The sequence below is a fragment of the Antennarius striatus genome, chromosome 9, assembly GCF_040054535.1.
Source record: "Antennarius striatus isolate MH-2024 chromosome 9, ASM4005453v1, whole genome shotgun sequence".
NCBI classification, from domain to species: Eukaryota; Metazoa; Chordata; class Actinopteri; order Lophiiformes; family Antennariidae; genus Antennarius; species Antennarius striatus.
Window position 1 is genome coordinate 16,507,375 of NC_090784.1, and position 63,857 is coordinate 16,571,231.

The 63,857-nt window shown below is 42.1% G+C and overlaps 5 protein-coding genes across 9 annotated transcripts; all 5 read left to right on the plus strand.

Annotated features, from left to right (window-relative positions):
- The first annotated feature begins 6,371 nt into the window (after positions 1–6,371).
- On the plus strand, positions 6,372–17,176 carry si:dkeyp-69b9.6 (uncharacterized). 4 transcript variants are annotated; one of them, XM_068324758.1, is made up of 4 exons: positions 6,372–6,469; positions 7,287–7,399; positions 10,803–11,457; positions 13,555–17,176. In XM_068324758.1, the coding sequence occupies exons 3-4, from the start codon at positions 11,241–11,243 to the stop codon at positions 15,924–15,926; spliced, it is 2,589 nt and encodes an 862-aa protein (XP_068180859.1). In that variant the 5' UTR covers positions 6,372–6,469; positions 7,287–7,399; positions 10,803–11,240; the 3' UTR covers positions 15,927–17,176. The 4 variants fall into 4 exon arrangements, with proteins under 4 accessions (XP_068180859.1, XP_068180858.1, XP_068180857.1 ...); XM_068324757.1 differs by lacking the exon at positions 6,372–6,469 and adding an exon at positions 6,513–6,888 and having other exon boundaries at positions 7,287–7,414; XM_068324756.1 differs by lacking the exon at positions 6,372–6,469 and adding an exon at positions 6,513–6,888.
- A 1,714-nt stretch (positions 17,177–18,890) lies between these two features.
- On the plus strand, positions 18,891–27,466 carry dbpb (D site albumin promoter binding protein b). Its single transcript, XM_068324795.1, has 5 exons — positions 18,891–19,491; positions 19,650–19,956; positions 20,613–21,071; positions 23,981–24,237; positions 25,160–27,466. The coding sequence occupies exons 2-5, from the start codon at positions 19,767–19,769 to the stop codon at positions 25,373–25,375; spliced, it is 1,122 nt and encodes a 373-aa protein (XP_068180896.1). The 5' UTR covers positions 18,891–19,491; positions 19,650–19,766; the 3' UTR covers positions 25,376–27,466.
- A 685-nt stretch (positions 27,467–28,151) lies between these two features.
- On the plus strand, positions 28,152–36,709 carry ntd5 (ntl-dependent gene 5). The gene is made up of 8 exons (XM_068324796.1): positions 28,152–28,228; positions 29,480–29,614; positions 29,898–30,089; positions 33,824–33,947; positions 34,433–34,509; positions 35,421–35,603; positions 35,834–36,031; positions 36,122–36,709. The coding sequence occupies exons 1-8, from the start codon at positions 28,159–28,161 to the stop codon at positions 36,202–36,204; spliced, it is 1,062 nt and encodes a 353-aa protein (XP_068180897.1). The 5' UTR covers positions 28,152–28,158; the 3' UTR covers positions 36,205–36,709.
- A 276-nt stretch (positions 36,710–36,985) lies between these two features.
- LOC137602141 (zinc finger protein 236) lies at positions 36,986–43,781 on the plus strand. The gene is made up of 3 exons (XM_068324759.1): positions 36,986–37,026; positions 37,958–40,414; positions 41,319–43,781. The coding sequence occupies exons 2-3, from the start codon at positions 37,982–37,984 to the stop codon at positions 41,703–41,705; spliced, it is 2,820 nt and encodes a 939-aa protein (XP_068180860.1). The 5' UTR covers positions 36,986–37,026; positions 37,958–37,981; the 3' UTR covers positions 41,706–43,781.
- A 4,082-nt stretch (positions 43,782–47,863) lies between these two features.
- On the plus strand, positions 47,864–60,747 carry si:dkeyp-69b9.3 (myocardin). Of its 2 annotated transcripts, none has more exons than XM_068323987.1 (16): positions 47,864–48,134; positions 49,009–49,229; positions 51,815–51,868; positions 52,449–52,504; positions 52,842–52,908; positions 53,609–53,734; positions 53,837–54,033; positions 54,145–54,285; positions 54,948–55,113; positions 55,212–55,380; positions 55,515–55,656; positions 55,755–56,339; positions 56,460–56,558; positions 56,717–56,848; positions 56,939–56,993; positions 57,080–60,747. In XM_068323987.1, the coding sequence occupies exons 2-16, from the start codon at positions 49,175–49,177 to the stop codon at positions 57,499–57,501; spliced, it is 2,466 nt and encodes an 821-aa protein (XP_068180088.1). In that variant the 5' UTR covers positions 47,864–48,134; positions 49,009–49,174; the 3' UTR covers positions 57,502–60,747. The 2 variants fall into 2 exon arrangements, with proteins under 2 accessions (XP_068180088.1, XP_068180089.1); XM_068323988.1 differs by having other exon boundaries at positions 55,755–56,297.
- Positions 60,748–63,857: the final 3,110 nt, after the last annotated feature.

Sequence of the window (63,857 nt, forward strand, 5' to 3'; positions counted from 1 at the left end):
GCTTGGCTCCAGATGCCGAAGAGATGTGGATGGTTAGAAAGCCCTGCCCATCCTGAAGACGAAGACCTTGCTGTATCATAACGCAGTTCAGTCAGAATGAGTAAAAAATAAGTTAAAAAAAAAACAGAAAAGAGAAAAAAACTTCAATAACAATGCTTATCAGTACTAAGGGCTATCCTATCCTATATACTGTAGTATGTGATATCTGTGGTCCATATAAAATGCTATCTCTTTCTCTTGATTTTGTGTTGATATTGTCATGATGTATAAGTATTAATGTGTACAAAATTGAGTAATTTAAGCACAGTTCAAATAGAATCACAGAGACAAACCTTTGCACAAATCTGTCCCCTGATATTTGCACCAGATACAAACTGACTTTGTATCACATCCTTAAGGTTTACATTCTGTACAAGCATGGCTGAAGGTGTGACTGATCAATGAAAGTATTTGTACTGAGTTTTTTTTTTATCAAAAGAAATCAGGCAGGTGAACGGACGAACCTGTTCCTGCTTGGTTTATGTTCTGATGTTCAGTCTTGTGAAAGGATCCAGAGATGAAATACACAGAAAGACAGATTTAATTTGGACAATCTTCCTATACACAGTGCTACATGTAGTTGTTATTAATATGATGGAGTGTTATTATTAAGAATTATTATAACTGTTATGGGTATTATTAACAATTATCTTATGATGTGATGTTCTTTTACTTGATGGGATTTATGTGTTTATTGTTTTTAGATAACTAGCATCCTCATGACTAGTTGGTTTTTTCATACATCTGGTCATAAATTCAAGTTTTTGAGAACATTCTAAATCTTGATGCATGCCAGCTCCATTTCATTTAGAGGCATTTACAGTATAGCTGGATTTTGAAGTCATGTATCCTTACATGGCCAGCTCTCCAACTATATGTACTGTGCCTGGATATCGGCCTTATTCTTGATCTCAAGTGATTACTTAGGTTTCCACTCGGGTACAAAAACATCTATTGAAAAAATCTACAGCCTTCTAATGGTACGTGTAGATGAGGATGTTTTACCAGCCAGTGAAGGATATATATGTGTGTGGGATGGGCCCAAATGTTATTAACGCCACCAGACTGGAGGCAGTCTTCACTGCTGCAGTCTGACTGAAAATACTATGGGTTGTGCATACTAAACCCATGATGCCATAAAGTATGTATGTCTGGATGAATGTTTATTACACAGGTTGGAGAGAAATAGAGTTCCAACAGAAACCCGAATGCTTCAAGTGTAGTGTCTTTTCAGGGAAATAGAACAGATGAAATACAGTAGTATTAGATTTTTTTAATAGAGCCAAAAAAAAGGTCTGTAGCAAAGTCTGTAAAATCTCATAAGCCATATCCATTGAAATTCATTATCATTCTTTTATAAATGGTTAATCTAATTTGTGCAAGTATTGTATTTTGTATAGCTGGTACAATCAGAATATTTTGAGTGATCTCTTCGACATTGATTTGAGGATTCGACAAAATTATGTGTTAGTATTTAATGAATTGTACAGTGCCAAACTCATAACATTTTGTTGTCTCTCTATTTTCATAGCCTCCTACAAAATGACAGGGGTTATCTTTTTCACAACTGAGAACTAGTATACAAGCAAACATGCTAAACAAAGCTAAATATCAGAAAGAAATGAATGAATATGGTGTATGTTTTTACCATTATGAATTCATTTAGAGGTGATGATTACTGACCACCTGTAATGTGAAGCATTTGCTATCTGTTAATTGTATGGACATGGTCTGCATCCAGTAATTAAAGTCATGGATTTATTTTTAATGCCTATAAATTTAAAAACAACCATTTTGATTAATCAATGTTTGGTCAATGCATTGATCCCCTTGGATACAACAGTGACTTACAAAGAATTTGTATAATAAAGTTGGTGGGAAAAAACACTTTGACATTCGTCATTCAACATTTAACACAATTTTGTTGCTGTTTGTCTATTTATTGGGCAGAAACACGAGAATAAAACTTGTGCAATTATGTTTACTGCTCTGGTAGATTGATTTCCACCACCAAAATGCACTGTTCTGTCGTTCACTGTAAGGATTATACTAGCACTTTGCCATCCATTTACAATCTTATTTTGAATAGGGAAATAATCAAGTAATTGGAACCAAAGTAAAAACTATTTATTTGAGCCATAGGCTTGCCTTCTAGCCTTCTTAAAATTTGTAGAGAATATTTTTCCACTAGATATTTAAGTATTGGCCAACAATACTTCCTGCAATTGCTTAAACAAATGTTATAATGCTTGGCACAAAGCTACTTGTAGACTATAAGGACTAATTTGCTAAGTCATCTAGTTATATTAACATAAAAATTAGCTTAAATACATGCCAAGTCAATAGAAATGAGTAAACAAAGAATCCTCAACACTGACACGGTAACATCCTGCAATGAAAATACCACTTCTGTGAATATATTATTGTTACAGAGAAAATTTTCTCAAGAGTAAATGAAGTAAAAGAAGTAATTTAATAAAGAAGGGGTTCTGGTTGAAGTGAAGCTAGTGTTGCAAAAACCTTTTCTAATCTTAGGCCGACATCTTATGTATCGATGGCATGTTTATACAACAACACTCAATTTTGAAACCACTGTCTTGGTCAGTAATTGTGATCCTAAAAATATTCACAAGACACGTTAATATTTTTCAAAACAGGTCAGAGCTGAGGCAGCAGTTCCATATCAACCAAAAGTCTTTAGTCTTCAGTAGGTTGGACACACAGAGTGTCGATGTTAGAAAACTGCAATGTGAGGCATTGTGTAAAGCCACAGCAAGGCTATACAGTGCCAGGGGGAGTTAACAACTGTGTGCTAAATGAAATGAAAATGTAAAATTGTCTTCATATAATTTACAGCTTTAGCCCATCTGAGTACAGAGTTATATCATTCTGTACCTGTTGGACCCTTGGTGGGACATAAGAGCTATGAAGCTCATATTCAAAACCTCCAGTGAATCCATTTATTGAGATGTATGAAGGCTAAAATGAAATACCAGACTTAGGCATTGTACTGACACTAATATATTTTTTTTCCAAGAGGCACACAAAATGCACAAAAATAATTATGTTTGATTTGGGCACTGACTCCCGCTTATGCAAATGTTGTAATTTGCTCTTTTCACCACCAGGAGGTTCAGAGGCTCCTTAGAGCTGCATGCAGCAAAATCTGTATGACTGCTTTCTGAACTATTCTTATTAAAATTACATTAATCATAGATCACTGTGAAACTGAATAAAAGCATGAATAAAACTGCAAATTCTGAAGTATTGTTTTAAAACTAATAATGATGCAGATGTGAGTCCTAATCTTGGGACGTTTCTATGGTCAAAGGGTCATGTTATAAGGGTTAGACTACTAGGACTATTGTTATTAGGTGTAACAACATTACGGGTAGAGTTACTTTGCAGGATGTTTGCATTCTCTGAGTGTCATCTGGTCTTTAAATGCATCACTCTTATGTGGACTTACGTTAAAAGAGGAAAATAGTTCAATATTATCTGACTATTTCAAGCTGTTTTATGGTTGATAAACTAATGGATTATCATTCATGCGTTATAAATGTACAGCATTAAATGAAACACCCTTTTTCACAAATCGTGCTCATTTAAGACATTGATCATGGCTGGGAAAGATTGCATATTTTCTCAAAACAAAAATATAATATTCAAAGCGGGAAATGTATTTTTAAACCTTTTCATGCTTTCCGAATTCAAAGATACATGATATTTTCATGATTACCATTCTAACCCAAGCATTAATACCATCCTTAAAAATCAGGGGAACTGAACATGAATTATTCATATCCTTGATTAAAATGACTGAATCAAAAACTTGATGAATATACTGATAAAAAGATGATCTCCAGGGCTCGAAATTAACCTTTTTTCTTGGTAGCACTGGTGCTCCTACATTTAGAAGTTAGTAGCACCAGCAAAGACTTTAGGAGCACCTACCCAAAAGCAAGGCAGTAACAGAGCGATAGAGACCGCTCCGCTCATCTCCGTTCCGCGCGCCTCTCTCCCTCGCCCAGGAGAGCAGCCGCAGCAGCACTCTCATTGTTTCCTGGCAGGAAACATTCTCCGGCGCCTACATCCACACAAAACTGTATGAGAGACGCTCACCTGAGGATGCTGCGTTGGTCCGCCTCAGGGTCAGGGGCCAAACCGAGGCACTACCTGGTTGTGGCTTAAATATCACATTGTGGCACGCTGTCAGGCCAGCCGGGTACCTGGACTGAACCATTTTGGTTAATATTGGATTGTTTTGTATTTTAAAACATCACTAAAAGATGTTTTATGTTGCCCCAAACTCCACCATGCCTTTAGTGAACATTCATTTGCATTTTTCTCGGTCATTTTGTCCTCAGCTCGGACTTCAGGGGATAATTCTGGGCAAAAGATCTGTGCTTTGTTTCGTAGCGGCGCTTCATGTTATTAATTAATTAGTGCTACGTGTTCAGACTATATGACGTAAAATGGTTTTGAACTGCCTGACGGAGGAATAAACATAAATTTCGTCCACTCATTATTAACCAGTGGTTTTCCTCGTTAACCTCCCTTCGTTTGGAGCTATGCTGTCTCGCTAGAAGAAGTTCTGTGCTCCGCTGTAGCGGTAAACTCACAGCGGTAGCGGCAGCGAGCTGTCTCACTTCCTGGTACGCTGACAGCGCAGGGTAGACAAAGGATCTGATTGGCTGAACTGAGTGGAGCTACTACCGTATTAACTGGAGGAGCAGCGCCCTCCGTCTGTAGCTGTGAACTGCAAGTAAAAATGCGCCAAGAAAATCTACTCTGGTGAATTTATCATGGAGTGTTCACGGGTCCGGACAGAACCATCACGCGGTCCCGATCCGGACCGCGGTCCGCCATTTGGTGACTCCTGCTCTATGGAAAGAGAGAAAGAGTGAGAGAGAAGAGAAAAAAAAGGCGCATCAAATTTTTTTCCCTAGTCACACCGGTGCTCCCAAATATATTTAATAGTAGCACTAATAAAAATTTGGGCGCATATGCGACCAAAATTGTCGCAATTTCGAGCCCTGATCTCACCAGAAATTTCTTTAGTTACACTCGACACTTTTCAGAGCTTTAGTAGAACATAAATTATATAAACCTACACTGAATCTACATTTTTTAATCATCATACTGATCAGAGAACAGAATTAACTCATAAAGGGCTGATCATTTTATGAAGCTCCATTATGTAGAGTTGTTGGTCAAACTGAAGGGAGTATGTGTATGCGTATGTGATTTGTCATTGACAGAGGAAACAATTGTTCAGACTATGACACAGACTGAATGAATACATTCAGGCAACAACTACAACAATAACAGAAATACTGGAAATGATGGCATCTATAACAAGGCACTCAGAAACGTCAGTTCACTTCACCCATTAGGTCAATGTAAGAATATAGAAGCAATAGTCTCTTGATAATTTGACTCTCTTACAATACCTTGACCACAAAAATCCACAACTTGAGAGTATGTAAAATTTTAGACCAACATCAATTAGGATAGACTCAATCAGAACTTGATCTTAGTTGCAAGTCTGCATAACTTTTTGTTATTCAGCAAGAGTTAACTTTTCATGTGCCCTAGAACTTCAAACATCTTAGATCAGCAGATCTGAAATATAAGTTGTCTTCACATCATACTTTGATGTGGTAGATTTAATGGTTATGTCAGACTCATTTTTCCAAGCATGGTGGGTATTTTCTATGATAGTACAAGCAAAAAATATTGGCCTTGTTACACAATATTGAAGAAAAATAATTCTGTATTCAGATGATGATATGGATTACCGCCTACATCAAATACAATGATCCTTAAATCATGTCTACCTCTCTATAACAAGGGAAAAAGTAAGCAGATTATCTTTCTTACTTTTTTTTTTTTGGCCCATTCTGCTGATGAAGAAATAAAATGGAGAAAAAAAAAACAACCTACTGAAGACATGTACAAAAATATAAATTACAGGCACATTATATTTGTATTTATAATGAATATATCTGAAACTGTTAGGAAACGCTTTTGCACAATAAGCTGATGTAAAAAATATAATACAGATTCGTTCAATGTTCTACTTCTATGACATAATTCAAAGTGCAGTAGTTGAACGCATAATCTACACTAAACCCCACTGGAAGATTGAGATTAAATTGGGATTTTAATTTCTCTACTTGGAAATGAATATTCTTTCTCATGTAATGCTAAGTAGCCACAGGAGACGTTATAAGATGTAATAACCCTCTGGTTCAGCAGGCCTAAAGGGACCCAGCCGTTATGAAGCCAGGGTAAAAGCTCCCACTACACGGGGGTGAGACAGGGTGTCGTTTGCTATCACCGGACGGAGGACGGTGGAAGTGTAATGGACGCTTGTTCTCTGAACGCACAGCGTTCCTGGAAAATGACCCCCCTTGGTGAAATCGTGGTGAGCCCGATAGAAGCGCCGCGAGCCCCGCTCGTGCTACCCGGAAATATTACCAGGGCCGGAAAGGACCAGTGTTAAGGGAGCACACGTCATTCACTTTTACCTAAAAATATTATCACCGACAAAAATTTTTTTTTTCTCGACCGTCGAAATCATTTGAGAAGTTGTTTCTGAGCGATTTAAGCTGCCGGAACCAAATGGCAAAAAAGGCGGCAGAGGTATCCGTCAGCGTTAAAATTGTGAAGGGAACGGTGTAAGCTTTCACCCAGCTCAGCATCAGTGAAAATGGCTCTGGCTAACGACTGGAAAACAGCACGCAGAAATGGAAGCGGATGGTAGCTAGCTAAGCAGTTTGAAGAAGGAAGGCGTGACAGGCCTTCATCCATTTGCAACCGTGCTCTCCAAAGCTGGATGCGTAGGTAAACAACTGCTGAATGCAGGTTACGCAGATGTATTTGCTAATGTTAGCATAATATTATCGACGGTCGTCGGCATACGCTTTTTAATTGTGGTGCGGAATGATGGCTAATGTTAGCAACAATCCTTATGTGGTTTGAAGATAGTGTGGCACCGAATAGCTGAACGCGCAGAGCCAGTGTAAAATATGATGCTACCAAGAACCGTTAAGTTTTTCATCCAAGCGAGTTCAATGTTTCACTTTTTTTTTTTAAATTCTAAATTCTAGCCGGTGCAGCTACAGGATGCTGCCTCAAGTGTGCCCGTTATTACTTGCGCCTGTTAGGTTCGGGTAATGTTTACATTGTGCAAGGAGTGTGATACTGATTTTTAATTTGTGCCTTTCTGCTCGTCTTCACAGGATTGGAGGTTTACATTAAAATGAGAGGCAATCAAATGTGCGATAGATTACCTCACTCATATACCAGTGGAGCTCACTCCCCCTTCGGTTCATTGCATCGATCAGGGGAAAAGGTAAGAAATTACGAGGTGAGCAAAATGAGATCCAAAGTGAGTGACTCTGCCGTAACCATTGTACTTTCTGTCCTTTCAGAAGTAAACTTGACTGTATCTTGGTTTCATGCAATCAATGAATTATGCGGAATGCAACTGTTATATTGTTAGTGTTAACTTTTTGCCTTTGAGAACTGTATTTTATTGCATGTATTTTTTTTTTGAATCATCATGATTAATATTGTAGTTAGTCGTAGTTTTAGTTATAATTGTAATAACTTGACTTTCGTAGTGCAGACACTTGAAAGATAACATTATTCAATCTGTTTACTTTACTGCATATAACTGGTAGATATTGTTTTTGTTAATTTAATTTGCAAAGCTAAACTGACAAGCATTAACGTTCTAACGTGTTAAATATCAGAATTTGCTGCTTTCTTTTGTCATTATTGACATTAAATGAAGACTGCGTTTTTGCCTGTTAATTGGAATAAGAAGTTGAAGACATTTATTGGGCTAAAGCATTTAGCCAAATAAGAATTGGAAGTATGTAGACTAAATTATGAATCATTTAATTAGCAGATTAATCAATACTGAAAGTAGTCTTAGTGATAACCCATCTGGTATTGCAATAGTTGAAATTAGTACTATTGTCAATACCTTACAATACTAACAGGATTGTTACAGGAATTAACTGAACAACAAATAAAGGCAGCTTTACAATAATGGTGAAGTTTGGCGCTTTAAAATATAGTCACCTGCATTCTGAATTATAATTTAGATTAGCTAAACAACATTTTTCTTGACCTGCTATTTAAAACTTTTAGAATTGTGTTGTCATGGCTAGTTCAATAATGATGACCACTAAATAGTTTCTTTCTGAAGTGTAAAATCTATCTGGCTAGGGGACAGCGTCTCAGTGGTTCCCACCAATTGAAGGTTAGATAAATTTCACTTCAAAAAGACTTGAAGAAAAATTACATCCTAAACTGGAAAATATTTGATTTATCAGTCCTAGTTGATGACTTTAGGTAATTTGTTTAGTTAACTTGTGAAATGCATTCTTTAATTAATTTGATTATAATACTTTTCTGTCAATGCAAAATATAGATGTTAACACTATACTTATGACACTAACTTGCAGAATTATGGCTGCTTGTAAAATGAGGTTTTCTGTGTTGAAATGTAAAATAATCAGTTAACAGATTCACACCTGCACTTAGCCAAAAGTAAAATATGTATTGTATTGTATTGTATTGATGTGATTTCATGTTAATTGTGCCACATCACTCCGCATTCTGTCTGTACCTTTTACACAGTAAACTTATGATCATGCCGAATCAGGGACAAAAACTGTATTTGGACTATGCATCTCATCGGAGAGGACAAAATGCACTGCAAGAGACATTACATAACATAATTAAGCATAGAAGAGTTAAAAGGGTAGGTGAAGCCAATGTTGCAAACGAGTTGCAAACATCTTTAATCCCTATTTGTCTCCTTGTAATTGATGAAGAAATCTGGCGTGGGACCGGGATCATTACTGAAGTTTACGTTAAAGTACCTGGTAATGTTTGGCATTTCCAAGTCCTGTCTTAAGTTTCCCCAAACTGATGGCAGACTAATTTTAATGCCCTGTAAATTTCAATGACGTTTGAAATAAATCATTTTATATCTGAACAATTACCCCAAGCCTGCAGTACCAGTTGAGAGAGGTGCTAGAACAAACAGCAAAAGGAAACACTCTGGTTCTAGAGGCTGATATTATCTAGTACAGTAATCCCTCGCGTGGTCGCACTTCAAAATTCACGGCTTCATCTCATTGCGGTTTGTTTTAGTAGGTAGTCACGTGATACTGTACGCGCATTCTATTGGCTGACAGCATCTGGAAGTGCGCTGCGTTCCGAGACTCAGGGAATGCAGCGCACTTCCATGTATTAAAGAGACACAAGCGTTTTAAACAATCTATAAGGTAATACAGATATAAGGTGGTTTTATATCAGTATAAGGAGGGTTCATAAACGGAGATAAGGAGATTGAGGATGCCTTTAAGAGTGATCGCGTTCTAATGTAATCAGATTGCAAACCGCAATGTCACCGCATTCAGGCAGACCTTACATCCCTGTTTACTTACATCATACATTTCTTTAGTTAGCATTAGAATTGTGGCTATTCAAATTATGCTACTTTTATAATTTCACTACTGAATTAATTTAAGTGGTTCTTATTTTTATGACTATCTTCCAGGGATATTGATGTCTGTTATGATATTTAAAAACACACGCATTTGTTTTTGCTGATATGGACCTAATGGATAGGATGTTTTGTTATAGGTTAAGTAATCACGGCACAGCATGAGTCAAAATACATGGGGCGCGGAGGCGAGAGGACGTGTTTGTTGCATCATACCTACAGCAGAGCATGTCCAATATAATTAACTGACGTTATTAAACTGACCAAAGATGCTGGCAATGTGCTGTTCAGTTCCATTGTTGCGCAACTAACTTATGAGTGACTTCTTTACCTGTAGCTTTAAAGCCCCTTAGAAAGTAAGAAAAAATAGTTTATTTTTTCCAACTATCTGAAGTCAAGTGCTTTACTTTTGATAAAAAGTAAATAAATAATTTTAAAATAATTAAAAAAAAAACAATTAAAATACATCTGTGCTAGAGGCAATGCAATGCAGCAGAACAATAATGTGGGTATTTTTACTTCACACATTTAAAGAAAACAATCAAATAAGTGTGTGTCCCTCATGTAATTTAAATGAGCAGATTTAGTTATGAATAAGTCATTTACAAATATGGACAAAAATCCGGTATCACCTGTATTTTATACACATCACAATAATGGCCTAACTATTCTGTAAACTACAATCATGTGGACAAGGTGACGTGCTTTGTCATAGTGCTTTATTGAAGACATTTTGCCTCTCATCCAAGAGACCTTTTCAGTTCTGAACTGAAGAAGCCTCTTCAGTTCAAATGTCTTGAAGTTTTTCCTACAAGTTCTACGTGAGTCATTTGTATTTATTTCTTCTTGTCTCAGTTAAATTGGTTATGTTGGAGTGGAGGACTCAGCCAACCAATAATGCATTTCAATGCTATCTGGCCGTTGGATTCAACATAAAATATAAATATAAAATATCACAGTCACACATTGTTTTTACATGTAAAAATGTATAAGTAGAAACAAATTTTTGAGAATTGAGACAGTATCAAAATATATGTAGAAATACTCAAATTCACGTGCTACATGTGCAACAGAGATGGAAACTGTGTTGCAGGTGAAACATATGTCCCTGCAATGCCTGATTACATTATATCTGTGCTCCATGTATTTAGCTGGCTAGAAATACTTTGCTAAAAATTACTGCCCCTTTTCCCCCTATAACTTTCATGCTTTTTGAATTTTGTTTTTTCAGCTGTAGGAACGTCTTGGCTGAACACGGATGAGGAATCTTAGATGAACAAAAATATCAACGCAGTAACTCTCAGAGGAAACAAGAAGAAGTCTTTTAAACTGCTTCTCAATGAAAAAACTATTCTAAGCAATTTTTGAAATTAGGTGGAACTCATCTACCTGTTAAAAGGCACTTTTACCCTTTGATCATAAGCTCGTCTTCCTGGCTACCCCACTCTATTTGGAATTAGTGGGGGCAGTGGATGATCAACAGGGAGTAGCAGCACCAGTAAATTAGCTTGAAGACAAACTTTAATTGTAAAATGTCCAAATAGATCTGGAAAAATAGCCTCACACTTAGGGTGAAGTTTGTCTTTTGCCGCTCAGTGCTGTGATCACTGCTGTCGCTCTTAGCGCTGGAGGTTTGGCCCTTGCACCCCCATGTGCCAGTGAGTGGGAAATGTTCCAATTTGGAAAATACAATCTGGACATTATAGAGATGTTAAGTGGGCATCAGGCCCACCAGTTCAAAGGCCTTGGTTTAGATCGACAACTACAGCATCAACAGCAAGTGCAGCTTCACCAGCATCAACTTCAACAGCAGCAGCAGCAGCAGGCTGAGTCTTCTGGAGCTCTTCTGTCTGGACTTGGCTTGGGCCCCCTGCAGGGGTCTAGAGGTAACGCCTTTTCTGATTCTGCCTCCATTTTTGCCAAGATGAGTGCCCCTCCTCCCCCACCTTTACAACAACAGCCTTCCTCATCTCAGAGCTCTCGTTCAAAGTCAAGCAAGATGAGCAGCAGCAGCTCAAGCCATTCTTCAGGTTACCCACAGTTCCTGCGCTCTTTCCACCCGTCTGAGGCAGCACTAGCACAGGACCAGTTACACCCAACTGTAGGCCGCTTTGAGCACTTTACTGGGGGAAGTAGCAGTAGTGTGAGTGCTGGGGGATTAGGGGGATTAGTAACATCAGCACCTCCACCCCCTCCTCCTCTGCATCCCGGCCTCTCTGTCCCCCAGGCATCATCTGGTCCCTCTTCCTCTCCTTCCCCTTCAACCTCTGTGGCCACCTCTAATAACCCTCCTAGCAGCAGCAGTGCAGTCAGTTCTTTGGGACACCAGTTGGTTGGGGCCCAGTCTGATGCACGAAGTCTTCACCAACAATTTAGTTGCATGCTAGCTGCTAATCAGTATTTCCTTTCTGGGGTGCCTGCTAATTCTAGTTTAGAGCAATTTCTTGTTCAACAGGGAACCCATAATCATTTGGGAATTGGTTTAAGTCAGACAGGTGGGGAGCCTTCTACTAGTCTTGCTTCACCTCCTGCTTTGCATTCTTCTCACTCACATGGCCACTCCACTCCTCAGGCACAGCAGGGTACACAGCAGCCTTCCCAGCAGCAGCAACTTCCACCTCATACTCTCTCTCATCCACACTCTCATTCTCATCATCACCCACTCCACCCAGGCTCCCAGCCCTCATCACTGGGCGGCTTTGACTTCCAGGGCATCCCGGTTCTCTCATCAAATCAGATAGCTTCATTGATGCAGCAGGAGGCGGGTTTACCTCTACCCTTGCCACTTCATTTATCTTTATCAAAAGATGATGGTAAAGGGGAAAGCAGCGGAGGTGGAAGTAATAGTAGTGGTAGCACTACCAGCAGTAGGAGGAAGAAAGCAATGGCCGGCTATTTACCCCAGAGAAAATCTGATACTACAAGTAATAGCAGCAGCCATGGTCACAGCAGCCAAAGTGGTAATCCTAGCACGACTAGTAATGGTGGCGGTCTTGGTCATGGTCAGCCCCCATCTTTAATTGGGAGTGGAGTTGGTATGTCAAATATGGGTGGAGACCCATCATCACTTCTTGTCTCATCATCTTCATCCTCATCTGTAGTTTCCTCCTCCTCCTCCTCTGCTCCCTCTTCCACTGCTGCCTCAGTATTGGTTACTAATGAGTCTCACCTTTCTAAATCTGCTAACCAGAGCTCAATGCAACCTAACCCCACAGAGTCTGATTCAGAGCCCATTTATAGTTGTGGAGATTGTGGCAAAAGCTTTCCTCACCTTTCAAGTCTTCGTAGGCATATGCGCATGCATGAGCCAACCACAGCAGGTACTAGTAATACTAGCACTACTGGCCCTAACCCTATTCACATTAAAACACAATCTGACCCAAGCCTTCCCCATTCGACCCAAGAAACCCAGGTCCCAACCAATTCTTGTCCTAGCCCAGATAAAACATTTAATTGCCCAGAATGTGGGAAAAGCTTTAAGAAAAAAGGCCATCTCCTGCAACATGGTGTTATACACTCTTCAGCCCGCCCGTATGGTTGCTCCACCTGCTCTCGGGCTTTTAATCGTAGAGAGTCGCTGACGCGTCATGAGAAGATACATGAGGAAAAGCCATTCCGATGTCCTGCCTGTGGTCGTGCCTTCCGAGAGAGCACATCTCTACTCAACCACGCTGCCTCAGGCACTTGCGGCAAGCCAGGTAGGGGACCCAAACAAAGGGGCTGCAAGACAGGAACTGATGAGGACAGAGTCGGGGGAGGGGGTGGAGGAGGTAATGGAGGAGGGGGAACTTATCAGAGCAATAGAGGGGTTATTTATGGGAAAACTGAGGAAGAAGATGGTGTAATCATTGTGGGTGAAGGAGAACCAAAATCAAGTATAGGATGTGATGGTCTGTTTCAGTCTGGAAGGGGAGGGAATTCAAATGACAGGGACAGAACAGATGGTAAATACCCCACTGACTACTCTCGGAATCGTTACACAGGCTACCATGATGACCATCGTTCTCAAGGTAATCCATCTCCATGCTACTCTGGTGCCTCCCCCTGTGGAAGTGGGATGGTGGGCCCAGCTCTGAGAAAGGCACCCCTGGCCCCAACACTGCATCCACATTCACAGAGCCACAGCCAGCACCATCATCAGCAGCAACAACCCCACCTGCCCCTTTCTTCTCTACTGGATGACTCGGAGGATGATGTCACTAGCTCTGTTAATAATGCAATCTCTGCCATAACTGCAGCTAGTAACAGTGGAAATAGAGGGGATGATAGGGGCGACATCATAGGAGGTCTACTAGGTGGTCTTGGTTTAGGTCCTCTGGGCTCACCCTCATCAACATCTGGTATGGATAAGAATTTCAGAGGTGTGGGGAGTCAGGAGGCTATGAGCGGTAACCCACAAAATCCTGCTGCTAAGCCAAAACGTCCCCGCAAACCCAGAGCTAAAAAAGATCCTGCACCTGATGGACAACCCCCCAAACGTAGGCAATACACCCCCAGAATGGGTCCCAGTGGGCTCCCACGCACACACCTGTGCAGTGTCTGTGGTAAGGGTTTTGCACGTCGTGAGACATTACGCAGACATGACCGCATCCATACTGGCGAAAAACCTCATCACTGCACTGTTTGTGGGAAGTATTTTAGAGAGGCATTTCACCTCAGCAAGCATCAAACCGTACACTCGGGGGCAAAAAATTACAAATGCAGCATCTGTGGCAAAGAGTTTGGCTACTCCCAGAGCCTCAGGCGGCACAGCAAACTCCACCAGAAAGGGGAACTTGAAGAGGTACCCACTACACCAGCTACAGAGAACCTTAACAGCTTTAACCCCAACCCTCAATGTAGCATAGCCCAAGAGAGGAGCCAGAACCAAGCGCCAAGCACCTCCTCCTATTACTACTCTCAAGATGTCAAGCCTCAAGACACCAACCCCCAGCCACAGCCTCCAGCTCCTCCCCAACCTCAACCACCGCCCCAAACTCCACCTCGACTCTACACTTGTGCTATATGTTGGAAGTCATTCCGCCATCACTTCCATCTGACTGCCCATCATCAAACGGTTCACGAAGGTGGGGGTGAGAAGCTGTTCTGCTGTGAGGTATGCGGGAAAGCATTTGCTTACTCTAATAGCCTCACCCGACATAGGCAATCGCAGCACGGCATGACACGCACTGAATCGTCTAATCCACAAGAAGGCAGCAGTGGGTCTGGAGACAACAGAGGTGGGAGTGATGTTAATCAGTCTGCATCAGAGAGTGAGGCTGCTACCAATGCCCTGCTACAGATGGCTCCTTCCACAGAAAGCCATGGAGGGCAGAGTCTTAGTGTTGTTACCCATAGTCACCAACAGGCACCCCCGCAACCACCAGCTGGTTACTCTCCACTCTTTTACGATGCTGCCCATTCTTCAGCATCTAATGCTCCATCTTACTCACAGCCGTTGCCCCCAAACTCTACAATCATGGCCCCCCAGCACCCACATTCCCCTGCTGGGGTGAAAGGAGAGCACATATATCCAGCTGGATCCCGTAGCCGTACGCTGCACACGACAGCCCCTTTCCAGCCCCTCACGGAACTGCCCACCACTGAACATCATCATCTGCATCATCATCATCATCACTCCCACCATCACCCTCATCATCAGTCAGGTACTCAGTCCCAACAGCACCTTGACTGCAGCATCCAGTCGTCAAACGATGACATGAGACGACACAAGAAGAAAAAAAAAAAGTCCAACAGGAGAGAATGGAGGGAAAATAAATGGGAATTCCAAGATTTAGTCAGATTTGATGGAAGTAAAAGGAAGAAAAAGATAAGTTGTACGATTAGAGGGCAGTTGAATAAAAAACAAGGCTCTCTTCGTTTAACAATTAGGCGAGGAGGAGGATCAGGTGGTGGCGGGTATAAGCTTGTCAACACTGGGGGATTGAAGGTGCAGATACTATCATCTCTAAAAGTCCCAGTCAAGCGTTTTGGCTGTCCTATATGCCCCAATTCTGTGTTTTCCCGTAAAGCAGGACTGCTAGTCCACATGGCAGTAAAACACCCACATAAAGCCTTGACCACACAGGAGCGGTTAAGGTGCGTGGTGTGTGGGAAGCAGTCTCACAGTCCTTTGACAGCCTTCAGCCATCGGGCCTCCCATCGTGCCAGAGGGACGTTCTCCTGCAAGCGTTGCTCGATTCGCTTCTGGAATGCAATGCTTCTCCGCAGGCACAAGGTGTCCTGCCGCCGTAGGGCTAAAGGACTACAACGAGGAGATGCTAAAATGCTGAAGCTTTCAAAGAGAAAAGGAGAGAGACAGACCCAAGAAAGTCAGGGGCCGATGCCATACATACAGGGACCATACAAATACTAAGCATCGTATCTGAAAAACGAGTGGCCTGCAAGAGGGATATTTTGAGTTTTAAAATGGGAAGGATAGAAAAAAGGGACTTGGATGACACGTTCTGTCTGAGCAGAATTTGCCTCACGTCTCTGTTGGCGTCCACTCTGCTGACTATTAGATTAAGTGTTTTAACAACTACTGTAGAGCATCCTACACAGTACACCAGAAAATCTTCCAGATTATATTGGAAGGTGTTTTCAAAGACGTGACTGTTTTCATAGGTTCATTAACCCCTTAAGTGCATTGACACTATGCTTGGCTGACACTGTGCAGTTACTAGACAAGTTTAGGTGAAATGACCTGCTAATGTATCTCTTTTACCCATTACTAGAATCCCTGCTACACATCTTGCTGTATGATAAATGTCTCTGCTGTGTATTTTTGTCTTGTTGTTGTTGACTTAGAGGCTCTGAGGATTTTTTAAAATGTAAAGTGCATTTATTAGGAATAGGGATTTGGGGACAAAGACATTTGTTGATAGTTTGTCAGTGCATGTTTGTTCTCTGGTAAAGTTTTTTGCTGAGGTTGTGAAATCACTCCTACAGTATGTGACGGTTTATTCAATATATCCCCGAAAATTTGTAGTGTTAAATACTATATTTTAAAGTTGCTCTATACTCCCTAGTGATTTAATCACTTAGATGAAGGTTGCTGGTAATTAGCATTACAAGGATTCCTCTCCTGCCAAAATTAATAAAAGTACAAAAAGCCTTGCCTAGTATGTTCACTTTGCTTCAATTATTTGAGATATTCCTAGCTTTTATACCAAGCAATTGAATCCAGGTTAAACAAGTGGACTGTAACACATGTTTATCTTATGTTATTTGTATGCTCTTTTTAGCAGTGATTATTTCTACAGTACTTCATGGCGTGTTAAAGACAAGGACCTATATGATAATAAAAACAAATGTAGTATTCCATGTATTTATGTGTAACCCAATCAGTCTTCATGCCAATCTTATACTACTTACCTTTTACTTTTTGCTGATTTGCAATCATGTTCTTACTGTCATGCTTTTTTTTCTTTGAAAGAAAAATGAGTTTTAATTAAGTACATCGTGTCACTTTATTCTCACATGAAATATTCATACCCCTTGTCAAGCCTTGTTTTTTTTTTTTCTTTGAAAGAAAAAAGTTAGTTTGAGTAGATTTCTATCACATTATTTACTGAGAACTTGGTAGTTGATTATATTTCAGCAATGAATAAACCTTAAGTGTAATCATGTGTTTTCTCTCATTTCACATTGAAAATTAACCATCAATATCCAGACGAGACACGCTTTTCTTGGTAAAAATTACAAAGAAAATTTACAAATATATTTAACTTATATAACTTATTTGTCACTTTTTTATTACATTAACATCATGATATAATATTGCATTTCTTAAGCTCGGTATTTTTGCCCAAATTAATAAATGTGATTTCACACAATCCCAGTCTGACAAGAGTAAGTGACTGACTTGTCACTCCTTGCTCCACAAGATGGCAGTAGGCAAATCACTTGCATGGTAATCTTGGCCTGGTGAGGATGAATGTTAGTCACATGGATTTTGCACTGATAGGGGCTGGACTGGAGACACTGATAGTTGTGTAGCTGGTTGTTGTTTACTACTTCAATAAAGCCTCATACCAGAATACTTGAGCCCCATATGGTAGTTCCTCTGAATGCTTAAGAGTGAAATTCAAGTATAATTCTTCATTTGTGATGACTAAATTCAGTGCTTTGGAAAATCTGAAATTGTTCAAAATAGTTTACATGCATTTACATACATTCACTGTCACAAACCACCATGTCCCTTATGTGATTTTGGTAGTGTTTTTGCACAAAAGAGATGAAATTAAGGTCACAGGCGCATGTGTGTCAACAATGACATTGGTAATAAAATCCATCTGCATATAAGCTTTGATAATTCAGGCAGTGAGGATACAATTGAAAACGGTTTTGCAATCTTGGCTGTAAAAATATTTGTAAAAAAAAAAAAAAAAAAGAGAAAAAAGAAATAGTAAACAGTTAAAGGAAGGGGCCCACAACCTCTGTCACCCACAATATTGATTTACTTTTCATTTGGGTTCTTTATTGTTCCTTTGATTTGAGATGGGATCACTCCAGTCTGTCTTGTGTTAACATGTCGACTCCCCCCCCCCCTGAAAATAAATAAATAAATAAAGGCGCTCGCTGCCTTCCATGTGCTCTGCGACTGTACAGTAGACCAGACGAGCCTCGCGCTTTCTGCATTTCGAACTGCTCTCACGCGGCAGTGGCATGCACGGGGGGAATCTGAGCAGGCGGATTCGACCCATTTCTATCCAATCAGCGCTCATCGTGGGCGGAGCGACAAGTTTCCGAAGCCAATCAGAAGCTTAGCCGCGAGCGACAGGCCTAGTCTCCGCGTGCCTCCTACACGTGAGTGGGAACAGCTATTGTACACCGGGAGGCAACGTGCTGAAGCGTTCCTCTCCGAGAAAAAAAAAAAAAAAAAACGACTCTCACGTTTTCGGTGGATTACAAGCAAACTGGGAAAGCCACGCTGTACAACTTGGTCTTTGCAGAAAGACTAAAATTATGCTCAGATACAGATTGAGGCACCGAGATAGTGATCCTAAGCAGAATTAGATAAACTATTTGTGTTAATTCATTAGGATATAAGCTAGTTTATTTTCTGTGATTATTCTAAAACTCAGTTTATCCACAGTTAGAACTAAAATACAAATTAATCAGCAAACTCCACTTGGATAGCAGGCAAAACAAGCCGCCCGTTCGCCTCGAAGTCTGGCACGGGGGGGGGGTAGGTGTGTCTCATAAATAATAAGCAAGGCTTAAGATGTCTGGTAGGCCACGCCCCCTCACGCCTCACTCGCTTGTTCTGCGAGGTGTGACGTCACGTGAACTACCCGTGTCCGTTCCAGCTGAGAGAGAGAGAGAGAGAGAGAGAGAGACGGAGAGGACGTTCGGTCGTGTGTGTGTGTGTGTGTGTGTGTGTGTCGCACAGCCCCAAACAGAGACTCGAGCTCGTGCGCCCGTGACCGGATCCACCGGATGCACAAAAAACGCACCGACAGAGAAAGGGGAAACGACCCCTCCTCCCCCCACGACGGACAGAAGACCGCGACAGCAGCGAAGAGAAACACCAATGCAACTTGTCATCTGACCAACACGGTCACTGGGCTCGTCGTTGTTTTCCCTGCATACTCTTTAGATTCGTTTTTTTTTTTTTTTGCCTTCTTTAAACGGAGATTAGCTGGTTTATTTTTTATTTTTATTTTTTTTACTAATTCTTTATCTTACTTTGTAAGTTTTAGTTGAAACGTTTCCGTGTCCGTACAGTCTGTGGATTTCACTTTATTTCACACCTCTGCACTTTATTATGTGCAGTATTCTTACTCAGATGGTCTGAGTGTTCCTCCCACACTTGTTCTCTGGGAACAACAACTACATCTGCTGATCAGCTTGAAATATGTTCATCTGCAATGGAATATTTTGAGGAAAATATTACTGCAAGGACCTAAGGAACACTCCATAAGTACAAGTGAAAGGTAAGAGTGCTTTTTGTTTTAACATATGTTGTCCAAATAGAATGAAACTGTCTAATCAATACTCAAGCTTTGCATTGCAATTACGCTTCAGTGGTTGCTTTATCCAGCGTGGACATTTCTGAAAACTGTTTTTTTACCCTCTACCCCCCCCCCCCCAGCCCTCCTACTCACTCGCGCGCAGTCAGCCAGCACCCTATTGGTAGGTACTTGGTCAGCTCGCCACGCCCCTTCAAGTGCCCCCGGGTGTCACTCTGCAAACCCCAATCGGGTCCAAGATGTCCAGGCAACTCACCCAGCTTCCCACCCCTGACCTCCCAGCTGGCGCAAGCCCACAGTTTGGAAGCTGCACTCAGCCTGGAGGCTCCCTGACAGGGGGGCACCTCAACACCATGACAGGTCTGAAATCCCTTCTGCAGCACCCCATGAAGGGAGACCACCGATTAAAACCTCCATGTGAAGTCAAAGGTGAGGATTTAGTTTAGAAACACTGATGTATTTGTGCAGCTCTGGGAGTAAACCACACCAGTCAGTCCCATTGTTGTGTGTATATATTTTATGACATGACATTTCTCATATATTTGGCACAAAGTTCCACAAAGAAGTCTCACATGTTCATGTTGACTCCTTCCAAGACCGTGACGTATTGTCACCTGGATTATTATCCCTGCTGCCGCGTCAAATTAGGACCCGGATTAAAATAAGTAGTGACTGTTAAATTGTTAACTAATTTTGGTTTAGCCTCAATTCTAAGATGGCCCACATTGGGGTCGTTTGCTCTTCTCAAAGGTTCATTCAACTGTATTCAAATTCGTTCAGGAGATTTTATTTATATTATGACAACAAATGGGTTTTGGCTCCTGCTTAATTCTGCAATTCAGATGCCATCTGGTCCATCTGTGTGTGTGTTTATGTGTGTGTGTGTGTGCGTGCGTGCTTGTATGCATGCGTGTGTGTGTGTGTGTGTTGTAGAGAGAGAGAGTTGTAGAATAAAAGGAAGGTTTTGCAAAAAATATCCCAACAAAACCAGCTGGTGGAACTTTCTAATGCAAAGACAACAAATTATTCTTCATCTCCACCTTCAGTCTATACATATAATGATTGTGTGCTTCTATCTCTGGCAGACAAAGAGAGGCTGGACCTTGATGAGGACTCCTTGGGAGTGGGCCCCATGAGGAATGGCAGTGGAATAGGCAACAGTAATGGCAGCAATGGCTGCGGGGTTGGTGGTGGTGGTGGAAATGGAACAGGAAATTTCAACCACTTCTTGGGGCCTCTCTTGTGGGATCGCACCCTGCCTGCGGATGGGGGCCTCTTCCAGCTCCAGTACATGGACTTGGAGGAGTTTCTGACTGAAAATGGAATGGGTAGCATGCATAACAACAACAGCTCAAGTTCAGCTCAGATCCCCTCACAGAGCTCCCAGTCAGCTGTTCCCAACCAGAGCTCCCAGTGCCCGATACCCTCATCTCCACCTGGCTCCTCCTCGTCTTCATCACCTTCGTCATCTTCTTCACCATCGCTCATCGGTTTGGAGGTGGCTCAGCCACAGAGCCTGGCAGGAGGGAGCGATTGTCTGCACGGTGAGTTCACTGACAAGGAACCATTTTGTGTTTAACTCCATAGGTGGACAGTTGAAGCCGAAAGTTAAAAATGAACAAGGACAGTTCAGTCTTCAAGGTTTTCTCCATATCAGCTCAAAACAGCAATATCATGGAAGACAGCTCTGCAAACTTAAGAGTTGACAAGCAGAAAGAGACAAATTGTCTCCTGATATGAGGTAGTAGACCCTACAATGCCATAATCTATGAAATGTAATCAAGGTCATGCGGTGTGCTTGTTATATTGCTAGGGATCAGTGATTTGGCACTACTAAAAAAATATTATGGTGACTAAGCATTTTTTTGTCATGTGGGGACCAGCTGAAGGCTGGAGGCGCTTGAAGAGATTTTAGAGATGTCTCTTTATAACAATGATGGAAAATCACTTTTCATTCTGCAGCGTAGTGTTGGGAACCAGGGAGGAAGAGTGAGGTGAAGACGAGCAGTGAAGATGGAAGGGGAGCTTTTTGTTGAGTCAACTTCATAGCAGTGACAAAGAGGATTTACTCTGGTTGACATGTGACTAACTCTGTGTACTATAGTGTACAACGCAATCAGCACAATCAACATTCAGCCCCAGACAATAATTAATGTGCAACAGGGTCACAATATGACTGAGAGAGAGAGAAAGAGAGAGAGAGAATTGTATGGGGTGTTTGTGGTTGCGTGTCTTCAAATCGCTCCCTTCTTCACACGCCACAGCCATGTGTACGCGTCAGTACACGTGCAGAGGCTGAGGTACTGGTGTGAGGGAACTAGGGGCAGGGCCAGTGGACACAGGGGCGGAGCCTGCATGGGGAGGGGCCAGCAGGGCAACAGGAAGAGTTTCCCTGTGCTGCGAAACTGCAGACAAAACACTCGGTCAACAAAGATATACTGATATTCACAAGTTTGTGTCATGGGAACTTTAATCCAGGCTTTCATTGATACATTTTTTGTTCATGATCTCCTGTATTTAAAATGCAGTGACTTAAAAAATAAATGTTAAATAACTCATTATGTGATTAAGATGAAAATAATTCTTGTTGACTCTCCCGAAACTTGAAACTGTAATCTTTTACCTCTTATCAACAATATAAATAAAGCTATATCACCAACAGCAACTTCTGAAAAAGCAGGACATGACATGTCATTGCATTGTTGACTTCAAAATGCATGTTTGAACTCTGTTGATCTTCTCAAACAGTAGCATCAGGCCTGTACAGAATGCTGTTGTACGAGTCACAAAATGCACGCAGTAACGTGCTGGATAGTTTCTCTTGAAATAAAATCTCAAGTTCTCAGAGAAGGGCAAATTAACTTTGTAAGTCTGCATTCCACAGCTTCCTAAAATGCAGGGAGAGGCAACCTTGTACCAAAGCAAGGTGTAGTATTTGAATTTTTCATACACCATGCCATGTACTTTGCACTGGTTAGTTCCTGTTGTTGTGTTTAGGGAGCAGATAACATTGATAACCTATAATTTTGCCATATACACAATAAAACATGAAGGTTTTTATGGCACTGAGTCTGCTACAGTAGGGTTGCTGAATATGTATGATGCTTGACTTCCTGTTGGTGTCTGTGAAAGCACTCTTCCATTTGATTTGTTGTGTTATGGAGACATTGCCATGGTGGAACATAGGAATGTCATGAGAGAACACTTTGCACCTTAGACTAGTGTAAGCATTATCCTGTCACCATAACTACTTTTGATGGAGTCAACACCCGTATATTCACTAATTCCCTATACAGTATCATCCCACAAGTAATTATAATCTTATCATTTTAGTCCCGTTATACATCTCTAATATAATGTAAGTATAAACTTTCAAAGAGCAGTAGACTTATTCTGTCATGATATTTAGATACAAATATCGTTAAAATGAAGTGTATTTCTTACCAGGCAATGTACAGACTTGATAAAATGATATTATTATGATAAATACATTACCTGGACAATACGAGTCAGCAAATACCACATTACAAAGATAGAGGGGATGCTTCACTCTCCTGTGCTCTTTATTAAGACTTATCCTGATGTATAGTATTGACAGTATTCTCCTTGCTAAATGGAATAACCGTGTGAAGTTAATTTAGTTGGATCAAATGGAGATGAACTCATATCCTCCTTGGCATTAACTGGCAATTGCAATATAATTCATGTTCAGAGTCTTTTTTGATTTAACTGGTTGGGCTGTTTATATAGATCCAGAGGATCAGACAGGAGGAGTCTTGTGCTGTTTTAGAATAGGAGAGTCAGTCGTGTGAGGTGCATTGGGACTTAAAGGGGGTGGGGTGGGCCCCACTTAAAGAAACTGGTTTTAAGAGGGGGGTGAAAAACTTACATAACATTTCCACGTTCAGGTTTCTCCATTGGTATTTAGTTATGGACGCTGACTTTGGTCTGCTGGAGTTTTCAAATGTTGATTGATAATAACATCCAAAATAATTCACTGATAGAAGAAGTCATGAGGTTGTGATTTATTGGAACAGTTTAATGAGATTACAGAGGAGTCCAGGGCCCCTAAATACTATAGTTCTGTTTATATTTTATTCGTAGTAAACATAATCAGAGCTGCATAACAGTTTTGATTATAGATTCACATTATTGACCAGTGGCTCCACTGTAGCTATGAATCTGTATGCTAAGCTAGTGGAAAAACATCTTTAGTTAGCTGCAAGCAATGAAGGGAAAAGGAATGTGTTGTTTATCACAGGATGAAGGTGGCTCTCTGCTTCCACCTGCTGGCCATGATCATGTAATACTCTATGTGTTTACGTTATTGTATGTATTGTCAGTTTTTGGGTAAATCCAACTAATTGCGCAAGCGGATGAAGCGGCTAGAGAAAATAAATGAATAAATGAATGAAAAGCATCTAAATCATATTGTTCTTGATTTTATTTTCAGGAAGCCAGACCAATATGAACGACTCTTGCGAATCGCCCTGCTCCTCCTCCTCGTCCTCCTGTCCACCTTTGCTGACGCCCACAGGCAGCGGGCCGGATGCAGTGGGGATGTTTGACATGGATCCTTCAGACTCTCTGTCCAGCTCTTCTGGCCAACAGAGCTACGACCCTATGAGACTGTCCTTCAGCGAAGAGGAGCTCAAGCCACAGCCAATGATCAAGAAGGCTCGCAAGATCCTAGTGCCCGACAACATGAAGGCAAGTCTTCACTTCTAGTTATTTTCTGCCATGATTATCTCGCATGAAGACAACTTAAATGAGTTATTTTTCTGTAAATGTCTGTCTTCATATCGCTCATTTTGTGCAACCAGTACAGCAGTCCAAAACCTAAGCATTATTAATTCAACAGTTAAACCACACATTTGAGAAGCTTCATCCTGGAAACGTTTAATTATTTTCACTTCATAATTGACTATTCATTGTAGGTCTATTTATAAGCTGCACAATAATGTATTAAACAAAAGCACAGACCTTGAACACACACACACACAAATACACACGCACACATTGGTAGCGCTTGAGTAGAAATGACTAACTCTTGGAGCATTTTCAGTCAAAATAACTATCATACAGAGGCCTGAATGCACTGATACAGTTTAGTGAAATTTTTTTTGTATATAGAAGGAAGAAGAATTTATTTCTATTCAATTATTAGATCTCTAGAATATACGATAAGATAATAAAACGAGAGCAACAGAATAGAATTCAGTATACAGATGGTGTAGGTATAGAAAAGGGAGTTTTACTTTTGTCTTTTTTTCAAGCAGATTTTATTGTCAAAAAAGGTTTGACATGTAAATTTAAATTTGATGGAAACCAGATAGTAATTGTGGGATGTTGGTTGTTTGCATTCCTTATTTGCCTTCAGCAGCAAAAATACAAATCAAACTCCAAGGTTGAAGAATCGAAATTTGTCCCACGCTCATTCATAGCCAAGCACCCACATTACCAGCAGCAGGATGGCAGTTAGGATGTACCAGAGTACTACACTCTTGTTATGAAACACATCTGACTAGTCATTGACAATTTTATTGACGTACTTATTGATGACACTCTTAAGAGCCTATCAGTTAGGGAAAATCATTTAATTATCAATCTGCTTCTGTCTGTCCTCATTTAGGACGAGAAATACTGGACCAGGAGGTATAAAAACAACGAGGCAGCTAAGCGTTCCCGAGATGCTCGCCGTCTCAAAGAGAACCAAATATCCGTGCGTGCTGCCTACCTGGAGAGAGAGAACGCTGCCCTGCGACAGGAAGTGGCCGAGATAAGGAAGGAACTGGGCCGCTGCCGCAGCATCCTTAGTAAATACGAGAATCGTCTCGCCGACCAGTGATGACGGCGCGGAGCAACATCATGAACAGCAGGAACAAAAGCTGGAATCAATTTAAGACTCAGAATTTTTAGGGGTGGCATGATGGACAGAATGGGGTCAAGAAAATTGTGATGATGTTGAGGAAGAGGATGACTTTGATGATGAATGTATAAGACTTGGAGAAGGTTCGTGTAATGAAGCTCAGGTGTCTTGTTTTGTTTGAGGCGTCAGCTCTTAAAAGTAAAAGATGGAGAGAATAATTTAACAGATAAAAGATGTGACTTTTAAGAGTTTTGTTATTGGAGAATTGTATATTTTTATAATACTTAAGAAAAATTAGAGGGAGAGCTAATTTGGAAAATAATTTTGTATATTTTCTATATTACATGGTCATAGAGATGGGGGGGGGGGGCTATGGTCAATATCTTTTTATTACAGATGAGTCAGAAAATGTTTAACAGATGGTCGGCCATTGATGGTTTTGTTTTGTTTTTGTTTTTCAACTTGATTCTCATTGTCAGGATGAAGCAGCAGGTGCGAGGATGCATGTAACAATTGTAATATAGAGAGCAAAAGTAATATTATAATCATAGTTCTACATTTTTTGTGGATTTTACTCAAGCACTTAATTCTTTTCCCTGTTATGTTTCTGTCACTGGGAATGGAAACGAAAGAGAGACGAGGGGAGACACCATGTAAACAGTCTGGCACTATCGTCAACTCATTATTATTATTATTATTATTTTAATAAAGCAGCTTCCTCCTTTTCTAAGTCCTAACATTTTCTTTTTCATTGTTATAGGTTATCTTTACGAGATCGGTACATGTAGCTTTGAATTTCTTTTCTCACTCTGGTGTTGTCTTGTTTTCCCCAAGCTGGTGAAACTCTACTCCTCTTCTTTTTTGTGTGGGCATTTCTCATCCTCAGTTTCTCTATCCAAATGCTCTATTTCTATCTTTATTCACTTACAACCGATCCCGTCAGTTATGTGTAAAACTGCGTTTTGTCCCCACGTCTCTCTCGTACCTCGTGGTACATGTAACTGTTCCAATCTCAGTGTTGTAAGGTATTCTGACATAGTAAACCATCTTCCCAGTAAAATGCACATTGTTACTTTACTGTACTTTATGAAGACATTTTAATTAGAATTACTATGGGGTGGGATGGGGGAATGATTGTGTATTTGGATAGACCTATGCTATTTTTGTGTACTAGATGTATTCCAGGAGATGGGTTTGATATCCCCGTTGAGTGGAATGGTGTTAATTTCTCAGATTTCTGGGAGAAATAAAAGCCAAAATTTCCTATGTTGATCCACAAAGCATGTTGCTATTTAGTGCTTTTTTTTTCAATACTACTCCATCCTTACAGTTTACTCATATTACTTTTTACTTTATCTATAAACATCTCTGTGTACACACTACACCCGCATAGGGGCATGGTACACGTTATTATGTTCCTGGGGTAGGGATGATTATTAATAGGGTGTAATTCTAATTCCCTTAATGACCATGATGAATAGCTACTGCTTCTATTATTGTTATGATTATGGTTATCCCTCTTGTTGTTGCTGTTCTATAGTAGATTTTTTTTTTCTTTATTTTGGACGTTATCTGTTGCACATTGAAACATTTTTTGATCTTCATTGTTCTTCAGAGAGACAATTCAGAGGATAAAAACCCTGCTGTGTACTCTCAGACCTCCACACATTACCAGGACACTGCTGCCACGTTCGTTGTTTTTTTTTCAGCCATGGATTTTAAACGTGTGGCTCAATAACTCGAACACGACGTCCACGCAGACCTACTTTCCCTTAATGATGACCTCTTGCGTTCCCGGTGTCGTCTGGACTATGCACAGTATTAATATGTTCATTGTTTGTTTATTTCAGCCTTTTACCATTCAATCAGTGATTGTTTGCTCTCCCGACAGAATTTAGTCTCTAATATCCTCTCAGATGTGGTTGAATAATCTTTTAGTGGCTTTAACTGAACTACACCTGCTTGCCGAGTCAGTGGTGTTCATGATTGGCCAGCCCATTCAGTGCTGGTTATTTGGATGTGGTCGACATTTTTTCCGAAATCACCAATAAATATTATCCTCATTCACTACTGCTTGCTTCTTATTCAAGAGTTTTCAACACTGTTACTGTTTGAATTGTTCTGGTTCTGTTTCGCTCTGTGTGACAGGAAAAAACAGGATTAATATAGACTAGAACAGGCAATGACATTTCCCAATGAATGTTGTTTTGACATCCTCCCACGCTGCACACAACACACGAGTATGGACTACTGCCCAACTAAAGGCAATAATGGTCCTATGTACACATTTAAAGAGTTTTTCATTATTCTAAATGAAATGCCTTCTGTTTTTAAGAGTAAAACGCTCACACATAGGATTAGTCCATGCAGCTGATGTGGGATCAAAGTGAGTGTGTCTGTAAATTAAGAGTAGAATGAATAATGAAAATGACGCTGGGTGGCGTGATGGGTGGCGTGATGGGCTGCGTTGGAGGAGCGCTCTCGGCCTCCTCCTCCTGTTGTTCCTGATTCCTGTTTGTATACTTGTGTTTATTAATAATTGGAGCAACAGCCCGGTCATTGACTGTATCTGCTGTTCCAACAGAAATGGGTGAAAGGTCCTTCGGAGTGGAATGTTCCCAATTTCTCTCCTTCCCAACGCAAACCAGATGTGTGCTCCTGGGCTGTACCCCCACCCACCCACCCACCCTTTGTTCCCCCCTTCCTTTAAATGCTGTGTCTGTGTGTCCTTCCCTCATATCATCTGAGGCCTGGCTCTGAGGATGGATTGTGCACTGCTGTTGCTGCTGTCACTGTGGGCTCTGATTGGAACGGCGTCCCTGCAGGCTTCAGGTAAGCCCTCTGAGTCCATTCATCACTCACACCTGATAGATATCACCGAGCCCTCCGTGCACAACAAACACAGCTGGACTGTTGCTAAATACGAGGGATAAATGAGGAGAGGCTGTTTATTGAGCATCCTCAGGCAATGGAATTATTGAACAGCTGGGCCCCCCTCCCCTCCCACTGGTGCTTTGCTTGGTAGATGATATTAAATTTAAGTAATATCAATTTAAAGATTATATGTAACCTGGTGTAGCTGCCTGCACAATTAAACTGCACTAATTGCTATTAGGACTAATGCAGTGGGCTAACATGGTGTTGACTGGGTATTATGTACATATTAGATGATAGATTGTGCAGTGATTGAAGCAGATCTCAGTGGATCAGTCACGTTTAAACTATAAAAATTAACATACCATACAAAACGTGTCTAAGTTGGATCCTTTTTGATCTTTCACATAGCTTCAAGTGATTCCTGTTAATTAAGAATTCTGCTCCATATCTCATTATAAGCAGGAATTGTTTAGTTTTCTGTTGATTTTCCCTGTATAAGCTGAACAATTTGTCCTCATGTTGTTCTGAGACAATCATATGCATTAGAGCTGCACGTGTGCGGTGACGTGTTGTGGGCAGAGACAATACAACAGTGCACATGTTTTCATTTCGTGAAATGAAAAGTGGGGAGCCCTATCGATGCCCCGCTCCACCCCTCAACATTTTCTGGAAATTTAGGTTGTGTTGATGTTGGCTTTTAATGCAGAAAGGGTGAAGGATGTGGTTTTAAGTAATGATGGAACACATATGGAAAAGGGAGGAGATGTTAAGGATGCTAACTTACTCTCACAGATTAATGATGTTGAAATGTGAAATGAAATTTTAGATTAAGTTATATTCTTGACAAAATGCTAGTTACAGATGACGTTCTCTTTGTTTCATTAAAAAGACTGAGGAGTAGTAAAGCTTGCCTTTAACATACTTAACAATGTGGCAACTTGGGGGTGGAAAATGTTTGCCCACACCCCCACTCTCAATTTACCTTCTTTCAAAGACAAAACAAAGCAGAATGGCAAACAAAAGTTAAAGCCCCCCAGCTTTGCAGTTTTACAAGGGGCAATAAATGGAGAAGAAGCAAACAAGGGGACAGTTGTTGTGATAATGTGTGTGTGTGTGTGTGTGTGTGTGTGTGTGTGTGTGTGTGTGTGTGTGTGTGTGCGTGTGTGTGTGTGTGTGTGTGTGTGTGTGTGTGTGTTACCACCACAGGGTCGTGTCCGGAGAGACTTCTGGGAGAGGAGAGGAGGAGGTCGTGTCCGCGACACTGCAAATCCGACAGAGACTGTGGCAACAAACGCCAGTGTCTGTGTGACGGCCAGTGTGGTCTCAGCTGTGTGGCTCCAGGTATCTGTTTGCATGAGTGTGTGTGTGTTTGTGGTACTCACTGAGACCACCATTGTGGCCTCAGTCATTAAAAGCCTGTGCATGTGTGTTCTCAGCTGTGCGAGCATATATCATCACACTGTGGACATGTTGTATAAAATCTAGGATTTGTGTGTGAGAGTTAATCACCACATTTTTATTATTTGTGTGCTCCATTTGTAAATGGTTTACGTTAACTGTCTTTATAAAGAATAATCCTGTCCATTACATTTGGTGTCCTTCCTTTTTCTCCTTTTCTCGTCAGGTCGGACTTGTCCCTGGCCTCTACCCCACAGTGAAAACTCAGAGGTTCATCTCCTCTCTCCCACTCACTCGTTTTCTGCACTGCTTGAAGTGCGTTGCAAACAGGGATTTGCGTTACCCAGTGGTTTGGATGTAACTATTCGCCGTTGTCAAGGTGACCGGCAGTGGAGTGGGGATGAGCCCATCTGCACAGGTGGGTTTGAGTTCAACAGAAAAATGTTAATATCCTGGTCCCTTCATGAGGAGGAATTCATACTGTGGATAATGAGCATCTGTAGCGACGCCGCTGCTCAAATTAGTTTGTGTCTTGAATTGAACAACGTGTGCCTGGATTAAACAGAAGCAGCACGCCGTGTTTACGTGACTGCATCTGAAGGGTTCATGCATCCCGGTCAGTAATGTGGTCCAAGGTTTAACACTCCTTTTTAAAAAAAATAAATTTGTGTTTATGCAAGATAATCAGACAGAAAGAGAGAGAGAGAGAGAGAGAGAGAGAGAGAGAGAGACAGAGAGAGAGAGAGAGAGAGAGAGAGAGAGAGAGAGAGAGAGAGAGAGAGAGAGAGAGAGAGAGAGAGAGAGAGAGAGAGAGAGAGAGAGAGAGAGAGAGAGAGAGAGAGAGAGAGAGAGAGAGAGAGAGAGAGAGAGAGAGAGAGAGAGAGAGATAGCGATATTCAGGAATGAACTCCTCTGTGATTGCATTGACTGAGATATTGCACAACTGGGACCGATTCTCCTCATCACCATGGCAACCACTGCTTTAGTTGTTCATATTGGTTATTTGAAGATTTAACTCTTGAACTGTTGATAATGTGAAAGACAGCTGAATGTGTATGTGTTTGTGTGTGTGTGTGTGTGTATGTGTGTGTGTGTGTGTGTGTGTGTGTGTGTGTGTGTGTGTGTGTGTGTGTGTGTGTGTGTGTGTGTGTGTGTGTGTGTGATGTGCATATGTGTGTTTGTGTATGTGCATGCGTGCACACACATATTTCACATGTGTGTTATTTTGCACCTGAAATGCAGAAAACTGAATTCAGTGTTCCCGCGTGTGTGAAATCAGAGTCTCTTATGTCTGACTGTTGTTTGTGTTGTTGTTGTTGTTGTGTTGTTGACACCCTTGCCTCATTATTAAGTGTATACATAAGTGGACTGCAAAGGGTTTATGTTTTCTTATTGGAGAGAAGACAAAATAAATTCTGCCCAATATAAAATTCCGCATCTAAACATACAACAGCCAGAAGACAGAATGGTGATGACTCATGTCTCGGGGAAAATCTAGTGTTCATTCTAAACTATGTGTGCGTTAAATGTGGCAATCATGCTGTTGTGATCTGGATTGCTTTAAAGATGCACATAGCTTATGTAAGACATTTTAAAATGTGTACACAAAGAAGTCAGACAATGCAAAGGACTTTTCAGTAATTTGAAGTAGAATGACGGCAGCTCTGTGACACAAGACGATTGTGTGCTTTTTGATTTTGCGTTTCTTTCTGGATTAAATATAGAACAAACACGATGAATCTGAAGAGCTGCTTCACCATGACAATGAGGGCATTCTACTCTTGTGCAGCCTCATTGCTTCTACCTCTGTGCTATAAGGTTGCACAGCAGGACATTGAGACAAAGCCATCAATACTTCCATCATCGTCATACAGCAGCTGGAAATGGGAATGTTGTCTGTCGTTATTATCGACCTGACAGCTCTGTTAAAAAGCAAAGCTAGATTTTAACATTAAAGGCCCCAGTCCTGCTGCATTAATCACACACCTGAAGCTAAACATGCTGCTCAAGCAATCCTCAGCACAGTCGGATCCCCGTCTCATCCGTAAGGCTTCGTATCTTTTCAAAGATGTGAAATGAGGATACGATTATCAGCTCTCTTGTAGGATATCCTTGTGCTGAGAGACAAGCAGAAGGTAGGTGGGTTTTGAACGTGTGAGAGCGTTTGTATTGTGTGTCATTTGCATGTGTGTTCGAGTGTGAGTCCAGCTCCTTTATGCCTGTTGAGAGGCAGTGGGCGGCAGATCCCTGTCAAAGTGGCACAGAGCTGCATGTACACAGTGTGAGTGTGAGTGAGTGTGAATGTGTGTTTATAGAAGAGAGGTAGAGATTTTTTCTGTATATATTAGATGTGTAGCTTCCGTGTGTGTGTGTGTGTGTGTGTGTGTGTGTGTGTGTGTGTGTGTGTGTGTGGGCGACAGATCACAGTCAGGAGAGTCATAGAGCTCTCTTGCTCATGCTGCTCCAGGCCTTTCTGTTCCCTGTTCTCCTCTCGTCTGCTCTCTTCTCTCATCCTCTTGTCCTCTCATCTCTTTCTCCTTTCTCCATCTGAGGCCTCTGATAAGGTCTGTCTTTTCAATGGTAGCCAAGGACAAGCATGCGGCTCTGGGCTATTTAGCTTGTGTTTCTTTGCTTGTGTCTGTTTGTATGTTTGTGAGAGAATACTGACGAAAAACACAAGCTTTACATCACTGGCCTCAGTCAAATTGCTATGTATTTAATGATTTGGTTGGTTCAGAATCCCTGTGTTGAAATTTTGGGATGAATTCCACATACCTGCTTCATAACGGTTTGGTCCTGCAGCCCGTGTGGGTGGCAGCACTACGAGGCGGAAGAAGGGGCGATATGTGAAAACAGAATCTGGCTCAAGGCTCTCATCCACAGCCAAATAGACTCGTAACTCTCCTCTCCCATAGGTCCCTTTACATTTTTTATATTAACTTTTCTCCGTTTTAGATACCTAAGAAAGCCTTCAGGCTAGAGCTGTCTCTGTCTTTCAAAGCCGCGTTCAACTCCAAAACCCCACGTTTGATGGCGCCCAGGTCGCTCCAGCCTCTCTCTCCGAGTACCACTCTTGATATTTATATTTCCACAATCGTGAGACACTCAAACTTCCCGGAATGAACACTGCCAGGTGTTATACAACCACAGATATAGCTGTGAGATTGGAAAGGTGTGGGGTGGTGTTTCACCTACTTGTCGAACTTTGATCTATTACCTAAGAAAGGTTATTTCAACTTATATAGAAGAAGACACCGCCTGAAACGCCTCTGTGGGTCACCAACTAAACAGAAACAATTGTTTCAAGTCAAATGAGACGGCGGTATGGATGCTCCTTCCTGTGTTACCTTTTCCTCTTGTTCTTTCACTATTTCATTATTCTTTCCTTCTTTCCTTGCCAATGGATGATGCCTGTAAATTCATGTCCACATCCCACAGTCACACACAGATTCTAAAGGTGTCTTTTTGTTGTTGTTAGTGCAAGTGATTAAAGGACTATATTAAGTTGGATTTACTTCAAACAACCACGTCATGGTAAGACAGGGGCATTAGAGGTGTAAAAAGAGGAATAGTACAATACTTTGTATATTATATTGGCATGATGCCCTAAGTAAAGCAGTAGCACAGAGGTATCAAGCAGAAGAATGCACAAAAGAAGCTTTGACTCTTGCAGAGTTGAAATAAAACACACAACCACAGCTCTGCCAGGGCTTTAATGTGGTCACAAACACCAGAATAAAAACTCTGGAACACAGAGATTCACCAGACATTATGGGCTTCATCAACATTGTGTGGACTCCTATGATGAGGCCTGGAATTTAAAAGCACCTTATTCCATATTTAAGTATAGTGAGCCTACGTGACTTACTATAATGGTGCATCTGACTGCTGCTATGTGGTGAGGCCACAAGAAGTGGAATACAAGCAACAAAATGTCGGTTTGACCATTTTCCTGCCAGCTACTTTATTTTTTTAAGCCGTAAACTTGAAGTATTTGTGCAAAATGTACCTGAATAAAAGATCTTCTTTTCCTTTCGGCTTTTCCCTTCAGGGGTCGCCACAGCAAATCGATTGCCTCTATCTAACCCTGTCTTCTGCATCCTCTTCTCTCTGAATAAAAGATCTGACATTAAAATCTCCTTTGGACTTCAGAGGTCGAGACACCCGAACCTGCTGCTGTCAAAACCTGCCTTCTGCCCGAGGACGTCACCGACATCTTTGACATCCAGGGTGATGCTACAGTTGGAACTGCTATCCGCTACAGATGCCTGTCTGGGTGAGGGGAGCAGAGAAGATGAAGGGTTAAGGTTCTGAGTGTGTAGGCAGAGGCTATGAAAACCTGAAATGATGCAAAAGTAGAAATAGAGGATGTGATAAGCCAGAGATGGGGTGTGAAGAAGGAGAGGAAGAGATGGGGGGGAATGGCTTCAGCACAGGAGAGGTGTCAGTGAACAATGGCTAAGTGAGATGAATGGCAGGGTATTCATTTTGATCTCCCAGCTGATTGAACTCCACTGAACTAACTAGGTCATTACTGTCTTATCGTGTATTGACTCTGCTTTACACTGACTCATCCACAGGATGAGCCTGAATGGATGTGTGAGCCAGAGCGGTGCAACATTTAGAGACTGTAGAAGGGTGGAAAATGAATGATTTACACCTTTTTAATCACATTTTTGTTGGATGCAGCTCCTCTGCTGTCACTACTGTAAGTGTCACACTGCCATCTGTCTCATTCACTCTCTCACTTTTCCCCTACAGGTCAGATGTAGTGGGGAGCAGTGAAAATTTCTGCCAAGATAACCAGACCTGGCAGTATCCTCACCCCATCTGCAAAAGTAAGTGTATGGTAGTGGATTCAGTCTCGCACATTTGCATTTTCTTTATCCTTTTGACTTTCATGTTTAATTTGTAGGATGAAAATTTATTTAATGCATGATCGTCTGTGCGTGCCAATAGTCAAAAAAGAGTGAATCACAGAGTGACAGAAACACATTTATCTTCAAGTATGAAGCGTTTCCAGAACACAGGATGTCTGCAGTGCTTTTCTGCCATCTTGTGTTAATAATAGGTACTGCATGGCCTGTTCCAAAAGGAGGAACACAAAGGTCTCATAATATTCACTGCACCGACCGTGACACACTCTATATTTAATTAAAAATAAAAGGAAAAAAAACCCGTTACTATTTATGGTTTAGGGCGCATGTGTCAAACTCAAGGCCTGGGGGCCAAATGTGGCCCGCCACATCATTTTATGTGGACCACCAGAGCATAAAAGGTAAGAGCGTCTAAAAATAAATAGGTCAAAAGTGTGTTTCGACCAAAACTACATTTCCCACAATGCAGCAATTCAGTTCATTTTAACACTGACAAAAACGTTTGAACAAAGTTAATGTCCTAACTTGTGTTTGATGTTATTTTTCTTTATACACTTGTATAGTTTGATCCTGGATTGATGGATTTATGTGGGTTGTATGTTATGTTATAACAGAGCAACAAGCAAACATGTTTTTTCTGTGTAACTATAATGTTTGTCACTTGAATAAGTAATAAATTCAGAGTTATTTAACATTAAGGAGTAGTTATATTTATTTTACATTACCTCGAGTTATATTTAGTTACATTTATAAGTTATATCTGGCCCTTTCAGGACAGCCGTAATGCTGATGTAGTCCTCGTTGAAAATGAGTTTGACACCCCTGGTTTAGGGGATCGTCGGAATAACCTGCTGCTTCTCTTATTTTCTTAGAAGTGTACTGCGAACCTCCTCGAGAAGTGGAACAGGGCTACGTGGTGGCTGTCCATAAAACTGAGTATGAAGTCGGTTTTGACATCCACTACCTTTGCAAGAAGAACTTCTTGCTGGATGGACCCCAGAAGGTCACTTGCCTGTCCAATGGCAGCTGGAGTGCATCGCCTCCATACTGCAGAGGTGGGAGATATTTGGAATGCCATCCCCAGTAAACATACTGTATGTATTTGATGGTATTGAATTTGTTAAAGCCCAAAAGCATTCACATTTGATTGGTTTTTTTTACCCCCAGTCCAAAGGCAATGCAAACATACTACCAGACATTTGTTTTCCTTCAGAGGCCTGCACACACGATCCTACATTTTGTGTTTGCTGCTCATACTTTCAAACCCTGTTCATCAATTTCCCAGCTCGCTGTCTCATCTCTGCTGTGCGGAGCCGTGTGGTTATTGGTGGAGTGAAGCGCTGGCCATTCGACATCACAGACGCCATGGTTCCTCACGGAGAGAACGTGACGTTCTACTGCAAACATCCTCACAAGCAGTGCAGCTTCACTACAACCCAGACTTGCTTTGATGGAAACTTGCAGCCTCCATCCTGCTACCTTGGTAAAAACATGAATGACCCAAACAGGCCTTTAGGTAAGAAAAGTTCTAATGGAGATGTTTGGGAATTTCAAGCACCTCTTTGTTTTGCAGAGCCCACATGGTTGCAGTATCAGCTCTTCCCTCACCGGCTGGTCTCGGAGGTTGAGGCGTGCGAGCCTGATGATGTGGAGTGATGACTTCAGTCTGACACCGTGTCAAATCTGCAGACACACACAACCAACTATCCTCCAACAAAGAGCAGTCCTTTTCCACTGTGCAGCTTTGTTCATGTATCTATGCTATGATTATGGTCTGTCAAGGCCTGCATTATTTTTCCCAGCTCTTATGAATCATTAGGCTAAACTGTCTGTGCTCATGGCCTCCGTCACTCCCTCCTGCAGTCCTGCAGGTGCAACTATAATCTGCAAACCCTCCCCAGTATTATAGTGATCCTCCTCCAGTTTGAGCTGCTGCATAGCATACAGTAAATGCAACGCGTAAACCCTTCATGATGATGTATATATGGTGTAATAATGTCTGTCATAACAGCTCAATGGAGTCAAACTTCACATCTTGACTCTGTGACAGCTCACTAAGCCATCTTTCTTCTCTCGTTGAGCGTGACGCATCAAGTCTTAAGGCTTGTAAGGGTTAATTTTGAATAAAGTAATACCAAAAAAAAAAAACAACAACAAAAAAGTGCGTGATTTCCTTTTATTTATTTATTTATTTATTTATTACAACAGACGAAAGGCTGCCGTGTGCGTTCATTTCCTGCGTCCTCCCTTCCACCCTCCTTCCTGTCATGCCCGCCTCACTCCGGGTGCGCAGAGACCCTTTATCTGCAGGCTGCGGGTTCAACCCTGTGCCCATAGGCTGAACATGGCTCCTGGTCGGACCCGGTAGGTTGCGACGCCATAGCAACTCCCCTTGACCCCTCCCTCCCTCGGCATTCGCAGCATCACCCTTTACGCAGCACCGACATATTTGGTCCTCCGGAAATACTCCCAGCACGGGTAAGCCAGTCCCTATGCAGCGACGGTATTGGTGGACTATAGTTTAAAATGCAGGTTTCCATTTATATATAACGGGTGTCCGGTTCGTGTCCGGCCGGAGGAAATGACAGCGTCCAGGCAAAGTTTGTCCTGGAGCTGCCGGATTACGCGCTCGGTGCCTCGGACCCTCGGCTGTTAAAATGGCTGGCTGTAGGTCCGAGGAAACCGACGCGCCACGGACGATGTGCTCCACGCGGCGCCTGTCTGGAAACGGAACCGTTCCTCCGGCCCGTCCGACGCGCGAATAGCCGCGTTGTCCCAGGTCCGAGAGCTGTCAGTGCGGCGCAGGCGGCGGGGCTACCAGGGGCGCGTCGGACCGGGGACTGAGGCTTAATGGCGCCCACCGCGGACGAGCTCCTCAGGTTCTCCTCATTCATACACACGGGAGGCACGTCTCCTGCAACGGAATACTGACACCGGATATACCGGAGAGATAATTCGGTGTAATATTCGCGTTTCGTTCCGAGAGAAATGCGTGTATTTATTTCCTCTCCCATCGTTCGGACCCGCCTGTGTTCCGGTGCGATTAGCGGGAGGAGCGGCGGGTCTGGGCGGCAGGTCGGTGAGCTAGAATTAAGGATCATGTAAGGTAACCACCGGCACAACAGGGTGGTGTGTGTGTGTGTGTGTGTGTGTGTGTGTGTGTGTGTGTGTGTGTGTGTGTGTGTGTGTGTGTGTGTGTGTGTGTGTGTGTGTCAGCCAGCCAGGGGGCCATTCTGCTGCTCACACAGGCTGCTCATGTTATATTATTAGAATTAAAAAGTCAGTTTGGGTTAAAACAATCAACTAAACCCAAGTTCACGTTATTCAGACATTTCCAACCATCACAGGGTGTTTGTATGCTGATGATATTAAGGTGTGTCATAACATTGCTTTTATCCCTACCTTATAGAAATATAAATGGGTGTGCCCCAACATGGATTCTCAGTTGGCTTCAGTCCTGACCGGTGCCAACCTGGATGTCCAAAATGGCAGCCGGTCTGCAGAGAGATCAGGACCGTTGACAGATGTTCTGTCGGACACAGAGGTGAAGTCCTCCCCCTGTTCTCCACCAGGTGACCCCCAGCCCAGCCCCGTCAAGGCAGTCATGATCATCAGGCCTGATGTTCCGTCTATCAGTGGGAATAAGCTGGAGGTGGGCGGGACGTCTCTGCCAGCCTCTCAGGAAACGGGCGAGGTTGGTCAACGTCTAATGACAGTAAAAACTGAAGTGCCTGAGCTGCACAGCCAACCAATCACACTCAAAATTGTTGTTCCCAGACGGAGCAAGAGACCAATCACTAACTCTGCCACCTGTTTGACCAAAGACTCTGCTCTCACGAATTTTGAAGGACCTTTTTTAGTCTCATCAGAAGTGGAGATTTCAGAAAATAATAAAACACAAATGTCCACTGTTCAGAACGAAGGGGAAGAAGCTGCAGAGCAGGCTAAACCAGAACCATTCCTTGAACCAGAGAGGAGTGAAACACTCTGGAAAGAGAAGGATAATTGGGGTCCTAGAGCCCAAAATGATGGGTCAGATCCTCCTTTAATATCTTGCACTTATTCATCTGAAGCACTGAGCACACCAGGTATGAAGGAGGAAACTACAGAGAGAGAAATCGAGGAAAATAGTTCTCTAACTTCGCAAGAAATGGAATTGAACTCTTGCGAGACGTTTGATGACAGACGTGTGGATGAGCAGACAGAACCGCTGGACCTGAGTTTGCCAAAAAAAAGAGAGAGTCAAGACAGGAGATGTGGACGCTTTTTGGCAGATTCTGGCTGCGAGAGCTCACTGATCATGGAAGTAGATGAATATGAGGGCGAAGGAGACAGAGACTTAGTAGAGGAGGATGATGAGGTTGACGGAGGGGACTCTGTGTCGTGTTTGGATGGCACAGATCTCCTTTCACCATCGTTCTGTTCAACCTCTGCCTTCACCTCCCTCACCTCCATTGATGGCGATGCTGAAAACGTTCTCCTCATCGACGACCAGGGAATTCCGTATACTCTCAGTCCGGATGGTCTCAAAATGCCGCAAGTGGATGCTTCCACATCAGAGGATCCTCAGTCAAATTTGGCTACTTCAGCAGAGGTAGAAGGAAGGAGGTCACCACAGTTGGGGGCAGTAACTGATTCTAGCTTCAGCCAAAGCTTAGATGACTCAGTAAATGAGCCTTTGGAGGATCTTTGCCCCTCACCTACCCCTGGGACTGACTCTTCATCTCTAGTTGGCGATCAGACAAAGACACCAGAAGTTTTCACCAACCCAGATCACCCGAAGACTGCTGAGCCAAGCGTTAAATCTGTTCATGCTAGTGCTGTCCTAGCATCTTCTCCCGGGGTGTCCGTTCCAACCCAACCCATTCCAATCCTGGCAAAGTCTTCTACAAATCCTCCAATTCTCCTCCTGCCATCCTCATCTTCTTCTGCTCAGCTGTCCTCAGCTCCAATCGGTCTCACGCTTCCCGTTTCTGTTACTCAGAGCGCGCCTGGTACCTCCACCCCCATGTTTCTTCTTCTTTCATCTGTACCCTCTTCCTCCGGTGACGCTGCCTCTACACCCACCCCCGTTGCTGTCCTCGACCCCTCAACCGGCCAGTTGTCCCAGATCACAGCATCCTCAGCTCCAGTCTGTCTCCCTTTGCCCTCCGGTCAGGTGAGCACCTTGGGGTCACCTTTGCCCACGCTGTCCCACCCCGTCATCAGACTGAGCCCTGGCAACGCCCCGGTCATCCTTTCAGGAGTAAACACCATCAACTCCAGCACTGTTCTGGCTTCCATCACGACTGGGTCGTCCCCCCCAGCTCTTCAGAACGACAACAACAACGGCGGCACGACGGCCGTCATTCAGTCCCAAACCAGCTCTTCCAATTCCAACTCTGGAAGTGAAGCCATATCTGCTGAAGACGTCTTGAATGAAAACAAGCCATCGATTTCGACAGCGTCGTCCCCACACTTACAGTCTTCAAGTTTGACCTTTGACCCCTCGGCTCAGCCCACCTCAGCAGCCCAGTCACCAGCCTCAGAGGCCCATTTCGACCCACCTGATTCGCAGTCCCATCATTTACCTCTGGATGACCATCTTTATTTCTCCAGCACCGCCGCTCCTCCTTCCCCTCCCACCGAACCGATTCTCCCCACTGGGAAACTGAATCCCCTCGACCCACTGGACCCACTGGACACTTTATCTTCAGGCACCTCACCCAACGCCATGAACCCTCGGAGGGTACTGTACTGCCAGCTGTGCCCACGGGTCTTTTTTTACCTCTCTGACCTTGAGCGGCACGCCATCACACACTCACAGAAGAAGCCTCACGTTTGCCATCAGTGTGGCAAAGCCTTCAAGCGCTCCAGCCATCTGCAGGTTAGTGCAAAGTGATCATATCCGTGACCCTTTTGAAAGATCCAGTGTGTGGTTTAGGGTCATGTTTCTGGTTTTTTGATGAATAAGTTTGACGCACTCTCCTTGAACTCCTGGCGAAATATCTGGCTTTGTAGTAGTTAAGTGCACTGCTATGCTAAACAGCTTAGCTGCTAACATTGTCTGTCTACTTGTACCTGTTGGGGAAGGTAGCCTACAGCAGGTTTTTTTTTAAATCTGTGTGCCCATTAGAGGGTTGAGATTGAGTCAGAATAGTGAAATGTCTGGTAAATCATGACGACGAGCTGAAAGATTCTACCAAGCTCTGCAGAGCCGGTGAAGCCGTTTCAACTTTGTTTTAAATCAGGGGCGTCAAATTTATTTTCCCACCGAGGGCCACATCAGCATAATGGCTGTCTTCAAAGAGCAAGATGTAATTTGTAAAAGTAAATAAATGTAACTCAATGTAATGTAAAATAAATGTAACTACTCCTTAATGTTAAGTAACTGAATTTATTACTTATTCAAGTCACAAACATTACAGTTGCACAGAAAAAAAGTTTGCTTGTTGCTCTGTTATAACACAAATTATTTTAATTTGTCAGGAAACCCACAGAACTCCATCAATCAAGGATCAAACTATGCAAGTGAATAAAGAAAAATAACATCAAACACACGTTAGGACATGAACTTTGTTCAAAATGTCTTTGTCAAAGTTAAAATGGGCTGAATTACTGCATTGTGGGAAATGTAGTTTTTGGTGAAAGCACACTTTTGACTCTGACCTTTTATGTTCTCACGGGCCACATAAAATGATGTGGTGAGCCACATTTGGCCCCCGGGCCTTGAGTTTGACACATGTATTTTAAATTATGGTTTTACAAAAAGCAATTATTTTCCTCCACAGAGACACAAGCACATCCACACAGGCCAGAGGAACTTCGTGTGCCCCATCTGCACCAAACGCTTCAGGGAGGCTGGTGAGCTCCAGCGTCACCAAAGGGTCCACACGGGAGAGAAACCCTATCAGTGCCAACTTTGTCACACTCGTTTCGCTGAGCGCAACACACTGCGCCGACACACCAAACGTAAACACCCTTACCACCAGGTCGCCATTGAGATGCTGAACGAGCGAAGAGGAGGCAGCCGAAGAGATGCAGGGGGTGGTGGGAGTGGTGGTGGTAGTAGTGGAGGTGGTGGTGGATCAACCGCACAGGAGGAAGAGGAGAGCGCCGAATGGTACAGCTCCACTGTGTCTCATTTGGACAACTCCGAGTCTGAGCTGGAAACGTAATGAGTTGTCTGCACATCGACTTCAAAGTAAAGAGGGAGATGAGGAAGGTGATCGCCTCGCTTCCTCACTAATTAACATTCAAGAAAGGGAGAATTTGCAATATTTATTATCTTTGAAGGTAATTTATTTGTATGAACAGATATTATTCCCATTCCATGTGCAGTTGGAAGCCAAGTGTTTAAACCTTGATTACATTTTAGGTTTCTTGGAAAATACGCTGTTTTGTATTCAACCAATTTGACAAGAACAGTTTGAATAGCTCTCCACAACAGTTATTAAAAGTATTTTTCAAAAAATATATAATTCTACTTTTAATGTTGACTGCAGTCTCTGAATGATTCAGCCCTATAATCACGAGTGAATCTCCTACTTTGCTGAGATACTTTTGCTGCTATGACCTGCTACTGAAAAATTATGCATATCCAAACATCAATTTGTAATATAGCGGTGTGCCTGAGGAATCTTAACCCATTCTTCACAGACGAGAGCCTCATGTTCTCTAGTATTGTTGGGCTTTTAGTATGCAACCACCTCCTACAAATCCCACCTTAGATCTCCTGAGGGTTTCAAATCGATTATGAACGACAATCTAGAATGATCCAGGACTTATTCTGAAACCAAGTCCTGGTCGTCTTTGAGGTCTGCTTGCGTTGACTGTCCATTCAGATCATCCAATAGAGATGTTTTCTTCTAGGATTTCCTGATACAGTAGTATTGTGAGATACAAGCTGCTCAAAATACGAGTTTTTTGAGATACGAGTTGTTGGTCTCTCCGTATTTTTGTTTGACATATGAGCGACAATCTGAGATACGAGCTGTTCTTCGAGACACCGGCTAGATGGTGGATGGATACAACATCAGCTGAGAACGGATCTTGTTCTCGCTTGTGGAGTAAAGACGTAACTGGTGTGTTCTCATGACTTTTTGCGTTTCTTTTCATACTTTATCGTTTACATAACATACATAGTTATGCACAGGTAAATTATGCATATCTATTGGTTAATAAATGTTTTTTTTACGGGAGTTGGGGCTTTTTTGCAAGGCTGGAACAGATTAAAATGATTTTAGATATTTTAAGTGGGGAAAATTTGTGTGAGTTACTAGTTGTTTGACTAGCGAGCTCAGTCACTTAACGAAATCAACTCGTATCAAGGTACTACTGTATACATGATGGAATCCGTCTAACCCTCTAGTTGGTGAAGATTTCAACTGACTGAGGAAGTAAAGCAGTCTCAGAGGACCTTAGAGCCACCGCTATGGCTATGCTTCACTGTTGGTAGGGTTGTCTCGTTACCCTAAGCTTCACACTCCCTCCTCCAGACATATAGCTGATTCACATCAAAAGTTAGGTTTACTGGACGGTTCTGCAGGACAGTAGGTTAGAATAACGGAACTACGGGGATTTTGTGTTGAACATAGAACAAAACTTGAATATCTGTTAAATTTATTTAAACTGTTCTGTTCGTCTTGGTTTTTGCAAACAGCTGATTCATATTTCTTTTGTCACAATAATATTCAATTTGGCTGACTTTTCCTCCAACTGTGATGTTCCAAAGTTTAGTATTTGGAGCCTTAGATGAAATTGAGCCTTCCAATGTGAACAAAACTTGCATCTAAGAAAAGCTTTTGCCTGAAATCGTGGTTTTTTTTTAATTTCTAAATATAAATTCTAATGTTATTCTGATGTGGCATTCCCATACAATCCATGATAAAAACCCTCAAGTGCTCAGAACTAGGATAACTGATTTACTTAAACAACTCGCTTATATAAAGAGTACTTTCTGTAAGAGCTGCACTTATGCACTATATTATGTGAAAGATGTAATCTATCTTTTTTACTGTCAGAGACACTGTGAGTCATTTGTACCTGTTTTATTTTATCTCACCATTCACATATTAGGAGGTGAAAGATTCCTATGTCTTAATTTGTTGCAGCTGTCAATTAAATGTATTTAATAAATATCGTACGAGAGATTGAAAATAGGTTTGGCTTTATTTTATCATGAAAATTGTATTAAGATTTTTTGTTTGAATTTAATATGTTAACTTATTTGAATTAAATTCGGTCAAACATAACTAGATATTTGTTCCCATCTTTTCTGGCTTCCTTTCACTTGTATCTTTTCTACATTGATGTCCAAAGTATATTTAAAAAGCTTTTAATACGAAGGATTTACCACAAAGACGTGTCTGAATAGAGGAGCCAGGGTTCATATCTGTCTTTTAATTCAAGCATAGACTCACAATTTATTCTCTTGTTCTACATTAATTACCAAAGACGAAGCGAGATTTTGCATGGATATTTGTGAGACAAATAAAACACTTGATATATGCATCTGCTGGATTGTCTCCAGGGAGTAATTGAGTTTATAAGATAGCCCTCTGTTTTTTTTACACTCAATTTTCTGCTCCATTTAGTCCACAGAGCCCAAAAGAACTAAGCTCTAGATAAGTTATTAAATACTGTATCGCTCAAATGACCTGACTGAATCCTCTTAGCTGTCCCGTTCCTTATTTCTGCTCTGGTCATTGTTCACGTTGCCGCAGTGGTTCACTGTCGCCGAGTTTTGCAAACTCATTTTTATATAGGGTCGGTGGAAGAGCTGAAGAGCAAAGGTCAACTAAGAAGTCTCTGAAAAGGAGGAATACGCTGCTCTTGTGGATAGAGCAATATTAGCTGTAATAAAACAAAAACTATAAAACAGAAACTCTGAGTGGGCCACCATTCAACCAGCAAATGGTTGCTGTGGAGATCGAAATGGGACATCTTAAACTAAAAAGATCACAACATTCAGACATTCTTTATCTGAGACAGACTAAATCCTCACATCAGATTCCGCTGAAGGTAAGACTTAATCTGTCCTGTATCTCATCTACTAGATCCGTCAGGCTGGAGCTCTTCTGGTTCAGTGTAAAACGGACAAACAATTATATTCTCTAAACTACTTACTTGATTAGACGTCAATACATCTTGTTTTGTGTTTTAATTTTTTCGATTGATCAAACAAGTTAGTCTATCAACAGTGATACTGGATTTACAGGATTATAAAATATTTTTTTATGAAATATCGTTATTTTTGTCTTACACTTTTTTTAGCTGTCTATATCACTGAATCTGTTTACAGCACAAACTCACTTAAGTGTAATACAGGCACATAAACATTATCAAATCTTTTAATGACAATCATCTCAAAAATACAGTTTTAAAACAATTTGAAAAAGAAATTTCACGTCGGATAATGACGGAAAAGAAAATTGGAATGTCTAAATAAAGAATTTGCAGTCATAACATACAGACAAAAAATAAAAAAAAACTAAGAGCTACATTAGCACTTATACCTGATTTCCTTCTCTGTTCTAAACTGTAAATATGTTGTGTAACTGTAAGGACAACAAGACAAACTAGAGGGAGCCATAAACATCTATATCAGAGTACTTAGACCGTGACTTCAGGAATGCGCCGACACCACGTGATAAAAATAAGTATGACAGTAGATGATTTGACTGATCTTGCACACGCGTTGCACTCATTTTGATTCCCTGTCCTCTTTACGTAACCCAATAAATATGTTGTCGTAGCGAATGGCTGCTCTTAACCTTCATGAAGCTCATTGACGAGGTGTGTATGCATTGTTGAGTTCTGAGAGGCTCTGAGGGGTCGTTCAATAAATTGGTGCTATACCCTCAGCTCAGTGAAAACAAATTACACATCACATTCACGAAATTGCAAGATCCTCACTGCATAATGCTGATGATGGTGATGGTGATGATGGTGATGATGATGATGATGATGATAATGAATATTCACCCACTCAGGTGTGTGAAATCAGCAGCACAGCTGCAGACTTGTGCATACAGTGTGTGAGTCTGCAGGCCTGGAGGCTGTCCAGATTGGACCGCGCTTCAAAGTATGGTGACTGACAAGCAGGTGGATGATGGACAGACAGACGTCTGTGGCGTGTGTGTGTGTGTGTGTGTGTGTGCTCCTGTGTGTGTGTCCTGTGGAGTGGAACAGGCAGCGGGGCCTCTGAGTGGCACAAGGCACACGCCCAAGTGATTGAAGTGATAGAGGTGAAGCAGGAGATGGGAACAGATCCAGGGATGAAGGAGCAGGAAGCTGACGTAATGAAGTGTATTACACTGGTGTGGTTCAGCTCCTCAGGACTTCAGACCACCCAACATTTGTACTGCGTCAAAATGACGGCGAGATAAAATAACCAGTGATAATCATGTCTTTTTTGTGTTTGCACAGTTCTGCCATATGAGGGCACACTTACACTTGTGCTGCACATGGTTTGTTCACCATGCTAGCAGTTGGCTCTCTTGAAATGGTGGAGGAATACTTACACTGGACTGAAAAGTATAAGAGAGCGAGCTCAGTAAGAGCTGTTCTTTTAAGATCTTCAGTTTCAGTGGCAAAGGATGACGCTTTGACGTATAAATGCTCTGACTTTTATTCTAATGATGCTCCCCAGGGACACGGCTTTGCATGCGAGTCCAGAATCACACAATGAAATATGATATCTGACAGCGATAGGTCGACAGCATGCACGCCTCCTCACTCATCACAATACAGGATTAAGACTATGGAGTGTGTGCGCGCGTGTGTGTGTGTGTGTGTGTGTGTGTGTGAGGACAGAGTGGGCAGGAGAGGAAGAAGGAGGGTAACAGGTGTTAATCAGAAAGGGCGTCCGGGCTGTAGAGGATAGGGTGTAGCTGTGGAGGGGAACCAATTACATCACCTTTCTGTCGGTAATGTGACCTGCTGTCAGAACAGACGGTTTGTGCATGTGTGTTATGTGCAATATGTGTAAATGCATTTACAGGGCATGGGAGGAAAAATGTCAGAGGTTAGACTTTGTAATGATGAAAAAACAGAGTTGTGCCGTCCAAATGGCAGCTGGGACATCTGTCAGACTATAACACGTGCGAAATTAAGGCACCCCTTTATTTAATGTTCCATTAGCTGCTCTGTTCTCACCACGCAGCCATGGCTGGACTCTGGTGCACCACCTCTGCCCTGTACTTCCTGTCTCACCACCTGCCTGTCTGTCTTTCCAGATAAAACAAAGGCAATGTCATTTTTTTTCCCCGTTTCCCTGTCAGATGAAACTCTCGCTGTCCTCATCATGAAGACGTTCAGTCTGTGACGCGTCCTCCTTTCCTCTCCAACTTTTACAGGCTCTTTTGCCTCACCCTCTCTACCCCCCACCCCCCTGTCTCCCCCTCTCTATGACCTGCTGAACCAGCACACACAGACCTGTCTGTCAAATCGACAGAACAGGTGCTCCGGCTACAACCTCGCTTCTTCCACTCACCCCTCCCTCTGCAGCCCAAAGGCGCACACGCGCGCACACACACACACACACACACAGACACACACACACAGACACACACACACACACACACACACACACATGCACATGCTACAGTATGCACACATAAACACTCTCCTACATGTTCACCCAGGTTTCTTTGGAAGCTTGAACAGAAAGGTGAACCTCAAATGATTTTGTTGAGCAGCAGTGATAGATACTGTAAACTATACACTGATGGACACTGACTTACTGAACTGTGACTCTCTCACACACACACACACACACACACACACACACACACACACACACACACACACACACACACACACACACACACACACACACACACACTTGTATGCTTTCACGCAAATAGTCTTAAATCACTTTAAGAGGGTGACCCAAAGGTATCTTGACAGGAACATATGAGCCTGCAGTCCTGCTGGAGTACAAGACTTGATGCCAGTCCAAACCACTCCCGGGCTTTTCTCGCTGCCTGGTAATAAACTGCCCCTTTACCCTGCTTTCACCTCTCTATCCGTTTCACCACGTGGCAGTTCAGTTCCTAACATTACGGAGCTGCAATCGTATCATCAGCGCGTCTACTTTTGTCCAAGACATGTGCAAACAAACACAAGAAATGTTTTTTGTCTTTGAATGTGATCCTCAATCAGTCAGCAGCAGATGTGAGGGGTGGGGGTAGGGGTGGGTGAGGCCATGGAGGGGGAGGGGTAAACTTTGACAGTCAGTCACTGTTGGCACCAAAGATCCAGGATGCTTTGGAGTGGATTGGGATAGAGGCAGAGAGAGCGAGGCAGAGGTAGAGAGGGTGAATATTTATCGTAGGGGGACGAAGGAACCACAGATCCTTTTTCCTCTTTGCACTTCACCTGTCGGAAGGAGAAAAAAAAAGGGCAGAGAAATTCAGAAGTGTGGAAACAGGGGGGGCGAAAGAAAAAAAAAAAGGATATGAAAAGAACATGAAAGAAAGAAATCGTCATTAAACGCACCACGGAGTTTCCTGTTTTCCTCTCTTCCTCTATCTCGCACCTCTCTCAATTAAATCTTAAATCCAATCCAATTTCCCCCGAGGGACTCAATTCTCTCTCTTCCTGTAAGTATTCTCTTTCACTCTCTTGCTTTTATTCTCTCAGTGTTTTCTTGTGACTCAGTGCCCTACTGTGAGAATCCTGTGCCAGACAAGAAATCTCAATCAATCCCTTTAAGTTGATGAGTGTGTGGCCTTCTTTTAGGATTATCATATTGTAACTAATCAAGGTGTATGCATTTATTTGACAGGGAAAAAGTTCAGCACTATAGTGATTTATTATAGGTAACCTCAGCTGTCACAAAACGTGTGTGTGGTGGGTTTTTAAAAAAAAATGTGTGTGTTTGTCCGTTTCCCTCAAACAACCTTCCTCCGGGTGTTGTATGGCTGGCCAGATCAAATCAATATTATTGATAAGAGTTGTGCGCATGCAGTAATGCATCTTATGCAGATGTCCTCTCTATCAGAGAGAGAGGGGGGGTGGGTTTGACAAACAGGCAGGTCCTGTAAGCGTTGTGAGTGCGTGTCTACCAGCTGCCATCCGTGTCCCTCAGTTCAGATATCTCCACTACCTGCAGGGGCTGTTTTTCTTATCGCCTATACAACTTTGCCCCCCCCCCCCACACACACTTTTTCACCCCTATTCCGCCCAGAAGTCTTCTTGTCTGTCTGATTTTCTGTGTTGTCATTTCAGCCTCCGTAGGCTGTGTGACTGTGTGATTATGACAGGTTGTCAGTAGCGAGGCCTGGCGTTTCCAGAGCGGCCCACTGCAGCGATAACTCTGCATGTAGGACTGAGAGGCTCTGCATCTCTATTTCCCTCTCAATCTATTTCTGCTGTGCTTTGTCTGCCATTATCAGTATTGGTTTGCGTCTATCAGCAGATTAACAAGCATCTGTCTCTCTCGCCCCCCTGCTTTCCTCTTCCTCCGGCGACCAGCGAGAGACAGAAGGAGAGAGCTCCATTCCTCCTGGTAGAGCAGCACCAGGAACCTCCTCTCTTTCACTCTCTGCCTCTCTCTCTCTCTCTCTCTCTCTCTCTCTCTCTCTCTCTCTCTCTCTCTCTCTCTCCCCCCTCTCTACTCCACTTCCTGGCTTCCTCCACCATGACACTGCTGGCCTCCGAGAGGTCACTCCTCATCCGGAACAAGTTCCGCTCAGGTGAGGACACTGGAGTCTAGACTCACAACAATTAAAGGAGAGAAAGCTTTATCTCACCACAACAGCAGCTTTAACATCTTGGTCATAATTGGGAACATTAGCGTTGATATTAAAGGTGAGGCGCTGGTTGACCGGAATTGGCTGGTGGGTCACGCTGTCTGTCATGTGATCGATTGAGTACAGGCATTCATGAGGGTGAATGGATTTACTGATTGCTGCCCACAGACATGTCTTGAGTGGACATGAAGCCAGTTCAGCCCACAGCTACAGATCTCAGTGTGTTTCTGCGTGAGACTCCAACCACAGCAGGCGTTGGCTGGTTGGGATGTATTGTTGCAGAGAGGGAGGGAACTTAAATCGGAGACATTTTTTTAAAAACTTGAATTTGAACCTTACAGTGTGATTTATTATGGTGGTGGAGGAAGTGCTGACATAATTCACATAGGAAAAAATGCTAATTTATCATTATACATAAAAGTCCTATATTCTATAATTTGCTTATGTAGAAGTATAAAATATACTTTGGACCCTAATTATCAGCTGCAGAAATAATGATTATACGGAATAATCCAGTCTGAATATATTACTGTATTTTAATTATATGGTCAGGTTGTTATGATTAATAATGCATTAGTGTCCACATTAACGTTACAGCTGGTAAAGATGGGGTTCATTTTTTCTTAGTCTATATACTTATATACCGCTGAGTAGTTTTACCAGTGGTAATAGCCTATATCATAATGTATAATTTGATTTGTATTAGTATTAATAATAACACCGCACTAAAAAGGATTTCGATCAAACTTAAGTAACGTAATAAATCTACGTAAGTGTTTAAAGAAGCATAAGAAGGAAATGCTGTACTTCAAATTAAAAACTTCAAATTTAAAACTGTTCAATTACAACTGTAATTAAATACAGCAGTTGTATTTTTGAAATGAAACTTATATCTGAACTCAGTTTTAAATGATTGCAATTATATTCATGTGCCGTTTACAGCTTCCTGTAGTTTACTAGCATTCTGAGCCTTCTTAGAACAACATAATGCAAGTTTTCCTCCAGTTTGTAGCAGCTGCTGTCGGGTTTCCAAGCAGCTGTCGTTAATGACTGGTAAAATAGGCAGGCGAGGAAATGACACAGAGATAGGCCCCTAGGTGTACAAACACCTGCTGGAAAACATTATTCTTTAGGGCAGAGACTCTGCTGGAAACCATGAATGAAAAGAACACGAGGAATAATTAAGGCAGCCTGTATCAAGACAAATGGATGTGGAATCAACATGAGGTTCTGTCAGCTGGTTTTTATACAATGCAAATCACGATTTCTTTATTTATGCTGATTTTCTATATGAAGCTTTGCTAAATGTTCATGCAACAATGACACTAGTTGTTATGGTCAGTGTTTAAATATTATCGTAATTGTTAACCTGAAGCGGGACTCAGTAAAGTCTGTACATCTGCCAAAAGCCCAACAGTTCCCTTTAATTAAATCAGGCCTGATCCAAAAACATACTTGGATCCACATTAAATTGTACACACTCAAAAATGAATACCAACTCATTAAATATTCCTGATTAATAACTATCCATGCATTGTCACTTGCACAAAAATTGGAAACATTTTCACCTTTTTCCAAAATTTGGTCTATTCTGATGATAAAACAAGCAACAAACAAACAGACATAACTTCCTTTGCAGAGATAATACTGGCTTCCAACTTGTCCAAAATCTTTCTTTTAAAATAGGTTTCATAAGTGAAAATTGCCTGTATTTTCGAGAAGTGAGAAGATAATTTTTAAAAATATGTTTATTTTGTCTTAACTTGTTAATCCTTTCGCAACTGCCCTCAGATTTAACTCAGGTCTGACCCTTAGCATGAGAACAACTCTGTTATGTGATGAATGTAGACACCCCTCCAGAGCAATCAAACAGAAACTATAGTGTGACAAGCTCTGCTTCCCTAACTAACCATGGTGACACAACCCAGCTTGTTAATCTCCTTTAAATGCACATTTTTACATCTTTAAACTTTTGTTTTGAGCTGTCAGAGATGCAAGAAAACAGGGGTATATATTAGCAGCACAAATGAGGATGACGTGAGCTAAAAGGGATGGCTTGTGGAGGGACCGGGACAGCTGAAGGGGGGATGGGACCAACAGAAATAGACACCCTGAGAGATAAATAGTCGCTGCCCTATACCCCCTGCGCAGTCCTGGTCTCCCCCCCTCAGGTCTCCCCCGGTCTCAAAGCACACCGGGGGTGTCAAGCTCAGTGTAACCAGCCTGGATATACCCTCCTTCACCTGTGTGTGCGTCCTGAACTTTAACTTGTGTACGTACACGCTGTGTGTAGATGTTCATGAGCTTGAGAGGGGGGAAATATAATCTACAAGCACTCCAAAGTCATGAGGTAATTCTGTATAAATCACAAGGCCATATTGTTTACCTCTCTTTTTTGACCAACTCTTTATTTTTTGTCCCAGATTATTTTGTCCCCACTTGAGAAATCAAACGAATGCACCGTTCAGTCAGTGTAACTTGAGTTATTTCATCATTGTTGACAATCACGTCTGGTCTCTGTCCATCAGTCCTGCAGCTGAGGATCCAGAACCGAAGGCAGAGCGAAATCAATGCAGACCGTGGTAAGTCTGTGTGTATTATTAACATTATGATTGATCCATACGCTACGACAACAGATTGGATGTCATATTAATGATCTTCATGTCATCTCTTTTCACTGACAGATGATTGCTTATTGATTGATAAAGGCTTTTGTAGGTCCTACAATATGGATTAGCTTTTACTATCCTTTGATTTTAGTTTTGGAACCCAATTTTATATCAGATTATATACACTTTGAAGCCTCTGATTGTGTGAGGTCTCACTTTAGTTGAATATAAAGGTCAATGTGGCCCTACTGTACAGTTTATCTATTTGATTAATTTCTCCCTTCATCAAATGATGTTCATAAAAGGAACGATTCATTATGGAACAATTTTATGATAGGCTGAACAGGACGTTCTACACAATCTGATGCAGGCTGCCACAAAAGAGCGCCTGAGCTGCTCTGTGAACTTGAAGGAATGACTTGAAGGCTAGAAGTGCTTTGTTGATGCACGGATTCACCTGAGCTGCTCCTACTAGATTAGTATTCTTCAACAACAACAACAACAACAAAAATTTTCATCTACTCACATCATTTATTCCTGTTTGTCTCAATAGGGTTAAAATCTGCTTGTCTTCCTCAAAAAGCAGAGAAAGATCAGAGTGAAGCTCTGGTGAGTAGCATCCACTTTTTCTGATATGACACGGGAACCAATAGATGAAAAACCCTTTTTCTTCCATGTACGTTTTGAATTTTGGATTCATTTACATATGTTAGAGAAACACATTTAGCCATGCTTCTTCAAATAGTACGGGGATCATTAAAAATAAATCAACATGATTTGTGAGGAATTATTACATCACTTTTCTTTCTATCATTGACTGGGTTACGTGCTCTCCCATGTGGAAAATTTAGTCAGGATCATAAATGTATTTAACTTTCCCCTGACTTTAGTGTATTGTACTATCTGAGCCCTGGGCGTTGGTTTGACCTGCTGTTTCCTGATGCAGTGTCTAACTGATGATGGTGCCACTCAGAAGTTGCCCCCCAGTCGTCTGAACACTGAAACTGCACAAGGTGATGCCCTGTTTACAGTAATGTTGTTGTCTCCTTCCTGCAGAATGCTCTCAGCAAAATGCAGAGAACCACATTTCCCAGCCTCTCTTTCTTTTTTGTCTGTGTTCATGTCTTCATTATATCTGTGCTGCTCTCCGCTCCCTACTGTGTAGTAGATTTGCAAGCAAATTAAGTTTGTAAATCTGGCAAAGGGATCGGCATTTCATCAGCTGTCAGTTAAATATAAAGTTGACCTTGTTACACACTGTAGGTCTGCATATTAAGCAGTCTACAAACCTCAGTGATTGACAGCACATGATAAACCTGCCCATCCAGGGATCATCATAACCAACATCTCTCCCTTTCATCTCTGTCTTCACCTCCATTTCTCCCCTTTCTAAACTTGTAATTGAATTTTTATTACAGATAATCACAAACTATCTTTTCCTGCTCTTTTACAAAAACGTTGTGAGTGTATATGTATGTTCACATCCGAGGGGAATAAATCTCCCTATGGGCAGGAGTGCTTGCTATTTTTTTTATGCTTCTGCCGGTTTGAATTTGACTACCTGTGGGAAGACTGTTGCGCATCACACATCACAACCAATCTGAGATCCTGTTGCTCTTCTATGCAACCTCAGCTCCTCTCCCTCTGCTGATCTCCCATCTGTCCCTTCTCCTCACTTATACGCACCAATCCTCCTTCCCTCCCCTCCTGCAGACAGAACTGTGTATGGGGCCCAGAAGCAGAAGAGGGCTCGCCAGGCGAAGGACCACACAGAGAGGATCCAACGTCCACTGGGACCCGCGGAGCAAAAGCAGGAGCATACGCTGTCCTTGGAGAAACGTCAGTCGAAACACATTTCCATTTGTCTCATTTAGTTTCCCATAAACCTCCTCTTCCTGCTCCTCTTTTGACCTTACCACCTTTCGCTTTGTATCTCCTCAGGTCATGCTTCTTTCCCTCTGTCGAGTGATGTCTTCGAAGATGACATCTCTTCCTGCTCCTCCTCTTCACCTACTGTGCAACGTGCCGCTCACCAATCACCGGCCTTGTCTTCACTACCAGGGCTCTCAGGTGACCAAATACTTGGTGACTTCTCGGCTGTGGGTTTACCCCTCAACCACAGTCCCAGTCATGCTCAGGTGAGAAGTGACACCTTAGAAAGAGTCCTCTTTTAAAAACATTAAGATTAACATTAAGCTACAGATATAGTTCCATTTGCTAACTTCAATAACATGATATTCTGTTTTCAGTCTGGATTGGCATGGCTCCCGGCAACCGAGGGCGTCAGACAACAAATGAGTGTTACAGTCGGGGAATCAAACTCCATGGCAACAGCTGGGAGACCAAACGGGATGTATCTGAGCTCTCAGACCACGCCCCTGCTGCCAAAGGTAATGTGGAGCTAGTACATGCTAATGCCCTCACATAAAAAACCCCATTGCTTCAGTTTGGCTCATTTTAATTCTAATAGGGTTTTTCATAAATAATTTTTGACTCCGCAAAGTATAATTCAAATTTCAAGCATGAAAGCATATAAGTAATATGATATTTGACATGGTGATATGACCTTTTCATCCAGACAAACAACACTTCATTGCATATGTGTGTGTTCGTTATGTGCTTGCCATTGCAAGAAGCGTTTAGTGCAGGTATCAAAATTAGCGATGAAAGACTAATGAAGGGGTCCTCAACCCAACAGGCTGGTCATTCCTCTGTTTTGGCAAAGACAATACTCTGCTCTAAGCTGCTCTGCATTCATTACTGTCAATTTGCACTTCTGGCGGAGTGCGGTATTTGCCCTGCAGGTTAACGTATTCACACACAAGCAGCATGGCTGCATGTCAGAACCAGCACATGCTGTCATCTGGAGATTTGCTCGGCTTTTGTACATTTCGTGTAAGAATTTAACCCTGACAAGGGGCCAATACTGTCAAACAACATGAAACAACTTGGCATTTTCTGTGCCTTAATTTATATGCTATTTCTGACATTACTCACTGGAGCCAGTGTGGTTAGGGTTTTATGAAATGTGGGCAATAATTGTCTTTTGCAGACAGCTCGGCCTCCCAGCCCTATCAGCTCCTCCTCCTTGCACAATTCCCTCAACTTTAATCATATCCCTCGCCCACGGAAACCGCGGGACTCCAAACCCAAAATGAAGAAACTCAAATATCACCAGTACATTCCTCCAGACCAGAGAGGAGGGTCTGGGACCAGTGGTATGTATAATACCTTACTTCTTTAGTATTTCTTTGGTTTATCAAGACAAGGTTTGCTGTTGTGGTGTTTGAAATTAACCTAAAATGTTTATTCCCAGGGGGAGGAGCCAAACAGAAGAGCCCTGTCCCCACCCAGTCTTTGGACCCAGCCTATTCCCATCTCCTGAAGCAGCAGCAGGTCTTCCTTCAGCTGCAAATCCTTCAGAACCAGCAGCAACAACAGCAGCAACAGCTACAACAACCACAACAACTCAGTGTTGTGTCCAGGTATGACCACAGATTGCGGTTGGTAACCTGTCAGGTAATACAGATTGAACTCTCTCAGTTCAATCTGGACATCACCAAAGAGATGCTAGTTCTCAAACAGTTTGTGTATATTGATGCTTCTGTCGATCCTCTAGTGGTGATCACAGTGATCTGAAGTCCTCTGGAGCATTGCCTCTGAATCCCCAACCTGCTCCCGCCACAACAAATCACACCCCTCTGGACAGCAACCCTGCATCCAAGCCGGAGCTCCTCCCAGCTAATCTTGTCGATTTAACAGTAAGTAAAGGATGAACACACTCAAAGGCAGAGAATGTCTTGGAATCATTACCTTTAATGGCCTTTTCCCTTCCATCTTCCCTGTTCTCTTTTCACAGGTGTCAGAGTTGCGTCAGCAGTTGCGTATGCGTGGTCTCCCCGTCTCAGGAACCAAGCCCACTTTGCTGCAGCGTCTCCGCCCCTTCCAGCTTTCCCACTCCTGCCTCACCCCTGCCCCTCTTTGTCAGCTGGGTACCAGCCTGGAGCCCCTCACCCACTGCCCTCCACTGCCCCCCAGCCAGAGCCCCGGCTCAAGCTCCAGCTCAGGACTAGACTCACCCAGCAGCAGCCCAACCCAACAGATGTACATCCCTGACAGGGAGATTCCTAACAGGATTCTCAGTGACGCACCACATGGAGTTCTGAACGGAGTTCTAAACACTGTGCCGAGTTGTTTCTCAAACGCCGCTTCAGTCAGTCTAGTAGGCGAACAGTGTGGTCTTACCAACACTGTCTTCCTGGTTCCTGCCACCACTGCCTCAGAAACTCCGAGTCCGAGTCTCCCCATGTCCTCCTCCTCGCCTCTGCAGTGTGGAACTCCCTGGAGAAGTGAGAATGAGCAGCAACAGGAGCTGAATGTGGACCTGGATATGAGGGAGAGGGTAAGGAGAATGCCCAGGGATTCCACTAACACCAGCAATGAGGTGAATAAATACACCTCAATTAAAAAACAAAATCGAAGATGTCTTGCAGAATGAATAATTGAATGGGATGGCTGCTTTCCAGAACTACAGCTTTTAATACTTTAATTATTATCTATCCAGTCTTGTGTAGCATCCCTTCATCCATTCCTGCAACAGGACCCTGGATGCTCTAGAGGCAAACCAGAGACAGATGCACAGACAGAGGTACCGTTTACACAGGTAAATGCAATCCAATTCACCCATAAAGTGAGTATCTTGCATGCTGACTTTTTAAAGGCTCACTACAGAAGCTGTAATCTATTCTTCCATCTACTAGCCAAATGTGAGGATGCTGCGATTTTCACCTGTCAAGTAATTTAAAACTGCTTTCTAATCAGGTGCTTTGCTGCCAGCCCTGTGATATGATTGGCCCGGATTTTGAGCTGCCAGTGCAGATTACAGCAAGCCCCGTTCAGACAGGTGTTCGCAGCTTGGAGGAAGAACTACAGGAGGCTATTCAGAAAGCACAGGTGAGAGTCTGGAGGTAAACAGGTGGATAATTAGCAGAGTTCCTTTTGTGCATTGGGCATTAAGTGTTTTCCCCTAATATCTGGCCACAGATGGACCCTCGTCAGTCCATAGATGATATCCTGGATGAGCCTATAACTTGTGTTGGTGAGTGTTTCCATAATTAAGGTTAGAATTTAAATGGCGCTCATATTTCTATCATTGTCTAATCTGTTTTACTATCTCTCTTCCAGGCTCTGTTAATGTGTCGGATAATAAATCTCCTGCCCAATCAATCCCCAGTTCGTCTCCTCCTCCCCAAGTCGATTCGTCTCAGGCTTCCCAGCAGCACAGTAAAGATGAAAACTTCCTACCCTCACCTCTGTGCTCCTCTCTTTTGCTGGAGCTCCCTCCATCTCCTGCTGTAATAAACCCCAGCCAGGTAATCCCAGCACCTCCTCCACCCCCCCTCTGTACCTCCCCTCTGTCGTCCACTGGAAAGTCACGGAAACGACGGGCTCCCACACTGTTTGATGCTGCTGACTGGTTGGAAACACTGACGTCGGGCCTTCGCCCTCTCACTCCACCAACAGCACCTTTTGTTGAGTCAGACTTCAGTTTGGATTCAGACCTGAATGTTACCCGTGTGTTGGATCTAATGATAGAGCAGTGGTGAGGACTGACATGCGCATACCTTTTACTACTTTCTATGTACAGTAGGCTAGTGTAGTATCTTCTGATGGTAATGAATGGAGATAACTGTGAACATCCCACTGTGGGCATGTGATTGTTAATAGCAACCTCCACCATCCATCTATCTATCACTGAAAGGCTGACGGAGTCACTGGTTCCACGCAATGTCGAGAGCCGGATTCATTGCTAGCTTTGGTGTGGTAGCAAGAAGACAAACACATGCACACATTGACACTATACAAAGCGCTGTTGAAAAGCGCTTCAGCTCATCCAGGAACTGCAAACAAGCAACACATCTGTTGACTGACACACTCCACAGCACAATGTTTGCTGTGCAAAGCAAAAGAAAATCTACTGGAATATTAATTTCAACATGCTTCCTGGCTGAGCTGGGAAAATGTTGTTTCTGACTTGTCTCCAAAACTCATTGTAGACTGGATTGAGAGTGGCCCCTGGTGTTGACTCAGTTATTGAGTTCTAGCTATTCATAAAGCCCATTTGGAGCGTGTGAAACCCAAACAGAGAACACAGTTTTCATGTGGCTCCAGACCTCAACCTGGCTGCCAGACACACAGTCGGCATGTGGAGAGGGAAAGTTGGCAGGAGCCACAAACAAGAGGCGTAAATGTACATTTTTGAGTATGTGTAAGTGCGTAAGCTTATCTAATTACTGTCACAAGACTACTTTAATTTTTAAGTGCCAGCACCCAAATGCTTTCATTAGAATTAATACCAAATGCACTTGTAGTTATCTGCAGACAATTAAATGTGCCTACAGGTATGTTGTATGACTGATTTATGTGAGGATATGTGTGAGAGACACAAGAAGTTACGGATTTCTGTGTCCACATTTCAGACCAGACATTATAGCCTTCTTGCCAGCAGGTGGTAACTCCAGTATAGTTATCCAGAGTAATCATCAGAACAACCACATTAGCTTGTTCAAGTCACCATTTTCCAGGAAAGCAATCAGGCGACTGCTCCAGAAATAGTCATATGCACCAATCAGACAAGTGAGAGTTTCTTCCGGGCTCGGCAAAAGCAGGTGGTCATTTTGTTGCCTGATTAACCCCCAATGGTGTCTGGTCTGCTTCATGGTGCTTCGGCTGCTACAGCAAAAGCCAGATATAGCACAATGTATAGCCAAAACCCAAAGCTGCACCTGTTTACAGACCAAGGCCACACCAGTGCAAATGAATTCCACAGATGTTTTATTTATATTGTTAATTATTTCCTGTACATTACTTATTGATATCAGTAATAAATGCACTGTCCATTAGAAGGAAAAAAAAACATTGGAAAGTATGTAACATGTCATATGACCAGGGGTGATCATGTCATTCGATGTTGATACAGTAAATTCTGGAAATGTGATAATGATGTTGCTTTGATACTCTACAAGATGTAGCTTTTATGCAGAAACAAATTCCTTTATTTGTCTGAATAACACACTTTCAGTGATTTATGTGCATTTTCAACCCCACTTAACATCACGAAACAAATGAAATATCTTGCAGAGGTCAGCCCAGGTTTGCTCTGCTGTTACAGATGCGTGTAATTTAAATGAGAAAAGATCTCTCATTTGGAGAGCTGTGATTGACTCATTCATCTGGAACATCATTTTGTATCTACTTGACAGTCTTTATCTGGAAGCCCATTTTATTTTGGAGTCTCCAAAGCATTATGCTAAAGTGCAATATGATTTGTATAAATAGCACAGAAACTGGCAGATTTGCGTTTATAATATGTTCATGTTATTTTATTTTTTTTTGTATGCAAACTGTTCAGAGTCGCTGCAGCCAGTTCTTACCGGTGTCCTATTAAGCAAGACAGCCATGGTAAATTGTTGGATGAAGATGACTCTGTTTAGGCAATGCTATAGACAGCCTTGCGTTGACGCAATTCTTGTTCAGCTATCTATAAAAAGTGCATTTAAATGTGGGTGGCTATGATAATCATAGCTACCAGTAAAAACTGACTGCTGCATATACATATAAAACGTCAAAAAATCAAATACTGTAGATTGACAGGAGAGTAAGATGCTACCTCCTGTGACTTCCGTTGCTTTTCGTGGCTGACACCAGTGTTTTCCTCTTTTCTGTAATTTCCGACCATTGGTGCGGCTTCCTGGAACACTAGAGACAGTTTCCCAGGTTTGACTTAACCCCAGTTTGATATTTTTGGTGTATATTGGGTTTTGATTTGATGCAGATTTGAAGCTGGCAAAAACAAACATCATCATCTTAGCAAACTGAGACTCTGTAGGCCACCTCTGCTGCTCCAAGTGCCTTATTGTGAAAATGTTACAGAAAATAAAATGTATTAGCATTATTTATTATGTAATTTATTCATTCAAAAGATTTCAAAGACTGTCCAAAATGTATTTAAAAGCATTAAGAAAATTAAAGTCTTAATAGATTTTCTATGTGTTTTGTTTTTTCTGTATTAATGGAGGAAAGACTTGCAGGCAACATTTCACAAGGAACTGACTTCTCCAACACTGATAAATCTACAACTGAATAAAACATTTCTTTACACCACTCACTACTTTAATATTAAACAGTATAGTATGAAACAGCATCAACATACATAAGTATTCATGTTTAAGCTTTATAATGAGACAAGAATTCAGCCTCAAGGCAAGAAACCAGCAAATTAATCAAAGAATGGTTTTTAAAATGTTACGAAGCCACATTTTGTGCCTTTATTTGCATGTAAACAAGTAGAAGTAAATGCACAAAATGACAATGACAACAGAACATATAATTATATCATGGGAACACTTTAAGGTTTGCAGGCATTTACAGAATTAGAAAAGCTACCTAATAAAGGTGCTAGATCACAAAAGTTACCTCACAAATTCTAATCCACGCGATATTTATGGACATTTCATTGATTGTGAATGTTAAAATTTCATGGTAACACACAAAATATGGCATTTTGATGGTACGGCTGTTGTGACCCATAGAGACATTCCACTGAGATGACTAAAAATCATATTTTCGAAAATATATCTTCTGACTTTTTATGATGTTTATGTATTCTGTAATTTTTAATCTATTAATTTTCTTTTCATGTTTAAGTATTCCAGCAAAGAGCTTCTACTTTGAACTGCATCTGCTAATGAATTCTCGGATTGATGGACCCGTGTGAATCTGATGTCTTTGCCAGTGGTTCATATCGCTCTGCAATGCAAGAACTCTGCTTTTAAAAATTTCTGTTTTTCTCATCAGACCTGAAAACGTCTTTATCCACTTAATATACAGTTGCAGCTGGCTCAGTAAAAGTAGGTGGGGTTATTAATTGCTGATTTATCACAGAGACTCAGCTTTGTTGACTGCATTCCATTGTGACTAAATAAATGATTCTAACAATACAAAAGCCGATTCATTTACAGCTCAAATACATCTAAACTAGGGTGTCTGTTGGTTCTACAGTGATGTTCACTCTTACTTATCCACCCTGGGCTGAGTATATTTTCACAGGGGTAATACTACAAAGCTATGACCAGGGTGTAATGAGGAATTCTCTGTAATGGCCCCTCCAGCCATTCCACATTTATTCCTCCTGGTCCCTCCTTTGCAATAAATGGTTCCTGTGCGATTTCCTGGGAATTAAAGGGAGAAAGGTGTGTTTCATATGTAAAGCAGGTAGCCCTCGCCTAGACGTGAGATGGTTTATGTGGATTCCCTCACTCCCTACAACTTCTCGCTTTCTTGCTCACTCATTTCGTCTCTTGGGTCAATGTTTGCGTGGGCTTTGATCACCGGCCATGGTTCGATTTCTGTGTTGCTCCTCTGAGAGGTTTTCTTGCAATTACGAACCACGTGAAGAAAGGCAGAAGGATGCTAATTTCTTGGCGGTCATTGTAGATCTAGTGTCAGCTCGCCAACCAGAGACACAAATCACATTTGTAGTATGAGGAAGAAAAACAGTCATTTGGGTACCCCAGTAATACATGGATGTAAATGCATTCAGTCATCGCTTTACTATTAGTTCTGCGTGGTAGTTACAGACTCAACAGCATGACACCCCAAACTTTAATGACTCCACAGTCACATGTGTAGCAGACAACACAAAGCTCACACTTAGACCTACAATAACTTAGGAGGCAATAGAAGCATAAAGGACAGAATGTCGAGTGCCTGCACAGATTTATAAAAACAGTTCCCCATTAAATTTAATTCCCTATTCATTCAGCATGATAATATTAAACTTTATACGGCTTAAGGAAAATTTTTTGAGCTTCTGGTTTTGGTTTCACACAGGACGAGACCAGATATCACCTGGTTAGAAATCTGTCTTGAGTGAGCCTGAGATCTTCCCTATGCAGACTTTGCCCTTCCTTTTCCTGCAGCATCTGACATCCCCCTTTTCTGCTGTTATAGTTACTGTGGCGGCGAGAGGTTGCCTTAAAAAATAACTATGAAATTTTTTTTTTAGCGAGGGTAACTATTTATACATTAGCCGTTACAGAGCAACATTAGCATTTCACATTTCTGGCCACCCACTGAATGTAATTTCAACATTTACTTCCACACTAGCCACTAAATAATGCACAATCTTCACCAGCTAATTGCTAGCTTTACCGATTTGGGAGTATAAAATGTTATTGTGCAGAAATACTAATAAAACACTTGGACAGTATGCCATTGTGTGGAACCTTATTTTATTTAAAGGGACAGTAAACTAATTTTCAATTGATAAATATTTTGTTTATTATTATTTAAAAATGAAGAAAAAAAATCCAGATATCTGGCATCATCCCTTTGGTCAGGAAACCTTAAAATCTGAGCTGCAGCAGCTTCCGTATCCAGTGGTCACGTGACGTCATTGGCGACACCTGTTACATCATCAGTCAGGGCACTGACTTCAGTGCGATCACTGAAGCGATAAATCCGATAAAGCCGTGGTTACCTGTGAGGTGAATGGTTGTTCCAACACCACAAGAGTTAGACGCAAAGATAGGAACCTATCTTTCTTCAAAATGCCTTCTGGAAAGCTTGGAAGCAAATGGAGAGCAAGGATAAACAGGGTAAAAATGACCCAAGATCCGAGAAACCGTCATGAGCACCCAGATGATTTCCAAAAAGATTTGAAGGTAAGATAATTTTCAGACAACCCATATTATTTATTTTGAATTCCCATGGTTTAGTGGATAATTAATTCATGTCTGGAGCTACTGGAAGTATTGTATAAATGTTTTTTTGACCAGATTATCACGTGATTATGGCACTCGCTAAAAGTAAATAATATCAAAAGTGATAGACGGGTCATTTTACTGAGAAGATCCGTGAAACGGAAATAAGACATACAAAAACGGCATGTCAGGCCCTGATCCTTATGCATACGTAAATATAAGACATATTAATATAGAGTTGCAAAATCACATTGACAGGGGTGGCACAGTGGTTAGCGCTGCTGCGTTACAACACAGCAGACCTGGGTTCAAGTCCCACTCCGTACAGAGTTCGCATGCTCTCCCCATGTCTGTGTAGGTTCTCCAGGTTCTCCAGCTTCCTCCCACCTCCAAAAGCATGCGCTTCAGGTTGATTGGCCATTCCAAATTGCCCATAGGAATGAGTGTGTGTGTGTGCATGGTTGTATGTCTTTGTGTGTGGCTCCACGGTGCACTAGCAATCCAAATTTAATTTTTCGAAGTCCCCATTTCTCCTAAAAAAATAAAAATGCCACCAAACTTTTTGTTTAATTATGTACTTCAAATAAAGAACTGGCTCATTTTGGCTTCACTGTCCCCTTAATATAATGACGCAAATTACAAAATGATTCAAATGATGTTTGATATCTTCCTCTGTTCTGACGATAATGAGCTCCCAATCGGTGTGCTTTTGGCCGACTTTCCCCTGTGAGTTAGGTGCTACTAGCTGCTCATTCTGCCCTGTCTGACCATTCTGTCATTTATTCTAAAAGGTGAGAATTTAATTTGCAACAGCCACTGCTGTCACCGAGGTGGAAGGTTCCGACACCTGATTACATCTTCATGGTATTTATTTAGAATGTGAGGGTGGAATAATGGTGCACCAGGCAAATGCTCAGTGAGTGGGAGCGTTTGTTGACACCAGCTTAGTCACAAAATGTGAGTTTCTTTCTGTGGTGCCCTCGACCATCGGTCATCACCGGGCTCTCAGAGACTAACGCAACGCACAACCTATGATTTTATTTTCTCCAAAGAGGAAATGACAAAGGCAACGAAGCATCAAATGTTTCCCTGAGAACCACTGTCCAAAGAGAAGTTGGTGATTGAGGTTAGATGACTTTGGTCGTCTCATCAAAGCGCCTCCTTGAGGAGAGCACCTCAATAAGAGCGTCAAAGTCGGA

What these genes read in the sequence shown, in the direction of transcription:
- si:dkeyp-69b9.6 (XM_068324755.1), top strand. Translation starts at nt 11,496, where the DNA reads ATGAGTGCCCCTCCTCCCCCACCTTTACAACAACAGCCTTCCTCATCT. An exon ending in AGGCACTTGCGGCAAGCCAG is followed by an intron (nt 13,270 to 13,554) that starts GTAGGGGACCCA and finishes ATCGTTACACAG; the next exon opens with GCTACCATGATGACCATCGT.
- dbpb (XM_068324795.1), top strand. Translation starts at nt 19,767, where the DNA reads ATGTCCAGGCAACTCACCCAGCTTCCCACCCCTGACCTCCCAGCTGGC. An exon ending in ACCTCCATGTGAAGTCAAAG is followed by an intron (nt 19,957 to 20,612) that starts GTGAGGATTTAG and finishes TATCTCTGGCAG; the next exon opens with ACAAAGAGAGGCTGGACCTT. An exon ending in TAGTGCCCGACAACATGAAG is followed by an intron (nt 24,238 to 25,159) that starts GCAAGTCTTCAC and finishes GTCCTCATTTAG; the next exon opens with GACGAGAAATACTGGACCAG.
- ntd5 (XM_068324796.1), top strand. Translation starts at nt 28,159, where the DNA reads ATGGATTGTGCACTGCTGTTGCTGCTGTCACTGTGGGCTCTGATTGGA. An exon ending in GGATGAGCCCATCTGCACAG is followed by an intron (nt 30,090 to 33,823) that starts GTGGGTTTGAGT and finishes TTTGGACTTCAG; the next exon opens with AGGTCGAGACACCCGAACCT. An exon ending in CGCTACAGATGCCTGTCTGG is followed by an intron (nt 33,948 to 34,432) that starts GTGAGGGGAGCA and finishes TTTCCCCTACAG; the next exon opens with GTCAGATGTAGTGGGGAGCA.
- LOC137602141 (XM_068324759.1), top strand. Translation starts at nt 37,982, where the DNA reads ATGGATTCTCAGTTGGCTTCAGTCCTGACCGGTGCCAACCTGGATGTC. An exon ending in AGCGCTCCAGCCATCTGCAG is followed by an intron (nt 40,415 to 41,318) that starts GTTAGTGCAAAG and finishes TTTCCTCCACAG; the next exon opens with AGACACAAGCACATCCACAC.
- si:dkeyp-69b9.3 (XM_068323987.1), top strand. Translation starts at nt 49,175, where the DNA reads ATGACACTGCTGGCCTCCGAGAGGTCACTCCTCATCCGGAACAAGTTC. An exon ending in CGAAATCAATGCAGACCGTG is followed by an intron (nt 51,869 to 52,448) that starts GTAAGTCTGTGT and finishes TTGTCTCAATAG; the next exon opens with GGTTAAAATCTGCTTGTCTT. An exon ending in CAACTCAGTGTTGTGTCCAG is followed by an intron (nt 55,381 to 55,514) that starts GTATGACCACAG and finishes TCGATCCTCTAG; the next exon opens with TGGTGATCACAGTGATCTGA.